The sequence below is a fragment of the Triticum urartu genome, chromosome 7, assembly GCF_003073215.2.
Source record: "Triticum urartu cultivar G1812 chromosome 7, Tu2.1, whole genome shotgun sequence".
NCBI classification, from domain to species: Eukaryota; Viridiplantae; Streptophyta; class Magnoliopsida; order Poales; family Poaceae; genus Triticum; species Triticum urartu.
In genome coordinates this window covers 584,837,856-584,909,944 of record NC_053028.1, presented here as the reverse complement: position 1 = coordinate 584,909,944, position 72,089 = coordinate 584,837,856, and the positions used below count along the sequence as shown (strand labels likewise).

The following is a 72,089-nucleotide window of genomic DNA, read 5'->3' as shown; positions in this document are numbered from 1 at the left end:
CTATTTCAGTGGTGTTCGATAGTTTGTATGTCTGGGCGCAGATTCACGGGATCCCTGATATGTACCGTGATCCAGATATAGTGGATCAACTTGCTCGTCGAATTGGGCGTGTCAAAGAGGTGCATCTGTCCCCTAGGCTGTTTTATGAAGGCGATTATGTCAGAGTTCATGCAAGGGTGCTAGTAGCCAAACCTCTCACGAGGGTTATGCCTCTTACTATCGCCGGTGAAGCGCGGCGTGTGCTCCCGGTCAAGTATGAAAAGACTCCTTACTTCTGCCAAGTTTGCGGAATGATGGGCCATAACCATGAGGAATGTGGTGACGGAGTTTGGGAAGCAAAATACAAGCAGTGGGGGTGTGACGCCCCCGATTCAATCGTACACTAATCATACACGCAAATGTGTACGATCAAGATCAAGGACTCACGGGAAGATATCACAACACAACTCTACAAATAAAATAAGTCATACAAGCATCATATTACAAGCCAGGGGCCTCGAGGGCTCGAATACAAGAGCTCGATCATAGACGAGTCAGCGGAAGCAACAATATCTGAGTACAGACATAAGTTAAACAAGTTTGCCTTAAGAAGGCTAGCACAAAATGGGATACAGATCGAAAGAGGCGCAGGCCTCCTACCTGGGATCCTCCTAAACTACTCCTGGTCGTCGCCAACGGGTTGCAAGTAGTAGTAGGCACCTCCCGAATAGTAGTAGTCGTCGTCAACGGTGGCGTCTTGCTCCTAGACTCCAATGTTTGGTCGCAGCAATCGGGTATAGGTAGGGGGAAAAGGGGGAGCAAAGCAACCGTGAGTACTCATCCAAAGTACTCGCAAGCAAGGAGCTACACTACATATGTATGAATTGGTATCAAATGGAAAAAAGGGGGTATCATATGTGGACTGAACTGCAGAATGCCGGAATAAGAGGGGGATAGTGTTGGAAATATGCCCTAGAGGCAATAATAAATTGGTTATTATTATATTTCCTTGTTCATGATAATCGTTTATTATCCATGCTAGAATTGTATTGATAGGAAACTCAGATACATGTGTGGATACATAGACAACACCATGTCCCTAGTAAGCCTCTAGTTGACTAGCTCGTTGATCAATAGATGGTTACGGTTTCCTGACCATGGACATTGGATGTCATTGATAACGGGATCACATCATTAGGAGAATGATGTGATGGACAAAGACCCAATCCTAAGCCTAGCACAAGATCATGTAGTTCGTATGCTAAAGCTTTTCTAATGGCTCTATACGGTATTCATTTCCTTAGACCATGAGATTGTGCAACTCCCGGATACCGTAGGAATACTTTGGGTGTGCCAAACGTCACAACGTAACTGGGTGACTATAAAGGTGCACTACGGGTATCTCCGAAAGTGTCTGGTTGGGTTGGCACGAATCGAGACTGGATTTTGTCACTCCGTGTGACGGGAGAGGTCTGGGCCCACTCGGTAGGACATCATCATAATGTGCACAATGTGATCAAGGAGTGATCACGGGATGATGTGTTACGGAACGAGTAAAGAGACTTGCCGGTAACGAGATTGAACAAGGTATCGGGATACCGACGATCGAATCTCGGGCAAGTATTGTACCGCTAGACAAAGGGAATTGTATACGGGATTGATTAAGTCCTTGACATCGTGGTTCATCCGATGAGATCATCGTGGAACATGTGGGAGCCAACATGGGTATCCAGATCCCGCTGTTGGTTATTGACCGGAGAGTCATCTCGGTCATGTCTGCATGTCTCCCGAACCCGTAGGGTCTACACACTTAAGGTTCGGTGACGCTAGGGTTATAGAGATATTAGTATGCGGTAACCCGAAAGTTGTTCGGAGTCCCGGATGAGATCCCGGAACGTCACGAGGAGTTCCGGAATGGTCCGGAGGTAAAGAATTATATATAGGAAGTGCTATTTCGGCTATCGGGACAAGTTTCGGGGTCACCGGTATTGTACCGGGACCACCGGAAGGGTCCCGGGGGTCCACCGGGTGGGGCCACCTGCCCCGGGGGGGGCCACATGGGCTGTAGGGGATGCGCCTTGGACTGTATGGGCCAAGGGCACCAGCCCCAAGAGGCCCATGCGCCAAGAGATAAGGGAAAGGAAGAGTCCTAAAAGGGGAAGGCACCTCCTAGGTGCCTTGGGGAGGATGGACTCTTCCCTTGGCCGCACCCTTCCTTGGAGGAAGGGCCAAGGCTGCGCCTCCCCCCTCTCCCTTGGCCCTATATATAGTGGGAGGAAGGGAGGGGAACCATACCTAAGCCCTGGCGCCTCCCTCTCCCTCCCATGACACATCTCCCTCCTCCCGCAGCGCTTGGCGAAGCCCTGTTGGAATCCCGCTACTTCCACCACCACGCCGTCGTGCTGATGGATCTCCATCAACCTCTCCTCCCCCCTTGCTGGATCAAGAAGGAGGAGACGTCGCTGCTCCGTACGTGTGTTGAACGCGGAGGTGCCGTCCGTTCGGCGCTAGGATCATCGGTGATTTGGATCACGACGAGTACGACTCCATCAACCATGTTCTCTTGAACGCTTCCGCGCGCGATCTACAAGGGTATGTAGATCCACTCCTCCCTCGTTGCTAGATGACTCCATAGATAGATCTTGGTGACACGTAGGAAAATTTTGAATTTATGCTACGTTCCCCAACAGTGGTGTCAGAGCTAGGTCTATGCGTAGTTTCTATGCACGAGTAGAACACAAAGTAGTTGTGGGCGTTGATTTTGTTCAATATGCTTACCGTTACTAGTCCAATCTTGATTCGGTGGCATTGTGGGATGAAGCGGCCCGGACCGACCTTACACGTACTCTTACGTGAGACTGGTTCCACCGACTGACATGCACTAGTTGCATAAGGTGGCTAGCGGGTGTCTGTCTCTCCCACTTTAGTCGGATCGGATTCGATGAAAAGGGTCCTTATGAAGGGTAAATAGCAATTGGCATATCACGTTGTGGTTTTTGCGTAGGTAAGAAACGTTCTTGCTAGAAACCCATAGCAGCCACGTAAAACATGCAAACAACAATTAGAGGACGTCTAACTTGTTTTTGCAAGGTATGCTATGTGATGTGATATGGCCAAAAGGATGTGATGAATGATATATGTGATGTATGAGATTGATCATGTTCTTGTAATAGGAATCACGACTTGCATGTCGATGAGTATGACAACCGGCAGGAGCCATAGGAGTTGTCTTTATTTATTATATGACCTGCGTGTCATTGAACAACGCCATGTAATTACTTTACTTTATTGCTAACCGTTAGCTGTAGTAGTAGAAGTAATAGTTGGCGAGACAACTTCATGAAGACACGATGATGGAGATCATGGTGTCATGCCGGTGACGATGATGATCATGGAGCCCCGAAGATGGAGATCAAAAGGAGCAAAGTGATGATGGCCATATCATGTCACTATTTGATTGCATGTGATGTTTATCATGTTTATACATCTTATTTGCTTAGAACGACGGTAGTAAATAAGATGATCCCTCATTAAAATTTCAAGAAAGTGTTCCCCCTAACTGTGCACCGTTGCGAAAGTTCGTCGTTTCGAAGCACCACGTGATGATCGGGCGTGATAGATTCTTACGTTCGAATACAACGGGTGTTGACGAGCCTAGCATGTACAGACATGGCCTCGGAACACATGCAAAACACTTAGGTTAACTTGACGAGCCTAGCATGTACAGACATGGCCTCGGAACACAAGAGACCGAAAGGTCGAGCATGAGTCGTATAGAAGATACGATCAACATGAAGATGTTCACCGATGTTGACTAGTCCGTCTCACGTGATGATCGGACACGGCCTAGTTGACTCGGATCATGTAATCACTTAGATGACTAGAGGGATGTCTATCTGAGTGGGAGTTCATAAGATGAACTTAATTATCCTGAACATAGTCAAAAGGTCTTCGCAAATTATGTCGTAGCTCGCGCTTCAGTTCTACTATTTAGTTATGTTCCTAGAGAAAATTTAGTTGAAAGTTGATAGTAGCAATTATGCGGACTAGGTCCGTAAACTGAGGATTGTCCTCATTGCTTCATAGAAGGCTTATGTCCTTAATGCACCGCTCAGTGTGCTGAACCTCGAACGTCGTCTGTGGATGTTGCGAACATCTGACATACACATTTTGATAACTACGTGATAGTTCAGTTAAACGGTTTAGAATTGAGGCACCGAAGACGGGTTTGAAACGTCGCGAAACATATGAGATGTTTCGAGGGCTGAAATTGGGATTTCAGGCTCGTGCCCACGTCAAGAGGTATAAGACCTCCGACGATTTTCTTAGCCCACAAACTAAGGGAGAAAAGCTCAATTGTTGAGCTTGTGCTCAGATTGTCTGAGTACAACAATCGCTTGAATCGAGTGGGAGTTGATCTTCCAGATGAAATAGTGATGGTTCTCCGAAGTCATTACCACCAAGCTGCTTGAGCTTTGTGATGAACTATAATATATCAGGGACATATATGATGATCCTTGAGATATTCGCGATGTTTGACACCACAAAAGTAGAGATCAAGAAGGAGCATCAATTGTTGATGGTTGGTGAAACCACTAGTTTCAAGAAGGGCAAGGGCAAAAAGGGATGCTTCATGAAACGGCAAATCAGCTGCTGCTCTAGTGAAGAAACCCAAGGTTGAACCCAAACCCGAGACTAAGTGCTTCTGTAATAAGGGGAACAGCCACTGGAGCAGAATTACCCTAGATACTTGGTAGATGAGAAGGCTGGCAAGGTCGATAGAAGTATATTGGATATACATTGTGTTGATGTGTACTTTACTAGTACTCCTAGTAGCACCAGGGTATTAGATACCGGTTCGGTTGCTAAGTGTTAGTAACTCGAAATAAAAGCTACGGAATAAACGGAGACTAGCTAAAGGTGAGCTGACGATATGTGTTGGAAGTGTTGATATGATCAAGCATCGCACGCTCGCTCAACCATCGAGATTGGTGTTTGCGTTGAGAATAGACATGATTGGATTATGTCTATCGCAATACGGTTATTCATTTAAAAAGAATAATGGTTACTCTGTTTATTTGAATAATACCTTCAATGGTCTTACACCTGAAATGAATGGTTTATTGAATCTCCATCGTAGTGATACACATGTTCATGCCAAAAGATAGTAATGATAGTACCACCTACTTGTGGCACTGCCGCATAAGTCATATCGGTATAAAACGCATGAAGAAGCTCCATGTTGATGGATCTTTGGACTCACTCATTTTTGAAAGGATTGAGACATGCGAACCATGTTTGTTGGTAGATATGCATGAAGAAACTCTATACAGATGGATCGTTTGGACTCACTTGATTTTGAATCACTTGAGACATGCAAATCATACCACGTGGGCAAGATGACTGAAAGCCTCGTTTTCAGTAAAATGGAACTAGAAAGCAACTTGTTGGAAGTAATACATTTTGATGTGTGCGGTCCAATGAGTGCTGAGGCGTGTAGTGGATATCGTTATGTTCTTACTTCACAGATGATTTGAGTAGATGTTGAGTATATTTACTTGATGAATCACAAGTCTGAATTATTGAAAGGTTCAAGTAATTTCAGGGTGAAGTTGAAAGATCGTCGTGACAAGAGGATAAAAGATCTATGATAGGATCATAGAGATGAATATCTGAATTACGAGTTTGGCACAGAATTAAAACATTGTGGAAATTGTTTCACAACTAATACAGCCTGGAACACCATAGTGTGATGGTGTGTCCGAACATCATAATTGCACCCTATTAGATATGATGCATACCATGATGTCTCTTATCGAATTACCACAATAGTTTATGGGTTAGGCATTAGAGACAACCACATTCACTTTAAAAGGGGCACCACGTAATTCCGATGAGATGACACCGTATGAACTATGGTTTAGAGAAACCTAAGCTGTCATTTCTTAGAAGTTTGGGGCTGCGACGCTTATGTGGAAAAGTTTCAGGCTGATAAGCTCGAACCCAAAGCGGATAAATGCATCTTCATAGGACACCCAAAACAGTTGGGTATACCTCCTGTCTCAGATCCGAAAGCAATAAGGGATTGTTTCTAGAATCGGGTCCTTTCTCGAGGAAAAGTTTCTCTCGAAAGAATTGAGTGGGAGGATGGTGGAGACTTGATGAGGTTATTGAACCGTCTCTTCAACTAGTGTGTGGCAGGGCACAGGAAGTTGTTCCTGTGGCACCTACACCAATTGAAGTGGAAGCTTATGATAGTGATCATGAAACTTCAGATCAAGTCACTGCCAAACCTCGTGGGATGACAAGGATGCGTACTACTTCAGAGTGGTACATAATCCTGTCTTGGAAGTCATGTTGCTAGACAATAATGAACCTACGAGCTATGGAGAAGCGATGGATTACTGCATTATTTATGAAATCTTGCAGATAGGATGTCAAAACATTGTTTCCTCGACGATTTTCTTGAGGAAAGGTTGTATGTCATACAACCGGAAGGTTTTGTCAATCCTGAAAGATGCTAATAAGTATGCAAAGCTCCAGCAATCCTTCTAAGGACTGGAGTAAGCATCTCGGAGTTGGAATGTATGCTTTGATGAGATGATCAAAGTTTTGGGTGTATACAAAGTTTATGAGAAACTTGTATTTCCAAAGAAGTGAGTGGGAGCACTATAGAATTTCTGATGAGTATATGTTGTTGACATATTATGGATCAGAAATGATGTAGAATTTCTGGAAAGCATATAGGGTTATTTGGAAAGTGTTTTTCAATGGAAAGCCTGGATTAAGCTACTTGAACATTGAGCATCAAGATCTATAAGGATAGATCAAAACGCTTAATGGTACTTTCAAATGAGCACATACCTTGACATGATCTTGAAGGTATTCAAGATGGATCAGTCAAAGAAGGAGTTCTTGCCTGAGTTGTAAGGTATGAAGTTAAGACTTAAAGCTCGACCACGGCAGAAGAAAGAGAAAGGACGAATGTCGTCCCCTATGCTTTTGTCATAGGCTCTATACGGTATGCCATGCTGAGTACCGCACCTGATGTGTGCCTTGCCACATGTCTGGCAAGAGGGTACAAAGGTGATCCAGGAGTGGATCACTAGACAGCAGTCAAAGTTATCCTTAGTAACTAGTGAACTAAGGAATTTTCTCGGTTATGGAGGTGATAAAGAGTTCGACGTAAAGAGTTACGTCGATGCAAGCTTAACACCTATCCGGATAGCTCTGAGTAGAGATACCAGATACGTATAATGGAGCAACAATTTAGAATAGCTCCAAGTAGAACAGTTATTTGGAATAGCTCCAAATGTAGCGTAGTAGTTGCATCTACAAGATGACATAAGAAATTTGCGAAGTACATACGGATCTGAAAGATTCAGACCCGTTGACTATAACATCTCTCACAAGCATAACATGATCAAACCCAGAACTCATCGAGTGTTAATCACATGGTAATGTGAACTAGATTATTGACTCTAGTAAACTCTTTGGGTGTTAGTCACATGGGGATGTGACCTTGAGTGTTAGTCACATAGCGATGTGAACTGGATTATTGACTCTAGTGCAAGTGGGAGACTGTTGGAAATATGCCCTAGAGGCAATAATAAATTGGTTATTATTATATTTCCTTGTTCATGATAATCGTTTATTATCCATGCTAGAATTGTATTGATAGAAAACTCAGATACATGTGTGGATACATAGACAACACCATGTCCCTAGTAAGCCTCTAGTTGACTAGCTCGTTGATCAATAGATGGTTACGGTTTCCTGACCATGGACATTGGATGTCATTGATAACGGGATCACATCATTAGGAGAATGATGTGATGGACAAAGACCCAATCCTAAGCCTAGCACAAGATCATGTAGTTCGTATGCTAAAGCTTTTCTAATGTCAAGTATCATTTCCTTAGACCATGAGATTGTGCAACTCCCGGATACCGTAGGATACTTTGGGTGTGCCAAACGTCACAATGTAACTGGGTGACTATAAAGGTGCACTACGGGTATCTTCGAAAGTGTCTGTTGGGTTGGCACGAATCGAGACTGGGATTTGTCACTCCGTGTGACGGAGAGGTATCTCTGGGCCCACTCTGTAGGACATCATCATAATGTGCACAATGTGATCAAGGAGTTGATCACGGGATGATGTGTTACGGAACGAGTAAAGAGACTTGCCGGTAACGAGATTGAACAAGGTATCGGGATACCGACGATCGAATCTCGGGCAAGTATCGTACCGCTAGACAAAGGGAATTGTATACGGGATTGATTAAGTCCTTGACATCGTGGTTCATACGATGAGATCATCGTGGAACATGTGGGAGCCAACATGGGTATCCAGATCCCGCTGATGGTTATTGACCGGAGAGTCATCTCGGTCATGTCTGCATGTCTCCCGAACCCGTAGGGTCTACACACTTAAGGTTCGGTGACGCTAGGGTTATAGAGATATTAGTATGCGGTAACCCGAAAGTTGTTCGGAGTCCCGGATGAGATCCCGGACATCACGAGGAGTTCCGGAATGGTCCGGAGGTAAAGAATTATATATAGGAAGTGCTATTTCGGCTATCGGGACAAGTTTCGGGGTCACCGTTATTGTACCGGGACCACCGGAAGGGTCCCGGGGGTCCATCGGGTGGGGCCACCTGCCCCGGGGGCCACATGGGCTGTAGGGGGTGCGCCTTGGCCTGTATGGGCCAAGGGCACCAGCCCCAAGAGGCCCATGCGCCAAGAGATAAGGGAAAGGAAGAGTCCTAAAGGGGGAAGGCACCTCCTAGGTGCCTTGGGGAGGTGGGACTCCTCCCTGGCCGCACCCTTCCTTGGAGGAAGGGCCAAGGCTGCGCCCCCCCCTCTCCCTTGGCCCTATATATAGTGGGGGGAAGGGAGGGCAGCCACACCTAAGTCCTGGCGCCTCCCTCTCCCTCCCATGACACATCTCCCTCCTCCCGCAGCGCTTGGCGAAGCCCTGTTGGAATCCCGCTACTTCCACCACCACGCCGTCGTGCTGCTGGATCTTCATCAACCTCTCCTCCCCCCTTGCTGGATCAAGAAGGAGGAGACGTCGCTGCTCCGTACGTGTGTTGAACGCGGAGGTGCCGTCCGTTCGGCGCTAGGATCATCGATGATTTGGATCACGACGAGTACGACTCCATCAACCCCGTTCTCTTGAACGCTTCCGCGCGCGATCTACAAGGGTATGTAGATCCACTCCTCCCTCGTTGCTAGATGACTCCATAGATAGATCTTGGTGACACGTAGGAAAATTTTGAATTTATGCTACGTTCCCTAACAGATAGCTAGTCCTTTCGAAGACTACGCTTCCGGCCACCTCTATCTTGCAGCATGTAGAAGAGAGTAGATGGTAAGTTCACCAAGTAACATCGCATAGCATAATCCTAACCGATGATCCTCCCCTCGTCGCCCTGTTAGAGAGCGATCACCGGGTTATATCTGGCACTTGAAAGGGTGTGTTTTATTAAGTAACCGGTTCTAGTTGTCATAAGGTCAAGGTACAACTCCAAGTCGTCCTGTTACCGAAGATCACGGCTATTCGAATAGATTAACTTCCCTGCAGGGGTGCACCACATTTCCCAACACGCTCGATCTCCTTTGTCCGGACACACTTGCCTGGGTCATGCTCGTCCTCGGAAGATCAACACGTCGCAGCCCTACCTAGGCACAACAGAGAGGTCAGCACGCCGGTCTAAATCCTATGCGTGCAGGGGTCTAGGCCCATCGCCCATTGCACACATGCACGTTGCGTACGCAGCCGGTGAGCAGACCTAGCCTCCCTTATACAAGAGTAGGTGTTCCAGTCCAACCCGGCGCGCGCCGCTCAGTCGCTGATGTCACAAAGGCTTCGGCTGATACCACGACGTCGAGTGCCCATAATTGTTTCTGCGTAGTTGGTTAGTGCGTATAGGCCAGTAGCCAGACTCAGATCAAATACCAAGATCTCGTTAAGCGTGTTATCTTGAAGTAACCGCGAACGCCGACCAGGGCCAGGCCCACCTCTCTCCTAGGTGGTCTCAACCTGCCCTGTCGCTTCGCCACAAAGTAACAGTCGGGGGCCGTCGGGAACTCAGGCCCACCACTACCTGGATGGAGCCACCTGCCCCTTCAACCCCCACATCAGAATCACATGCGGGTACTCAACGAGCCGACCCGACTTTAGTCACCACTTGTATAGTATGTATATAAGTATAAGTATATACCCGTGATCACCTCCCGAGTGATCACGGCCCAATAGTATAGCATGGCAGGCGGACAAGAATGTAGGGCCACTGATGATAAACTAGTATCCTATACTAAGCATTAGGATTGCAGGTAAAGGTAACAACAGTAATAGCAAGGACAGGCTATGCATCAGGATAGGATTAACGGAAGCAGTAACATGCTACACTACTCTAATGCAAGAAGTAGAGAGAAGAGTAAGCGATATGTGGTGATCAAAGGGGGGGCTTGCCTGGTTGCTTTGTAGACAGAAACGGACCCTCGAAGGTGAAGTAGGCGATCGCTGGTTCAATCGCGGTCTCGGGGCCTACCGTAAAGAAATAATGGAGGGGGAACATAATAAATAACAGGCAATCAAAGCATCACAAAGCATAACATGGCAATACGAGATGCTAGGGATGACCTAACGCAGTTCTAGGTGCTACCAGCGAAGGGGGGAAACATCCGAGGAAAGTATCCCCAGTGTTTCGCGTTTTCGGATAGATGAACCAGAGGGTGAAAGTTGCGTGTTCGCTATGTTAGGGATGTGTGGCGGACGAACGGTCTACGTATTCGAAGTCGTCTCATCGTTCTGAGCAACTTTCATGTATAAAGTTTTTCCATCCAAACTACGGTTTATTTTATATTAATTTTCAAAGTTTTAAACAATTTTTGAATTTAGTTTAATTAATAAATTCGAATGAAAATGGTGTAATAACTTTTATACACAGCAGCAGCTAGCCACTGTGTATGACAGCGGGGTCAGGGATGGTCCAGTCAGTAGGGTCAATAGCAGTTGATTAGTGCATGTTGACTGGTCAACTAGGTCAAGGGACACATATGTAAGTGTCCCAAGAGCTAATAAAAGTAGCTAGACTAAAATAATCTAGAAGGGGCCACATGTCATCTACACATTTGACTAATTAAACAAATAAACTAACCTAATTAAATGGGACCCACATCTCATAGGGTAGCAACTAATTTTAACTAGTACTAATTAGCCCCTAATCTAGCCTACTCCTAATTAACTAGGCCGGCCATTGGTACAGCCGTGCCTCACGTTCAGTGGCTGTGCCACGGTTGTGTGACCATGGTCAACACACATGGGCGTAGAGGCAGCAGCTATGGCCATTCTCAACAGCAGCAAAGTAGCGGGAGGTAGTAGTGCAAGCAAGCAAAGGCAGCGGCAGCAGGAACTAAGAGCAGCAGCAGTGACAGAAGCCAAAGCAGCGGCAGCAGCTAGAACACGCAGCAGCAGCGGCAGCAGGAACGGCAAGAAGCATTAGAGGAAGAGCGGCATGCGGGATGAGCAGCGGGGCGCTGGGCGGCAAGCGACGGGGTGGCGCGTATGCGCTGAGGGCAGGGCCGCAGCGTCGGGCACGGCCAGCAGTCGGCGGCGCCGACGGCCGCGGTGTCAGGTGCAGGGGCGCGACGAGGATAAGCGCGGGACGGTTGCGGGCTTGGCCAGGCACAGGGGCGAACGAGGCCCGGACGTGGCCTAGCGCGGCAGGGAGGCAAGGCGAGGCGCGGGCACGAGGTGGTCACGACGTGGGGTGGGGCGGACGCGAGTCGCGCGGGCGCTGGCCTCGACGGACGACGGCTACGGCTATGGGCAGGGGACGCACTCCGACGATGGATCGAGACCGGGGCGAGGGGGAAACATGGGAGGAGCTCACATTGGTGCGGCAATGAGGGTCAGCAGGCTCGGGGTTGCACCGGATCAAACGAATTGTCGACGGCGGCCGTCGAGATGCAGAAGCGGAGATGAGTTCGATGGCGACGCGCGAGGGCCTCCCAGCTTGGTCCGGTGGTTGAAGTCGACGGAGAAGAGGACGACGATTCCTCTAGACATCTTGTCGTCGCTGGGGGATGACCATGGCCACGAAGACCACGACGACACGGCGACGGCTTCGCTCGGGTTCGTGCTGTGAGGGAGAAGCGGCACGAGAGGAAGAGGGGGAGAGCATCTAGGGTTCGCGGGGGTTCGGGGATGCTCTTAACCCGCGAGGAGGGTCGCCGGATGACGGACGCGTGCGCTAGCCGCGCCATGGACGGCGCACACGCATCCAACGTGATCCTGTGAGCAGTAGGAAGGAGATACAGAGGCGGGTTGTTGGGTTGGGCCAAGGTCTGTGCATTGCTAGGCCTAAGTGCATAGTGCCATTTTCCTATTTTACATTTCTGTAACAAAAACTACTACTGTTTCCTATTTAGTTTGGATAGCAATTAATTTTTTTTAATATGAAACTTGTCACACAAATACAGGGAAACACCCTGGGGCTGCACCAAAGGTTTCAAACCGTTTCAGATCGTTTAACTATTTAGAAATTGAAAAGGTTAACTAATTGATTGTTGGTCCACTGTTATTATTCCTAGGGGCATTTTAAACATCTCCAAAATTGTTTGTTAATGCAAGAAAATTATGTGGTGAATATTTTCAACCTAATGAACATTTTTTATTTACCATTTGAATAAATAATAATTTGACTTGTATTTTAAATTTGAATTTGACTTTGATTTTAATAAAATGACAATTGGCTCAGTAATTTGGTGGTGACATGGCATAATTAGGGTGAGGTTACTGTAGCTTGATTCTCGGGGGGTTACGAGGGGGGGCTGGATGCTAGCTCAGAGAAAGGAAACAGCGTAGGAACCGCAAGTTTGAAGCCAAGGTACCCGTGGTGGTAGGTCAGGAGGGCGTGGGAGGGCTGGCAGGACTGGCCGAGGTGATCCACCGCCTCGCCAGAGGTCACCCTCGCGCAAAAGGTCATCCGAGGAAGCCAGGCTGGATACTGGAGAAAAGCTAGACGATGATGTTACCAGTCCACTAAAACATACTAGACCCTCCAGAACGGCAAGGGGTGCTGAAGAGCCAGCTGCGCGTCGTAACCTTAACGCGGCTATGCTAGCTAGCGCTACGGTGCCAGGAGTGGCGGATCACATAGGGAAGGGGTTGCAGGCTAGCAGTGATCTGACTTTGGTCAACACAGTTTCAAGGGAAGATGTAGACAAGTTGGCGCCTTCCATCAGCCAGGCCAGTGGCACGCCGTCGCTGCTGCCGGTGTACGTTTCACCAAAAGAGCAAAAGAAGGCAAAGAAAGGGGTCTCATCGAACAAGAACAACCAGATGGCATTATTGGCGGGCTCCGAGCCGGAGCGCCGCCAGGCCCAATGAATTCCCTATGCTGGAACTGTCATGGGATTAGCGATCCCGCGACGGTCAGAGAGCTCCGCGGTCTCGTGGAGAGGGAGTTCACCGATTTTCTGTTTACTTGAAACGCAACTGCCAAAGAATCGAGTTGAAGGTCTTCGTTTTTCATTAGGTTTTGATTTCAGTTTCGGAGTAGGAAGTAGTGACCACAGTGGCGGAATTTGTATTTTTTGGAAGAATTCCCTAGATGTTTCAATAAAGAATTTTTCACAGTATCGTGTGGATGCCTGGGTTAAGGAACCAGGTAAAGATCAATGGTGCCTTTCTTGCTTCTATGGAGAGGCAAATAGAAGTCTCCGTTACAAGACTTGGGACATTATGAGGCGATTGAGAGGAGAAAGTACCCTGCCGTGGGTTTGCATTGGTGATTTTAACGGGATCCTTAGGAAAGAGGAGCAGATGGGCCCTAATGAGCGTGATAGTGCGCAGATGGATGTTTTCAGGGACGCGGTTGATGTGTGTGCTCTAGATGACCTGGGGTATAGAGGCTTGGATTGGACATGGGAAAAGAAGGTCGCGGGCGGGCACTACTGTCGTGTCCGGCTGGACAGAGCCCTTGCAACGACATGTTGGTCATCACTTTTTCCCTTTGCTAGCTGGGAACACCTAACAACAGTTAAGTCAGACCATTGCCCTATCTTGCTGGAAACCGGCCGAGTGGATGCAGGTGTTCGGGCAGCCCAACGCCCTTTTCAGATACGAATGCATGTGGGAGAGGGATGGCCGGTTTGCCGCAGTTGTAGAACATGCATGGAGGGCTACTGGAAGGGCGCATTCATTATCCGGGTTTGCAGAAAAACTCACACAGCTAGCTTCCAAATTGCAGCGTTGGGGTCACAACACGTTTGGTTCAGTTCGGTCAGAACTAAGGCACTTGAGACGTAGATTGGAAGAGCTACGAACAATACAATCGAGAGTTGGCCTGGACCAAGATGAAAAAGATGTAGAGGCTCGCATGGTAGAATTATGTTATCGAGAGGAAGTTATGGGGCGTCAACGGGCTCGTATTCAATGGCTGGCAGAGGGCGATAGTAATACAATTTTTTTCACAAAAAAGCAACTGTGCGCAAGGCAAAAAATCGCATCAGTGAGCTCCAAAGGGCTGATGGTACTATGAGTAGATGGAAGACATGGCAACTAGTTTCTATGAGAAATTATACGCTTTCGAAAATACTATAGGCAAGGAAGAAGTGTTGTCACACATACCTACGAAGGTTAGTGATCTCATGAACAGTCAACTTAATGCACCTTTTTTGCAAGGAGGAAGTGAAATCAGCACTCTTCCAAATGTTTCCTACAAAGGCCCCTGGGCTCGACGGATTTCCTGCACACTTCTTTTAGAGGCACTGGGAGTTGTGCGACATGAGGTAACTAATATGGTGTTGCATGTTCTTAGTGGCGATGATTCCCTGGAGGAGATAAACAAGACGTTCATTGTTCTTATTCCCAAGATCTCGAGTCCAAAAAACTTAGGAGACCGATCAGTCTCTGCAATGTGATCTTCAAGATTGCATCAAAGGTACTGGCCAACCGACTCAAACTCATTCTTCCCGACATTATCTCTGAGGAACAGTCTGCATTTGTACCAGGACGACTTATCACTGACAATTTTATCTCTGCTTATGAGTGTTTACACTATATGAAAACAAGGAAAGTAAAGGGAAACAGATTTTGTGCATTGAAACTGGACATGATGAAGGCGTATGATATGCTCGAGTGGGCGTATTTGAAGGTAGTGATGCTGAAGCTGGGAATTAGTCCACGTTTTACGGAGGCTATTATGAGGTGTGTCACATCCGTATCCTTTTCTGTCATGTTTAATGGAGGTAAACTGGAAGAGTTCAAACCCACACGGGGAATACTACAGGGGGATCCCATTTCACCCTACCTATTTTTATTGGCGGTCGAGGGACTTTCATGTTTACTGAAATCTGCTAGTCCGAATGGGAGCATTCATGGTATTCAGGTGCCCTCTAGTGCCCCATGAGTTAATCATTTGTTGTTTGCCGATGATAGCTTGCTCTTTTTTATGCTACACCTGAGATGGCCAAGTGGGTGGATGTTTTGTTGCAGAAATATTGTGATGCCTCGGGACAACGTACAAATAAAGACAAGTCATCTATTTTCTTCAGTAAGGGGTGTTCTGATCTTTTGAGAAAGGAGGTTATGCAGGTCTTGAATGTACAAAATGAAAAACTTTCAGAGAAATACTTAGGACTCCCTTCTGATGTGGGAAGAGCTAAGGAGGGGTCCTTTAAATATCTCAAGGACAGCATCTGGAAATAGGTTCACGGTTGGATGGAGAAGGCACTCTCAGCTGGAGGTAAAGAGGTTCTTATCAAATCGGTAGCCCAAGCAATCCCGACTTACTCTATGGCGTGCTTCAAGCTTCCACGAGGTTTATGTAATCATATTATTGGACTACTTGGGAAATTTTGGTGGGGGTCTAGGAAGGGTGAGAGGAAAACAACGTGGGTTTCGTGGGAGATCATGTCACAACCAAAATATATGGGAGGCATGGGGTTCCGCGACATTGAGCTATTCAACCTGGCATTACTGGCTCGCCAAGCTTGGTGGCTATTGCAGGAGCCTGACTCCCTCAGTGCTTGAATACTCAAGTCGGTTTACTACCCCTCATGCACTGTTCTGGAGGCAGAATTGGGGAAGAATCCTTCTCAGGTTTGGCGGTCCATATATGAAGGGAGAGAAGCTCTCAATCTGGGACTTATTAAGAGGATTGGATCGGCAGCGGCATGAATATTTGGCACGATAACTGGATCCCACGGGATCACAAACTGCGACCTGTATGCTCCAACACTCCCAACCCGCCAGAGAAGGTTTTTGACTTGATTGATCATACCACGTCATCTTGGAATTGTGCTGTCCTAGATGAGCAATTTTTCGCTATGGACAAAGAGGCGATCCTTAATATTCCGCTGAGTACAAGAGTCCAGGAAGATTTTTGGTCCTGGCATTACGAGCGGAAGGGCATATTCATAGTGCGGTCAGCCTATCGGCTGCTAGCTTCTACCAAACAGCAGCGAACGGACTAGTTAGAGCACGTTCCGGGACATTCACATTCAGAAGAAGACCGTCGATCTTGGAAGAAGCTTTGGAGTTTGAACATACCATCCAAGGTGAAGGTCTTTGCGTGGCAACTTGCAAATTGTTCGATCCCTACTGGTGAGGTCCGAAATCACAGGAAGATGGCTGATTCCCCCGCATGCTCCATATGCAACATATCGGTCGACACTTGGTGACATTCTTTATTAGACTGTCATATGGCAAGGTGTGTGTGGGCTCTAGATTATGAGGAATTAACTTCAGTCGTTATCTCTAACCGGTCGGAGGACGCTAGACTTTGGATGTTTTGGCTCATTGACACACTCCCAGAGAGAGAGATTACACGAGTGCTCGTAACAATGTGGGCAATTTGGTGGGCGAGACGACGTGCTATACATGATAATCAGTACCAGAGCCCCATTAGTACTTCTTGTTTCATCACAAAGTTCCTGGAGGACTTAGCCTTGGTCAAGCTTCATACACCAGCCCGGGACTTGCATGTCAAAGGCAGGAACCTGCAGCTTAATCCGAGGATTTTACATGGGACTGCTACAGCCATGAGATCAAAGTGGCTCCCTCCAATGGGTGGGGAAGTGAAATTAAAAGTTGATGGTGGCCTGTGACGCCCTCGATTCAATCGTACACTAATTATACACGCAAATGTGTACGATCAAGATCAAGGACTCACGGGAAGATATCACAACACAACTCTAGACACAAATTAAAATAATACAAGCTTTATATTACAAGCCAGGGGCCTCGAGGGCTCGAATACATAAGCTCGAATACACAAGAGTCAGCAGAAGCAACAATATTTGAGTACAGACATAAGTTAGACAAGTGTGCCTTAAGAAGGCTAGCACAAAAGCAACAACGATCGAAAAGGCAAGGCCTCCTGCCTGGGAGCCTCCTAACTAATCCTAGTCATCTGCGGTCTTCGCGTAGTAGTAGGCATCCTCCGGGGAGTAGTAGTCTTCAATGGCGTCGTCTGGCTCCTGGGATCCGTCATCTGGTCGCAACAACCGGGTATAGGGGAAAAAGAGGTAGTAAGCAACCGTGAGTACTCATCCAAAGTACTCGCAAGACTTACATCAAATCTAAACCAAGTATGCATCTGTATCAAAGGAGTTGGGTTGTATCTGTGGACTAAACTGCAGAATGCCAGAAGGGAAGGGGAAAGCCTAGCCTATCGAAGACTAGCATCTTCTGGAAACCACCATCTTGCAGCAACAGGAGGGAGTAGAGTAGCATAAAGTAAAGTAGCAGTAATGTTATCAACCTCGTCCAGAGATCCTTTCTCGACTCCCTGCGAGAAAGCAATCCCAGAGCCATACTATCCAGTTATCATCACAATCCAATTCTCATCACCATGTCTCACCTCAAGTATCCAGTTCTAGTTGTATCGATCGGGATACAACTCCAAGTGTCTGTTACTGTAGGACATGCTATCGATAGATGTTTTCTTCCCTGCAGGGGTGCACCAACTTACCCACCACGCTTGATTAACTCCGGCCGGACACACTTTCCTGGGTCATGCCCGGCCTCGGCCAAACAATACGCCGCAACCCGACCTAGGCTTAAAAGAGAGGCCAGCACGACGGACTAAACCTATGCCCAGGGGTCATGGGCCATCTCCCCGGGAACTCCTGCACGTTGCGAACGCGGCCGGTGAGCAGACCTAGCTACCTCCTTCAACAAGGTAGGTGCTTTCCAGTCCAACCCGGCGCGCGCCGCTCAGTCGCTAACGTCTATTAAGCTTTGGCTGATGTATACGACGCAGAACGCCCATACTATGCCCACGTGATGGTTAGTGCTATCAGGCCAGAGGCCCCTCGGATCAAATATCCAAATCGTAGTGGATTAGGAACGCGCGGTAACGAGCAGAGACTCACGATCGATGTGACCCCGTCGCCCCGTCTCGAGTACTTGTGACAAGGGCTAAGAATGCCCGGCCACGCCTCGTAAGTATCTCGCGGGCACCTTCCAGGTCCGCTCGACTCCACATCACTCGCTATTAAGCTCGTGCGGGTACCCCTCGGGGACGACCCGTCTTTAGTAACATGGCTCAGGGTAAAGTCATAGTAACCATAGTAACCGTGTGTCTAACACCAAGGGGAAAACCCGAGGAATCACCCCTGAAGAATTCCACTCGATGTTATCATCAAGGTGAACGTAAGAGGACCCACCCTCGAGGTTCAGACTTGAGGGGTTGCACGACAGAGTCGTATCGGAAGTGGTTAAGGAGGAAATCACGCTCGATAACCTCGACCAGTTAGTTACACTATAGAGATCTCATCAGGAGTGATGTAAGAGGTTCCATCCTCGGCACTCGATGGTAACTCTGTAGTCGTACAACTAGGGGGGTTGATGTGCGGTGTCGAGGCCTGGTCTTTGATCCCGTTGATCGGGTCTTCAATGATGAAGCAGGGGCAACAAGGACAAGGTGGGGGTCACTGATGGATCACTAACCAACCTATACTAAGCAGTTTAGGATAAGCAGCTAAGGTATGAAAACAGGTAACAACAACAGGCTATGCATCAGAGTAGGATCATACAGAAAGCAGTAGCAGTTCTAATGCAAGCATGAGAGGGAAGGAAATGGGCGATATTGGAATGCTCAAGGGGGGTTTGCTTGCCTGGTTGCTCAGACAAGGAGGGGGTCGTCGGTGACGTAGTCGATCACAGCGGCATCATCGGTCTCGGGGTCTACCAGAGAGAAGAGGGGGAAGAAACAGTAAATATAAAGCAAACATAGCACCACAAAGCATAACATGGCAATATGATGTGCTGGGTGTGACCTAACGCGGTAGGAGGTGATACCGGCGAAGGAGGGAAACATCCGGGAAAGAATCCCGGTGTTTCGCGTTTTCGGACAGATGAAACGGAGGGAGAAAGTTGCGTGTTCGCTATGCTAGGGATGCGTGGCGGACGAACGGGCTGCGTATCCGGATTCGTCTCGTCGTTCTGAGCAACTTTCATGTACAAAGTTTTTCGATTCGAGCTACGGTTTATTATATATGAATTTTCAAAGTTTTACCCATTTTCTGAAATTATTATTAATTCAAAATTAATAGGAAAAATGCTATGGGTACCCAGCCTTGTGTACACAGAATGTACACAGAGGCTGACATGTGGGCCAGGGGACCCAGTTGACCAGTCAAAGTTTGACTGGTCAACAGAGGGCGGGGGCCCCCTGTCATTGACTGACTAGTAAACTAACAAATTTAGTTAGACTAATTATGTAGTTAACAGGTTAATTAACATGATTAATTATATTAATTAATTAATTAACTTTATTTTTATTATTTTATATATTTTTTAAAAACTGTTTTTAACCGTTCCAGGGCAGGGCCCCACATGTCTTAGGCCCAAAGGGGTCTATCGGGCGCCGGGCGGCGGATGCAGGCGATGCCCAAACGGGCGCTGGCGTTCGGGGCCGCACCCGAACGGGCGTGCGCCCAGGCCAGCTGGGGAGGCGCCGGCCACGGCAGCAAGCGCCAGCGCCGACGAGCGGCGGCCAGCAGGAGGCGACGGTAGGCGGCACGAGGAGGCGCGGCCGGCGCGGCGAAGCAACAACGACAGCGGCGGGGCTGCAAGGCAGGGGCGGCGCGGCGCTAGGTGGAGACGGGCAGGCAGTTGTGGTGGAGCGGGAGGGCGACGCAGGGCGGCGGTACAGGGCGACGCCGGCGAGCGCTGGGGCTGCGGGGACGCGGTGAGCGCGCCGGGGAGGGCAGCGCGTGGCCGGCGCGGCACAGGCGCGTAGGGACTGCGATGCGGGGCGCGCGAGCTCGCGCGTAGCACGCGACCACGGGCACGGACGCGACGAGCGCAAGGCCCGGGCGCGGCCTCGGTGACGGAGGACGGCAGGGGAAAAGGGGAAACGGCGAGGGGCTCACAGCGGAGCATAGGGAGGCGGCAGTGGGCCCAGGAAGGGTTCGTGGTCGCGTCCGGCGAGGAAGAGACGAGGACGACGTGCGGCGGCGGTGGGCGTCGAGGCGCCGGCGAGGGACGACGGGGTCGAGGTCGATGACGAGGCGAGGCCGTGGCTTCAGGAAGTGGAGGGGCGAGGAGGACGACGGTGAGGCAACGCCGGGCGATGGCTGCGAGGATGGGCTCCATGGAGGAGGGAGACGGGCGACGGCATCGCGCGATGGGGGCGCTGGCTCGGGCGGGGCTGGGGAAAGTGGGGGGGCGTGGTGGTGGATCGGGCTAGGGTTCGAGGAGGCGTAGGGGGGGTTAAGCGGGGAGAGGTGGGCCGGTTGTGGCCTGGTGGCCAGCTGGGCCACAGCCCAGCAGTGGGGGGGGGCTTTGTTTCTTTTTTTTTGCAGCAGGCTTTTGCAATTAAACTAGCCACCAAATGACTTAGCAAAATTGTGTGCCTGGCCAAAACAATTACTAGGGAATAATGTGCTCTGCCATAACAAGTATGGACAAGTTTTGATTCCAAATGGGGTTTTCAATAATGGAAAAGGCATTAATAATGCTATTTTGGCACTGTTTAAAATGCTTAGGACCATTTTGTAGTATATGGTGATGTTGTTTTCCTTAACAATCATTTGTTATAGAATTTTTGACAAATGATGAACATTTTTGCAGCAATATTTGAGCAACTTCTAATTCCACTTGCATTTGAATTTGAACTCAGATAAGGATTTTGAAATAAGATGTTTCACCACTGTGGTCAAGCATTGCAATGACGATGACTTATCATGATTGAGAGGAGATCACATTAGGGTGATGCTGGGGATGTTACATGGCCTATCTAGGAGTGGTACGCGAGGAGCTGCAGCAATGGTATGTCGATACAAGCATGGCACGTACCTCGGCCATGGTGTTCGATGGTATAACAGACGCGGCTGCGCTTGAAGCTCATGCATGTAATGAGGCCTTGTCCCTGGCGGCTGATCTGAACCTTACTTCAGTTTGCGTTGCTTTGGACTACTTGGAAGTGATTGCTAATATTGGGTCGACAGCACCATACCACTACGCTACTATTTAAGGGAGATCAATCATTGTGCTGGATCATTTCAATCAGTTCAGTTTGTTCATGAGAAACGTGAGCACAATGGAGAAGCTCATGCCCTTGCGAAAGCAGCTTCCTCCCTTTCTTTTGGGCGCCATTTGTGGCTCACTATTTTGCCCGCCATCATCTGTATCCCTATGAACCTCACTATTTAATAAAGGTTACAGTTGCTCAAAAAAAACGTGACGACACATGTGGGCCAGCTGGAAACATTAAAGCACGTCGTCTGACCGACGAGCCTATCCTATCCCAAATCTTGAGACATGCGACGGTGTGTAATACCGTGACTAGGCGAGGACGAGCACTCCTATGCATTTTTCGATTGGTTAGCCCATTAGTAAACATTTTTCATGGATAAATGCCCAGTTATTATAGCAGCAAGAGAACCTCAAAGGAAAATATAACAGCAAAAATATTATGGCCGCTAGATGTAAAACCGAAGGCTTGATATTGCAATGATGTCATTTTGCCGACTTTTGTTCTCAGATAAGAGGATGGCACACCATTCGCTCGATGTTGAGGAGCTCGTGCTCAAACAAGGGTATGACGTTATCGACAGGCTGAGGAAATGGTTGGAGCAGAAGGTCAATTTGGTGTTGGTCATAGCTTCTTTTGTGGCGGCGGCGTCCTACCAAGTTGGCATGAGCCCCCCAAGATGCTATTGGCAAGATGACACGGACGGGGTTTTCAGCAAGTGGCAAAATGGCTTAGTAAAACATGATGACATGGCATATTAGAGTGAGGTTATTGTAGCTTGATTATCGAGGTGTTACATAGATCACGGCTAGGGGACATATGCCCCCCACCCTACAAAAACTATAAAATAGGAAAACTTTATGGAGTAGACCTAGAAAGATATAGCTGTTGGTGAACAATTTGTATTTGTACGCGCGACATGCACAACCTAGCCCAAGTAAGGGAGCGGAGAAAATATCACACGAAGAAAGGCAGTGATTGATTCTGAGGCCTTCCTTCCCACCCCGCACACGAAACAATTTTTTTCTACGCTTTTGCTAACTACGTACTCTCCCGTTCCGAAATATTACAGCGTCATATTCTTTGTTTAGTTGTATACTATATAGAAATCCAATAGAGCAAGGGGCTTGGTTTCCAGGTATTTAACCGTTTTCTAAAACACTTCATTTGTTGGTCTGATATTTTTTGATAAAGGGTGAATTTTATTACTCAAAATGAAGCATCAAGTGAATACAATAAAAATGAGCACACACCCAGACTCTGCATAACTAGGATGCACACAGCCAACACCAACACACACACACAAAAAGCTGCCGGCAAATAACAAAGTCATATAAGACCAAAGCCATACCTAAGCAAGCAGTAAAAAAACCCAGAAGCGATCAATTCCGCGACCGACAATCTGCAACAATGACCATATCCGCACCAACTATCTCATGATACCACAAAAACAACGAGATTCTTCAACAGAAACGCCTTCAAAAAGGGAGCGACGTTCAAGCGCCGCCGTCACCGGATCCGACCATCAAAAGCCAGAGTCTAGGTTTTCACATTGAAGAATCAGTCCAAGCATGAATTGAAATTCCGAGGCAGCGAAGAGTAATAACACAAGTTGATGGGGCCCTTTATTGATTCATCCATACTACTAGTATACATGAAAAAGCATACAAGAACTTAAACGCTGCAAACTAACGGGGCCACAAGGTGCAAACAGAAAAAAAGAAAAAACATGAAAGTCTGGGCTCCATCTTCAGATCTATCACATAGATAGAGATAACTTAAGGGTATGCACCAGCATTACCGCTGCCACCTCCCGTGCCGCCACCGCTGCCGCCGTTCTGACCATCTCCCGTGCCTCCACCATTACCATTAGCATTTGCATTCGCATATTGGTACCAACCACCACTTGCCGCGCTAGAGCCAGAACCAGCACCACCACCGGCTCCGGAACCGCTGGAACCAGGGCCCGCTGCCTGTCCTCCACCGCTACCGCCACCATTGCCGCCTGCGTAAGAATCTCCACCATAACTATATCTTCCGTCGCTTGTATAGCTAGAGCTTGAGCCGTCGCCGGACCCAGCGCCATGTCCAGTGCCGCCATCCTGCGACGCACCACCCCCGCTACCGCCCCCTCCCGCATTTGCATGGGCTCCACTACTACCACTGTAGGCATTCCCATTGCCACTCCCAGTCCCTCCACCGCTGCCGTTCACAGTGCCACCACCATTCCCCACTCCCGAGCCTGTCCCCGTGGAGCTGGCGTATCTAACTACCCTAGTGGCGCTGGCTAACCCAATGCTCAGTAGCACAACCAAGCCAAGGGACACAAGCTTAATGGCAGCCATTGTGAGAGTGTAGCCAACTGCTAGATGAGATTGGTTGATGGTAGACCATGGAAATGCATGGGTATTTATAGCGTTGAGGTGATCTTGCAAATGTACGTTGGAGCCGTGCTTGTGCCTCTAACCTAGTGGGTTCTTTTCTATGTCAAGTGTTTATCAGCTCCCGATCACGCTAATCTTGTTTGACCGAGTAGGCGACGACTTGACAGCCGACAGTAAACTGGTTAATCTCCATTGTAAGCCAACAGCTTCCTGCACCTTTGCTTCCTTCAAGGGTTACTCCATATCCATAGTGGGAGTAAACTTACATGCATGGTTATCTCTAGAACATCGTGCCATGCATATATTGACTTAGAAAACATGTCAGATTTGACTTGAGTTAATGGATAGTGCATGTTGTGCAAAGTTAATTGGAGGAGAGCTTCCTCGAAGGAGTAGCCGATCTGCAGCATCAGGCTAATCAATGGAACGATCTTCTGCATGTTCCATCTGCAGCTAGGGGGACACGTACGAGCTTGAAATTAATTAATTACGGATCAATCGGTTTATCTGTCCAGGTAACTACTCCAACAGTACAATAAGAGTACGGAAATCCGTATCATTGTAGATATATTCCACCACGGCGACACTGCCCTCTTTATATATATGCCGCTACGTGATATGACAAGGCAAAACTACCCTAGTGGGTGCAAGAAATTGTTGGATACATTAGCAATTTTCTGATTGATTTAATCCATAATAGATCATGATGAAAATAATATTAAAATCACATTGATAGCTTTACAGGTGAGTACGTACTACACAAACATCCATGCCAACAAATAGTACGGCTCATGGCGTCTCCAAACGTCGGTCCTCAATACGGACATAGTATTATCCGTCGACATGCGTCCCCCGATAGTGATACCAAAGTCGGTCATCCAACGCTCGTCGTAAACGCCCGCGATACAAACAAATTTGAACATAATCCATGCAAAAACAATGGAGTTCATTCAAATGGAAATGAGTTCAATATATTGTACATAAACCGGACGATATTCCATCCATTCAACTAATAAAACCTAAAAAAACCTAAATTGGCTTGTGGCGCATGGTGCCCTCAGAGGTGTGGCCGGGCTGGACGGCGGCACCTCCGTCACCGTACGTGCCTTCATCGTCGTCGTCATCGGAGTGGTCCTTCTAGTGCTGGAAGGGCGCAAAAGCACCGCCAGCCACCGCCTGGGCTGATGCTCTTCTTTCTACTGCGATGTGCGGGGGTCACCTTGGAAAACTCTGACCCTTGCCAGGGAGCCCGACTCTTTCCCCTACCGGCAGCGGCGGCGGTCTTGCTGAGTGACCACTCTAGGAAATCTTGCCGAGGTCCCCGCCGAGGCGCCGATGTCGCCGCGAATGTCTCCGCGGTGGTTAGCGATCGATCGTAGGCCCAGGCCTCCACGGGGTTGGAAGCCGGCCCCTCGTAGGACTTCACGAAGGCCGAGGGATTTGCTGCGTTGCAGCACTCCTATTATTTTTTTGCGGGGAGCATTGCAGCACTCCTATGGCTCTACTTCCATGACCACCCTCTCCTCAGTCGCCACGATGCTCCGCGATGAAGAGGAGCCACCGACGTTGCAGCCACCAAGGCAGTGGAGGAGGTGCCCACGTGCCTTAGCGGTCACGTGGGGAACCTCCTCTTTCACCGCTTTGCCGTGTCTTTTTTTTTGCGAGGGACCGCTTTGCCGTGTCAGATGGACAGAAAAAAATTCTATGGGCTGGAACGCATGCAAAACGCAGGCAGACGCGTAAATACGCACGCAGTCAGCGCAGTGATCGATCCCTTCCTTTGTCCACGTAAAAAAAGGGTCTGATTGATCCCTTCCTATTCGGCTATTCCATCATGTATTCACGCAAAAATTCCCACCGGCCGCCGACGCTTCGTCTATTCGCGGCTGCCCGCTCGGTGCTCCTTTTCTGTTTTCTCCAAAATTCTAATTTCCTTCGTAATATTCAGTTCGCCGCCCCCCGCTTTGCTATCCGTCTTCAGATTCTAGCGTTGTGTAGCAGTGCAAGCACACACACATCATCGATCGGAGGTATATCATTATTCATATTGTCGTTCACTGGATGCGTAGCCGGCACCGGCGTGGCGCTGTTCCACAACTGATGCAGTTTCAACCGACAACCGTCAGATCACCGCTGCTGCCACAGTATTCAACAAGGCACTCGAGACACCATCCGGTGGAATCAGGAAGCAAAGGGTCAGTACACAGCACGACCGGCCTATGCAATGCAGTTTCAGGGCAGGCTTCGATCTGAATCATGCGACCTCGTATGGAGAACATGGGCATCGGGAAACATCAAGTTCTTCACTTCGCTGCTGCTCAAGGATTGTCTCTGTACAAATAATCGCCTCCAACGATGCGGTTGGCCCAACAGTTACTTCTGCCAACTCTGTGTCCGGAGCTTGGAATCGGTGCACCACCTGTTCTGGTGCTTCCCCACCGCACTGGCCGTATGGAGCTCGGTGGGAAGTAGAGAAAACTGCTCAAATCTCCTCCTCAGCGACTCTTGGAAGACCTTGAGTTCGGTTCAGATTATGGAGAGGATGGTTGAAGCAACGCCGGCAGCTTTCAGAAAGGGAGCAAAAACCATCATCCTCCTAACTTGCTGGGCAATATGGAGCTTTGGCGACAGCCCGGAGCCACTGGTTTGCAGAGCCCCTTCTGGGATCCACCGTGAGGAGTAGGCCACTTTACTTGTAACCGGTCCTAGGACCCGAACCCCCATTTGTTTCTTTTCCACTGCTTCCTGCTAATGCAATGAAAAGCCAGCAATTGCTGGATCTTTCAAGAAAAAAACAACTGATGCAGTTCTCTTATTTATTTTCAGCATTGCGTGTTATCATGTCTTCCCGAAGTATGCATCTGGCAGTGATTATAGAAATTGATTTTATTTCTGGATGACATGGAAGCAAACTATTGTTAAACAAGATGACGAAGAAAATATTAATATCAACACAGATGATAATCTTGTGAGTAATCATGCACGTCCTTTAATTTATCTTCTATCTATAGAATCTAGTAGTCTGGATGAAGAACACTTCTTATCATACATATTTATGATCCAACAAATTGGAATAATCTTGGTAGAAAATCAAGGGACACTTTATATATAGAAACACGGACAATGGCAACTTTTTTGATGTTTAAGTTATGGGGCCTCGGACCTTAGTACTTGTTTTTTTAACAATAACTGATAAGTACAAATCGTCTCACGTCGTCCTCCCCCTAGGGCGACTCGGGCGGCCAGAAACCTAGCCGCTGCCGCCGCAAACTCCCTCCTCCTCTCCCTCCGCCGCTACCGGAAGACGCCGCCGGGCTAAGCCTGGGGGCCAACGGCGGTGGCGGGGGATCTCCTCTCTCGCGCGTCTCCGAGGTGGGGCGGACCCCAAGGCGTGTGGTGGCGCGACCGATCTGGTATCTGCGGCGCGGCGGATGGCTGCAGGCGGTGGGAGGCCGGCTCGTCCTCGGACGGCGATGGCTTGGCGCGGCGGAGGCCAGGGCTCTGGGCGCTGCGGATGGCCCTTCGGGCGGCGGCGGCCGGCTTGGCTGCGGTGGCGTGCATGCTGCCTTCAGATCGGCGACGGCGGCGTGGAGGGCCTGGTGGTCTCGTCGGCGGCACCTCCTATCAGATCTGTTCTGACCGGTGCAGCCGGCGGTGGTGGTCATCTCTTCCGTCATAGGTGGTCAGCCTGAGGCTGGGTGTTCGGATCTTGGGATCCGTCATTTGGCACCAGCTGTGAGTCGGGGAGGCGTAGTTGCCGGTGAAAACCCAGATGACGACGGGCGATGGCGGCGTTCCACGTTGTTACCTTGATGAAGGCATCGTCATGTGAGTACTGTCAACCCACTCGTATTGCTCCCGGGAAAACCCTAGGATCTGGCATTCCAGACCGGACGATGGCAGCACTGCGGTGTCGTTTCTCTCTTGGGAGCATCGTTTTGTGGAGCAACACTGGAAGTCATCAGAGGCAGGAGGTGGAGCGGCTTCGTCTTGCATGGAGCTTCGGTGGAGATGTCAAGTCATGCCTGACCGACAGGCGCTACGCTTGGTCATGCCTGGTCGGTAGGTGCTACGCACGACAGATCCTCCAAGGGCTTCAAGCTGTGTCCGCTGGTGGTACTTGGCAGCATGGCGTTGAGGTGTATCCGTGACGACCGCGACGTGTTCAGCTGTTTGCGCGCAGGGAGGAGGTGCCGTTGGGCGCCGTGGTGGCGTGACGATAGCTGGACCAAGCAAGGTTGATGCATCAGTATAGTTCTGAAGATGGAGCGGTGGCAGTTGGCAGCGGCGGCCTCTGAGAGCACGCCGGACCAGTGTGTGCCCTAGACCTGGCAAGTGGCTAGGTTGGGGTCTCAGGTCTTAGATGTTAGGCTTGGCTGTGATGTTTGTTTGGTATTAGGCCCAGACTATTTGTGCCCCTTCATCAACTGGATAGATGTAGCGATAATTTGTTGCTTAGACGACGGTTTTAGTCTTATTGTTGTATGACTTTGTAAGGTCTTGTGAGAATAATTAATAAAATGACCGTATGCATCACCTAGATGCAGAGGCCGGGGGGCATCCTCCTTTTCTATTAAAAGTTATAGGGCCTCAGGTTATCCAATAAATGCTTCTCCTATTATTTGATAGGTTTTGTAATGGAAACATGCCCGGATGGAAGGATATGGGGCAACTTCCGATCCATACAACAACATACTGCCTCACTGTGCCGGACGATTCCCCTCTGACCCTCATGTATAGTCGTCCACTGCCCCTCGCTCGGTAATCCTGGTGCTAAGAAGATGTTCTGCCCGCGGCAATGGCTGCAATGCCGAATTTTTCTGGAGTGAACAACGCTGTCGACTACATCTATGAGTACATCATGCTTTCCTCAGACGAAGAGCAACTAGAGTTAGTTCTGACAGCCCTCAACTACATCTATACTTTATTTGCACTTGTTCTCTGTAGTTCACTGTAAACTAAGGTATTGCTGTTTAAGCCGTGATACAGATCACCGGCCAGAGCTCTGCTTATATAGCTTGAGTTACAACATCAATTACAAATGAATAGATAACGGATAATCAAGAGAGGACTCTAGTCCTTCTGAATTCTAGCACTAAGCACTAATTATCCAACGCTACTTCATGCTAATGGTAGAACGTTACTTCATGCTAATGGCAACACTAACTCATAGTTATCTTAACATCCCCCCTCGATCGAAATGCGGGGAGCACATTGAGATCACTTCTGAACCTTTCAAACTGATGACTCATCAATGGTTTGGTTAGTATATCTGCGAGTTGATCATGAGTTGAGATATGCCGAATTTCAAGTGCCTTTTTCGCAACTCTTTCACGCACGAAATGGTAATCAATCTCGATATGCTTCGTGCGAGCATGAAAAACTGGATTCATGGAGAGATACGTCGCACCAATATTATCACACCACAAGGACGGCGGTCTGTTCTCTGGAATACCAAGTTCTCCAAGCAACGCCTGTATCCACATAAGCTCTGCTGTTGCATTTGCTACGGACTTGTACTCGGCTTCCGTACTTGAACGAGAAACAGTAGGCTGCTTTCGAGAATTCCATGCAACTAGATTACCACCAAGGAAAACAACATGGCCACCGGTGGATCGTCAGTCATCTGGGCACCCGGCCCAGTCAGCGTCAGAGAAGGCACTGAGCATCATGGATGGAGAAGCCGGAGTAGGAGTCCATATGACGATGTTCCCTGAAGATATCGCAGGATCCGTTTCACGGCTGTCCAATGAGCTTCGGTCGGCGAGTGTAAGAACTGGCAGACCTTATTTACGCTATACGAGATATCAGGCCTCGTCAGTGTAAGGTATTGAAGTGCTCCAACCACACTGCGATAGCGTGTGGCCTCAATTGAAGACAAGGGTGTCCCAGGCTGTTTGGATAACTTATCTGTTGTTGCCATCGGTGTAATGCATGGCTTGGACTTTGCCATGTTGGCCTTCTTAAGAAGATCAGGTATATACTTGCGCTGGCAAAGAGCAAGACCATCTTCAATAGTCTGAACTTCAATGCCAAGGAAGTACCTCAATACTCCAAGATCCTTGATGGCAAAATCATGACGAAGCTGATTCAGCAAACGACCAATGGCTGCATCACATGAACTGATGATAATAATATCATCAACATATATGAGGAAATACATGTGGAGCCCCCCTTTCCTAAATATGAATAGAGAGACATCAGCAGCCGATGCGCGGAAGCCTAGATCGAGAAGACGAGAGCTTAGGCGGGAAAACCATGCACGTGGCGCCTGTTTCAAGCCATAAAGGGACTTCTGAAGTTTGCATAGATGACGAGGTAACCGCTGATCGATGTAGCCCCGCGGTTGATACACGTCTTCAGTCAACACACCATGCAAGAATGCATTCTGAAAATCAAGTTGTCGCATACTCCATTGATGAGTGACTGTAAGTGATAACAGAACACGAATTGTAGTGGGCTTCACAACCGGACTGAAAGTATCATCATAATCAATTCCTTGGCGTTGTTTGAATTCTTTAGCAACTAGACGAGCTTTGTACCGATCAACAGAGCCATCAGCCTTGTGTTTGAGCTTAAAACCCGATTTACTATCAATTATATTGAGTCCTGGACGAAATGGAACCAAACTCCATGTTTCATTCCGATGCAAAGCAGCCATCTCGTCATCCATTGCAGCCTTCCAAGATGGATGCTGTGCAGCTTCAGTGTAGTTGGTAGGACCGACGTTGTCGTCTGAAGATGTTGTGCACACATACGTAACGGTGCCATCAGTGCGGATGTACGGCTTGACAATGCCGGACTGAGCCCGAGTGTGCGGCCGCATCTGCTTCGGGACAGGAGGCGTCGGAGCCGCGGAGTCAGCGGCCGCGGAAGAACCTGAGCTCGAGGTGGCGGGAGAATCTGAGCCAAGACACGACCCATAAGTGTCAGAGTCGGCCGCTGCAGATCCACGCGATGTTTGTTGAGAAGCCACTGTTGTTTCATGATCCATGCTTTGAGGCACAGATGACGTTGACGCCGAATCAGCAGCAGAATCTGCATGAACATCAAAATAAACATACTGCACATTGGCCATTAGATCATTAGAACTATTAGTACTTCCGCTTGGGGTTGGAACATGGGGTGGTGAATGTGTGATGGGAGGGAAAAGTTGGACGTATGGGAGTGTTGATGAATTGGCAGGTGCAAGCGTAGCTTCAAACTTACGAGCAAATGGAAAAACCCCTTCATCAACAACCACATCACGAGAAATATATATGCGTCCAGTACTAGCATAAGACACTTATATCCCTTGTGGTGTGAACTATAACCAACAAAGATGCATTCTTTGGATCGGAAAGCAAGTTTTCTAGAATTGTAAGGGCGAAGATGTGGCCAACATGCATAACCAAATGATTTCAACATAGTGTAGTCGGGTTTGGTGCCAAAAAGACGCTCGATGGTAGATGCATTATCTATGACACGTGTTGGTAGACGATTAATAATAAAGGTAGCTGTGAGGAATGCTTCATACGAAAAGTGAACGGGCATGGAAGCATGAGCAAGAAGAGCGAGTCCAGTTTCCACAATATGCCGATGTTTGCGTTCAGCTGCGCCGTTCTGCTGATGGGTGTAGGGACATGAAACATGGTGTGCAATGCCTTGAGCTTGAAGCTATTTATGCAAACGTTGATATTCGACACCCCAATCAGATTGAATGCATTGAATTTTCCTGTTAACAAGGCGTTCAACATGGGCATGAAAACGAATAAAAACTGCCTCAACATCAGATTTAGCACGCAGCAAATAGATCCAAGTGAATTTGCTAAATGCATCGATAAAAGAGACATAATATTTATAACCACCAACTGAAATAGTAGCAGGCCCCCATACATCGGAATATATGAGTTCCAAAGGAAATTTTGCACAAAAATCAGATGAGCCATATGGAAGTTGGTGACTCTTTGCTTGTTGGCATGCATCATAGACAGATGCATCATGAGTCTAACTGTACGGATGTTTATTCAAACTAAGAATTGACTGAACGACTTGGGACGACGGGTGACCGAGGTGATGATGCCATTGCTTTTTATTGACCGACGCAAGCATGGCCGCCTTGACATGGTGGAGGGTGGATGGCAGAATAGGGTAGAGGCCGGCTCTACATCTGCCTTGGAGCAGGCTTGTCTTCGATGCTTGATCCTTAATGACAAAAAATGAGGGTGAAATTGAACGAACACACCATTGTCTTTGGTAAGTTTATGGATGGAGATGAGATTCTTTTTTATATGAGGAACATGAAGTATGTTTCGAAGAACAAGAGGTTTAGCAGCGGAAGTATTAATAGAACTTTGACCAATATGTTCGATGTGCAAACCTGCTCTGTTGCCAACTTGGACGGTGTCGTTGCCATTGTAGCGCTCACGGAAGGAGAGGCGATCCAAGTTGCTGGTGATATGGTCCGTTGCGCCCGGGTCCGAGGTCCGAGTACCAGTTAGGATCAACCTGATACCCGGCACTAGTTCCCACGATATTCGCTGAGTGCTGCTCCTCGTCACCATGGAAGGAGGAGTCAAAGCGCTTGCGGCACTTCAGGGCAACATGCCCTTTTATGCCACACAGCTGGCAAGTAGGGCGCTGACCCCCACCATTTCCGTTGTTGCCACCATAGCCACGACCTCCGCTTCGACCATTTCCGCCAATGCTGTGGCCGCGGCCTCGACCGCCACCATAATTTCCGCGGCCTTGTACACCTTGATTGCTACGTCCTGGGTTTTTGCGTACGAAGTTGGCGGAGTGGTTGGAGCCGACACCGGCGTAGCTAGCCGAGGAGCTCGAGCCAAGCTGGAGATCTGAGCTGTACTGCTCATGACGATGCTCATGGCCAAGAAGAGAAGCATAGACATCATCAAGAGTCAAATTGGGCTTCACATTCAGTGAGTCGACAAGGGACTCGTACTCCGCTCCAAGGCCTGATAACATGTAAGAAACTATCTCATCAGCATGAAGGGCCTGTCCAATGGATGCATGTGTGTCAGCCAATGTCTTATTCATCTTGAAGTAGTCTGTGCCCGTCATGTCGCGTCTCTTCGGAGCAGCTAGTTGTGCACGTATCTGAACGAGGCAAGCACGGGAGCGCGATGCAAACATCCGCTCAAGCTGCCCCCACGCCTCGGCCGCTGAGGTCGCAGCCATGACGTACGGCAAGATGTCCTCACTGACGGTGGCGAGGATGCCGCCGAGGATCGTATGGTCCTTGCGGTACCAGATTGTGTACTCAGGATTCTCCACCTGAGTGGTGGAGCGGCCATCACCTGTGCCTGTGGTCGGTTCCATGGTCGGAGCAGGGGCCATCTCTTCGCCGGACGCGATGCCGAGGAGATTGTAGGTGCGTAGAAAGGTGAGGAATTGCGCCTTCCACATGAGATGGTTGTCGCGGGAGAGACGCGCGGTGACGACGATGGTGGCTGCTGGCACGGAAGCCATGAGAGAGGAGGAAGGAGTGGACATTGGTCAGATGGCGTCTGATACCATGTAAACTAAGGTATTGCTGTTTAAGCCGTGATACACATCACCAGCCAGAGCTCTGCTTATATAGCTTGAGTTACAACACAAGTTACAAATGAATAGATAATGGATAATCAAGAGAGGACTCTAGTCCTTCTGAATTCTAGCACTAAGCACTAATTATCCAACGTCATTCATGCTAATGGCAGAACGTTACTTCATGCTAATGGCACCACTAACTCATAGGTATTTTAACATTCACTACCATTATAGGTTGCATTATCGACTTCTTATTTTAAACCCAAGTAAAACTCTTTTCTTTCACGTAATCCATGCCGATGAGTTGGTCACGTTCATTAGCTGTTGTGTGCATGCACTGGTTAGGACCATGTTGAGGAGCTCATGCTCGAACAAGGGTATGACGTTGTCGACGGGCCGAGGAAATTGTTGGAGTAGAAGGTCAATTTGGTGTTGGTCATTGCGTCTTTTGTGGCGACGTCGTCCTACCAAGCCGGCATGAGCCCCCGAGGAGGCTATTGGCAAGATGACACGGACGGTCCCAAAGGACACGATACGGGCGCATCTGTATTGCAAAACAAATTCAACAACAAATACTATTATTTCAAGATGATGAACACGATGGCGTTCTACACTGCGGCGGCTATAATGGTGTTGGTAATGAATGAAAAATTCTACAAGACGAATGATGGCATGATAGGGATTATTTTTATCAGCATATTCTACATCATTTGCATCATTTGTTCCTTCATTTTTGGGGTCTACATGAGTGACCCGAAAGAAGGCTTCCTAGTGCTCCTCGTCGCCTTATTCATTTGGGTCTTCCTCCTCCGCATCACCCACATCGGGAGGTACTTAATCATATCCATATATGAGTTACCTGAACATGTTAGATTGTTTCTGATAGAGAATACATTTTTCTGCAGAAATATTTGCAAGCTGCATTCTTGTACCAATACGCCAAGAGGTGCCGCCCGACCCGTGGATGCCTTCCTCTTCGAAATCGAGAATGAGACCCCTTTGTGGAACTTGGCATGGGTCAACATCCCATTTGATCCATGTAAAATAAGTCACGGCTAGGAGACATAATGACATGGCATATTAGGGTGAGGTTACTGTAGCTTGATTATCAGGGTGTTACATACATCACGGATAGGGGACATATGCCCCCACCCTACAAAACTATAAAATAGGAAAACTTTATGGAGTAAACCTACAAAGATATAGCTGGTAGTGAATAATTTGTATTTGTATGTGTGACGTGTACAACCTAGCCCAAGCAAGGGAGCAAAGAAAACATCACACGAAGAAATGCAATGATTGATTCAGAGGCCTTTCCTTCTCAACCCGCACACGAAACAAATTTTTTTCTACGCTTTTGCTAACTACTTACTCCCTCTGCCCCGAAATATTACGGCCTCATATTCTTCGTTTAGCTGTATACTATACGGAAATCCAATTCAGCTCTTGGAAGCATATGCTCCTGCCCATCAATTTTTTTTCCAAATGTATTTTTTTTTGAAAAGAATAGATGTGACCATTGTCACACCAAAACGCTACCTACAAATTTTTAGGAGGATAGCCCAAGTATTTTGATCTGTGCAAAAAACACAAGTCGAACGACAAATGTTACCTCCAAATGTTACATTTATTTTGCTTTTTTTTACCGACGAAGCACCGTCATTCTATTTCACACGAAAATTGACAAGCACACTTGTTACACTAACAAGAACATCTACGAATAAATTCAGAATTTTTTAATTTTATTTACTATTTATTTTAAATTCACTGTTCATTAGGGAGCATATGCACCCAAGAGCCAAAACGGCCTTCTACCCAACTAGAGCAAGGGGCTTGGTTTCCAGCATTCCAGGTATTTAACCGTTTTCTGAAACACTTCATTTGTCGGTCTGATATATAGAGACAAGAAACATGAATTGAAATTCCGAGGTAGCGAAGAGTAATAACACAAGTTGATGGGGCCCATTATTGATTCATCCATACTACTAGTATACATGAAAAAGCATACAAGAACTTAAACGCCGCAAACTAACGGGGCCACAAGGTGCAAACAGAAAGAAAAAAAAACATGAAAGTCTGGGCTCCATCTTCAGATCTATCACATAGACAAAGATAACTTAAGGGTATGCACCAGCATTACCGCTGCCACCTCCTGTGCCGCCACCGCCGCCGCCGTTCTGACCAGTTCCTGTGCCTCCACCGTTACCATTAGCATTGGCATTCGCATATGGGTACCAGCCACCACTTGCCGCGCTAGAGCCAGAACCAGCACCACCACCGGCTCCGTAACCGCTGGAACCAGGGCCCGCTGCCTGTCCGCCGCCGCTGCCGGCACCATTACCGCCTGCATAAGAATCACCACCATAGGTATATCTTCCGTCGCTCGTATAGCTAGAGCTTGAGCCGTCGCCGGACCCAGCGCCATGTCCGGTGCCGCCATCCTGCGACGCACCACCCCCGCTACCGCCCCCTCCCGCATTTGCATGGGCTCCACTACTACCACTGTAGGCATTCCCATTGCCACTCCCAGTCCCTCCACCGCTACCGTTCACAGTGCCACCACCATTCCCCACTCCCGAGCCTGTCCCCGTGGAGCTGGCGTATCTAACTACCCTAGTGGCGCTGGCTAACCCAATGCTCAGCAGCACAACCAAGCTAAGTGACACAAGCTTAATGGCAGCCATTGTGAGAGTGTAGCCAAGTGCTAGATGAGATCGGCTGATGGTAGACCATGGAAATGAATGGGTATATATAGCATTGAGGTGATCTTGCAAATGTATGTTCGAGCATCTACTTGACCTAGTGGGTTCTTTCTTATGTCAAGCGGATCGGCTCCGATCACGCTAATCTTGTTTGACCGAGTAGGCGACGACTTGGCAGCTGAAAGTAAACTGGTTAATGTCCATTGTATGCCAGCAACTTCCTGCACCTTTGCTTCCTTCTAGGGTTATCCCATATCCATAGTGGCATAGTGGGAGTAAACTTACATGCATGGTTATCACTGAAACATCGTGCCATGCATATATTGACTTAAAAAACCATGTCAGATTTGACTTGAGTTAATGGATAGTTCATGTTGTGCAAAGTTAATTGGAGGGGAGCTTCCTAGAACGAGTAGCCGATCTGCAGTATCAGGCTAATCAATGAAACGATCTCCTGCAAGTTTCATCTGCAGCTAGAGAGCATGTGAATGAAGTTAATTAATCACGGATTAATCCGTTTATCTATCCAAGTAACTATGCCTATACAGTACGATAAGAGTACAGAAATCCGTACCATTGTAGGAGTAGATATATGCCGTTACGTGATATGACAAAGAGACTGGACTTTCAGCTCCCGGGTGCAGGGGCACCCTCATGAACAGTAAATGCAAAACAATATGAAAAACAAATCAAAAAAATCTGAAACTTTGGGGGATCAAATATGATCAAACATTCAACGTTCATGCAAAGTTTTAGCATCAAAAAACATTTGTGGATCCCTCACAAAAAAAAACACAAAATCAGTGTTCAAAGTTATGTGTAGTTTTGAGCAGTAGTTTTGTTTTTTTGATGAGGGCTCCTCGAGTGTTATTTCTGGCTGAAAATTTGCAAAAACATCAAAAGTTTTATCATATTTGATCCCCCAAAATTTCAGATTTTTTTGATTTTCTTTTCATATTGTTTGAAGTTACTGTTCATGAGGGTGCCCCTGCACCCGGGAGCTGTCACACCTTTCCCTATGACAAAACTTGGGATAAGGAAAATGTTGGACAAATTAGCGATTTTCCAATTAATTTAATCCATAATAAATAATAATGATTGCAATATTATATTAAACTAGAAAAAGGGCCCGTGCATTGCAACGGAAGAAAAAAAATCATAATCTCCAATGGCCATGATCACATTTTGCTACATCATCGAGATACACTAACACTCTCAATTTCGTGAAATCATGAACTTTTTTTAAATTAATGAACATATTTGAAATCGTGAACATTTTTAAAATTCATGAACACATTTAAAATTTTTCAAACATTTTCTAAAATCAAGAACATTTTTTGAATTCATGAACATCTAATACTATTTGCAAACATTTTCTAAAATTTGTGGACATTTTTTTAACAATTTTCTTAAATCAGCGAACATTTCTAAAATGGACAAACATATTTTTGGAAATTTGTGGAACAATTTTTGATTTAATAAACATTTTTTAAAATGCATGATCAGTTTTTGAATCGGCGAACATTTTATGAATGAATAAAATATTTTGTAAGTCACGATTTTTTTTAATTTATAGCATATTTTTCAATTCATGAACATTTTTTGAATTGGCGAAATCTTGTTCAATTTCATGAACATTTTTTAATACGCAGACTTTTAAAAAAATCATGAACATTTTTCGATCTCTCAAACATTTGTTTTCAAAATTTTGAATTTTTTTCGAATAAGAAAACAGTCTTTATCACAAACATTTTTTGAATCCACTAAAATTTTATGATTTATTAAATATTTTATTTAAAAATTCTCTTTTTTCAGTTTTCGGAACTTTTTTGAACTCCCAAATTGTTTAAAGTATAAAAAATAAAAAAGGAAAATAAAAATAAAAAATAAAAATGAAATTTAAAAAACAGGCCGCCCGGACTTGGGCCGACCCAAATGGGGGATGCGTCTTCTTGCAGCGCGCAAAGCGCAGTATATGAGGTCCCTACTTTTATTTTAAGAAAGGAGGTCCCTACTGCATGGGCCGGCCCAGGCTGGGAATTTCCCCGTATGAAACATTTTTTATCACTTATAGGTGGCATTGATGGGTAGTATTTTACAAGTTTAGGGGCAATTACCGTGACGTATCGCAAGAAACAATAGCCACTTTATTATTAGGTATGGATTCATACGGATAGCTTACCAGGTGAGAACGTACTACTCATAGAGCAGGTTCATCCATGTAAACAACTAGTACGACTAACACAAGAATAAACATCAGAGGGCTTAAGAGATCATACCTAACAGTTGGCCACACTACTAGGAGAAAGCTTATAGATAAAATCTTAGCATTAACGCGGGCTAATTTAGGAACGCCACTCCTACTTAGTAGTAGCGCAGGGCAACAACCGGCAATAATAGTGCTACTAGTACTAGTACTTAGCAGTAGCGCTACTTCTACTCATAGAGCGGATTCATCCAGGTTAAAACCACCACTACAGCGACAACATCCTCGATAGCCTTCTTCTTGGCGGCCTCGAAGTTTTCACCCATGTCGAAGCCGGGAATGTCAAGGATGTAGTCGAAGTAGAGAACATATACGAACATTAGCGACCAGTCGCGCCTGAGACGCTCCCCAAAGATCTAATCACCCTTTCCCCGCTGCAGGGTCGCAAAAGGCAGAGTCTCGAAGGTGTGCTCCCTCGTACAACTGTGTAGGCAGAAGCATCAACAATGAGCGTCGGACATCAATGGGTTGTGCACAAGGAGGTATAACAGATGTGATATGATCTGCGTGACGACTAGGGTTGCCGACCCACTAATATATAAGAGGTCGGGGTAGGGAGACGTGGGGTTAGGCTCACACCCGAATCGGTAACAACCCCGTGATCCGATGTCTCGGATTCGTAGCGTATCTGACAATGACTTGCAATTAATTGCCAAATTAATTATACGTTCCAGAATGGCAAAAATAAGCGCACACATGACATAGTATGAGGTATGAGCTGAGCCCATTCACGAAACACGACGTCTGTGGGGTGAGGCAGGCGGAGGAGGATCACACAGGAGCCACTCCTCTTCTCAAGCTCTAATAACATGTGGAATAGAATCCCATATAAAGGGGCTCAACTCTCATCCACTCATGAGCTGGTACTAAACTTCCAACCACCATGTCATGACACTCCACATGGACCTTTGAAATTCTATGGAATTATTATTTATATTTTTGATAAAGGGTGGATTTTATTGACTCAAAAATGAAGCATCAAGAGGATACAAACACAATCAGCACACACCTGTCCTTTGCATAGTTAGGACACACACAACAACACCAACACACGCACATAAAAACACGCTGGCAAATAGCAAATTCACATAAGATCAAAGTTATGTGTAAGCGAGGAAATAAGAGAAAAACAAAGCGATCAGATCTGATATTAGCAAACTATAACTGCACCGACCTTCTGATGACACCACACGGACGACGAGGCTCTTCAACAACAACGCCTTCAGGAAGGGGGCGCCACCATCACCAGATCCAACAACCCAAGGCGATAATCTAGGTTTTCACGCTGAAAAGTTAGACCAAGCATTGAGAGCAATTCTTTGAACAAGGTAACGACATAAAACATGGTCATTGACTAGTATACCCAACTTGAGCCAGACCTAGGCTTTCACCCCGGAGCTCGAGATCGGGTTCTCAAGTAGCATCACCACCTTAGTCACTCATTGTGTTATTGTCACCACTTTTCATTGATCCCAACAACTACATGTGACACATCATTGCCACTTTACAACCACCCCTCCGCGTCAAGACTTCGTCCATAGCTTGCATCTCACCACCAAAGTCATCCACCAGATCTACAGGGATGAAACTCTCACAAAGACCTTTCAATGGTGATTGCAATCTTTGAAGGAAATATGCCATAGAGGCAATAATAAAGTTGTTGTATTATATTTCCTTATTCATGATAAAGGTTTATTATTCATGCTAGAATTGTATTGATTGGAAACCTAAATACATGTGCGAATACATAAACAAATACCATGTCCCTAGTAAGCCTCTACTAGACTAGCTCGTTGATCAAAGATGGCTAAGGTTTCCTGACCATAGACATGTGTTGTCATTTGATAACGGGATCACATCATTAGGAGAATGATGTGATGGACAAGATCCATCCGTTAGCTTGGCGTAATGATCATTCAGTTTTATTGCTATTGCTTTCTTCATGTCAAATACATATTTCTTCGACTATGAGATTATGCAACTCTCCCAGATACCGAAGGAATGCCTTGTGTGCTATCAAACGTCACAACATAACTGGGTGATTATAAAGATGCTCTATAGGTATCTCCGAATGTGTTTGTTGAGTTGGCATAGATCGAGATTAGGATTTGTCACTCCGAGTATCAGAGATGTATCTCTGGACCCTCTCAGTAATATACATCATAAGCTTGCAAGCAAACAACTAAGGAGTTAGTCACGAGGTGATGTATTACGGAACGAGTAAAGAGACTTGCCGGTAACAAGATTGAACTAGGTATAGAGATACCGATGATCGAATCTCGGGCAAGTAACATTCCGATGGACAAAGGGAATTGCGTATGTTGTCATAACGGTTCGACCGATAAAGATCTTCGTAGAATATGTAGGAGCCAATATGGGCATCCAGGTTCCGCTATTGCTTATTGACCGGAGAAGTATCTCGGTCATGTCTACATAGTTCTCGAACCCGTATGGTCCGCACGCTTAACGTTCGATGACGATATAGTATTATATGAGTTATGTGATTTGGTGACCGAATGTTGTTCGGAATCCTAATGAGATCATATACATGATGACGAGTCTCGAAATGGTCGAGAGGTAAATATTGATATATAGGACGATGGTATTCGGACACCGGAAGTGTTTCTAGGGGTACCAGATACTTATCAGGTCACCAGAGGGGGTTCCGGGCACCCCCGGCAAAAGATATGGGCCTTATGGGCCAAGAGGGGAAACTCACCAACCACAAGGAGCTGGTGCTCCCCCCATATGGGCCGGCCTAAGGAGGAGAAGGAAAGGGGAGAAGGGAAAGGAAAGTGTGGATTAGGATTCCCACTTCCTTCCTCTCCCCCCTCTTTCCTTCCCCCTCGGTTATATATGGCAGGGGGGCGCGGCTTGGGAGAGACTCCAAGTAGGATTCCTCCTACTTGGGTGCGTCCTATGGCTGCTCTTCCCTCCCTCCCACCTATATATATATGTGGGAAGCGGGCGCCTAGCACACACCAGAAAATTGCCTAGTCGTGTGTGGCGCCCCCTTCACCGTTTACACTGCCGGTCATATTTTCGTAGTGCTTAGGTGAAGCCCTGCGGAGATCACTTCACCATCACCGTCATCATGCCGTCGTGCTGACGGAACTCATCTACTACCTCGACGTCTTGCTGGATCAAGAAGGCGAAGGACGTCACCGAGCTGAACGAGTGCAGAATGCGGAGGTGTCGTGCGTTCGATACTTGATCGGTTGAAGTGTGAAGAAGTTCGACTACATCAACCGTGTTAACGCTTCCGCTTACGGTCTATGAAGGTACATAGACACACTCTCCCCCTTATTGCTATGCATCTCTATGAATAGATCATTGCGTGTGCGTATAATTTTCTTTTTGTTTTTCCATGCAACGATTCCCAACAATCTGTAGCGAGACCAATGCCACAAGCCGAGGTGATCATGAAATGTCACACATAGATGCTATCACGGCCGACCTCGCCACTGCTGTCCCGAGAATTGGTCTGATTGCCGTCAAGGAGCCCAGACGCCACTTAACGTAGACTAGAGGTCACCAAGAACGGGCGCAAGGGGAAGAAACGAGTAGAGGACAACACCGTCGGAACTGATGTGTCACCGCCCCAGAACCGATCCCCCATGGCACAATCAGAAACCAGAAGGCAGATCCACCACGATGGAGCCCTTAGCCACCAAACGCCACCGTGCTCAACCAGGAACACCACCTAGCCATGCAACCAGGCCATGGCCGCTGCCCACCAAGACTCGTTGTGCCCCACAAAGTCACCTCGAGCATGTTGCACTCTGAGCAGATGGTCCTCGCCATCGTTCGCCGCTTTTGGCTTTGCCTGGCAGCCTCCTCTTCTGGCGGCGAGGGGCCTGGATGGTGAGAGGAGACCGGCGGCTGTAGATCAGGAACCGCCCATGTCGCCATAGAGCGAACGACACGGGCATTTGGATACACCTCACAACTATGGATGGAAAATATTATTTATATGTGCCTAAAGCCCACCTATATTTTTAAAAAAAATTACACAAAGGTGCAATTCAAAGTTTATAAGATGGCTGAGAGCAGTCAGAGTAAAAATCCGACGACTGAGACCAAATCAGCCCCAAATTCGACAACGGCACAAAGAATCTTTGATCAGATGGTCGAGTGTCACTGAGCTCTACCATGCCTCTATATCTTTTTAGAACATAGTACAGACACAAGCACTTATATATATACACATACACTCAGGCTGATAAGCGTGAACACACACGCACACCCTATCCCTATAAGCACCTCCGAAAAACTGAGTCGATATATCATCTTGAGATTGACAAAGACACCACAAGCGCCTCGTAGTCAATGAGAACATTTCCTCCCACTTAATGTGCATCGCCATAAATCCTGAAATAAATCCAAGAATATGTGAGCATAAGGATTTGAATCCTGGTGGACTGGGGATACCACAGTCATCCTAAACATCCAAGCACAGATTGGTTCGCGGTTTCGGATACTATACCACCGAAAACTCCAAGGGGCTTACTTTTAGTATATTTCATGAACTGATGTCGCATCGTCTTCGTCGACTCCGGCGAGCCCTCATGGACGCTATCTCCACGGGTGGACCTTGACAAGCCATACAAGCTTGCCGTCCGGTGCTGGTTGAAGGGCGCTAACGTGCTCGTACTGCACCGTGTGGTCTCCGTTGACCTCGCCACCGAGCTGCTTCGCGCTGGCGGCGCTGAGGTGGCATTGCTGCATGGCAGTTGGAGGGGAGTTGGTCGATGGTCGGGCGGGAGGGGCACCACGGGAGCTTGGGACAACAGCGACGGAAACAACAAGGGCCGGCTCCAGCCGTCCGCCGTTGACGTCCAGCACCCTTTGGCAGAGAGAGAGAGGGAGCGAGAGGTCTTTAATAAAAAAAATCTGGAGTGCCCAATCAACAGTCCAATAAGCATTGACTGCGGTCAAAACCACTTGACCAACTCAAAACCAAGATGAGAGTTGAGTTTTGGACCTTGGGGTTAGTTTGGGATGTATTTCGGTCGATTTCGTAGTTCAGGATTGTAAATTAAACCGAGTGGTTAGTTCAAGGTTGAAATGTGGACCTTTCTCTTTTTCTGCAGGGCTGAAAACTGCATCGCAGGTGCAAGCCAGATGTGAGCCAATCATCCAAACATGCCCTAAGGTAAACTCGAACATGTGACTGCAAACGGATGTCCGGTTTGTCCGCAAAACAGACGCTCGCATCTGGTATCGGTTGTCCAGCCATCGCTGCGCCCAACCGGCCACCGAACCTAAAACATTTGTCCGCTTTTGGACTTAAATATTTTAAAAACAATGAAAATAAACATAAATAGTAAAATGATATATATATATATATATATATATATATACTATTAAACGTCCACACGCCGAGCATGAAATAAACATAATAAAAAGAAAAAAAGAAACCCTAAATCTGCCAGTCGGTGGTCGCCGTGTTGCCCGTCGCGCGTTGTCTTAACTCGTCGCCGTCCTCATCGACGAAGGTGAGGTCGATGTAGGGCGGTGACTGCCAAAAATGATAGGCGGCCCTTGTGGTGGTTGCCAAAGTGGGGTGGGTGGTGCATGCTCTGGCTGTGGCGGGGCCGGTGGTGACTAGGGCTCGGCGTCCATCCACAACGACGGCGGTGCACTGTATGGCACTGTAGATGTCCGACCAACGCTGGGTTCCAGGTCACGTTGGGAGGCTCCTCCACCGCCCAAGAATATCACATAACTAGGCCGATGCTGGTTTTTTTGCTGAAGCGACTAGTATTGACTGTATTGACTTCCTCGTCAATGCCTTCATCCCACTGTCATCACCCCTTCCTCGCTGGAGTCGTGCACAACTTGTTGTAGTTGACAGTCGGAAAGTTGTCGTGCTAAGGCCCCGTAGGACCAGCGCACCAGAACAGCAACCGCTGCTGATGAAGAATAACATAGATCAAAAGGATCGAACCTGAAGACACACGAACATAGACGAACCACAACCAGATTCGAGCAAATCCATCGATGATAGATCCATCGAAGACACACCTCCACACACCCACCAACGATACTAGACGCACCACCGGAACGGGGACTAGGCGGGGAGACCTTTATTCCATCTTCAGGGAGCCGCCGCCGTCTCGTCTTCCTGAGTAGGACACAAACCCTAACAAATCTCAAAGAAACGACTAACAATGCAGAATGGCCGGTGTAGGATCCACCCGTACATCACGGAAACGCTCAAAATGACTTTCCCACCCATCCCCTCCTTATCCACTTCGGCTGTTGTATTGGTGCTGGGCTGGCCAAAGGCCTCAATGGCCAAGCCCAAGCCGCCTCAACCACATGTTGATAATCCACAAGTATAGGGGATCGTAATAGTTTTTGAGGGTAGAGTATTCAACCCAAATTTATTGATTCGACACAAGGGGAGTCAAAATATTCTCAAGTATTAGCATCTGAGTTGCCAATGCAACCACACCTGAAAGACTTAATATCTGCAGCAAAGTATTTAGTAGCAAAGTAGTATGGAATAACGTTAACGATGGCAAAAGTAAAAGTAGCAGTTTTGTAGCAATTGTAACAGTGGTAAAGGAAAAGTAACTTAGCAAAGGTCAATATGTGAAAAGCTCGTAGGAAATGGATCAATGATGGATAATTATGTCGGATGGTATTCATCATGCAACAGTTATAACATAGGGTAACACAGAACTAGCTCCAATTCATCAATGTAATGTAAGCATGTATTCCAAATATAGTCATACGCGCTTATGAAAAAGAACTTGCATGACATCTTTGTCCTACCCTCCCGTGGAAGCGAGGTCCTAATGGAAAACTAAGGGATATTAAGGCCTCCTTTTAATAGAGAACCGGACCAAAGCATTAGCATTTAGTGAATACATGAACTCCTCAAACTACGGTCATCACCGAGAAGTGTCCCAACTATTGTCACTCTGGGGTTGCCAGATCATAACACGCAGTAGGTGACTATAACTTGCAAGATAGGATCAAGAACACAAATATATTCATGTAAACATAATAGGTTCAGATCTGAAATCATGGCACTCGGGCCCTAGTGACAAGCATTAAGCATAACAAAGTCATAGCAACATCAATCTTAGAACATAGTGGATACTAGGGACCAAACCCTAACAAAACTAACACGATTACATGATAAATCTCATCCAACCCATCACCGTCAAGCAAGCCTAGGATGGAATTACTCATGCACGGCGGTGAGCATCATGAAATTGGTGATGGAGGATGGTCGATGATGACGATGGCGGCGATTTCCCCTCTCCGGAGCCCAAAACGAACTCCAGATCTGCCCTCCCGAGGAAGAATGGGAGGTGGTGGCGGCTCCATATCTTAAAACGCGATGAATCCTTCTCTTTGATTTATTTCTTCCGGAACGTGAATATATGGAGTTCGAGTTGAGGTCGGTGGAGCTCCGTGGGACCCACAAGCCAGGGGGCGCGCCTAGGGGGGTAGGGCATGCCCCCACCCTTGTGGACAGGTGGTGGGTCCGCCTTGGTTGATTCTTTCGCCAATATTTTTTAGATATTCCAAAAATATTCTCCGTGAAGTTTCAGGTCATTTCGAGAATTTTTATTTCTGCACAAAAATAACACTATGGCAATTCTGCTGAAAACAACGTCAGTCGGGGTTAGTTCCATTCAAATCATGCAAATTAGAGTCCAAAACAATGGCAAAAGAGTTTGGAAAAGTAGATACGATGGAGACGTATCAACTCCAGCAAGCTTAACCCATTGCTTGTCCTCAAGTAATTCAGTTGACATACTGAAAGTGATAAAGAAAAACTTTTACAAACTCTGTTTGATCTTGTTGCTACAAATATGGAAAGCCAACATTCAAGTTTTCATCTAAGATTATGAACTAACCATATTCACAATAACATTTAGTTCTCACATTTACTCATATCAATGGCATAATCAACTAGCGAGTAATAATAATAAATCTCGGATGACAACACTTTTCCAAAACAATCATGATATGATATAACATAATGGTATCTCGCTAGCCCTTTCTGAGACCGCAAAACATAAATGAAGAGCACCCGTGAAGATCAAGGACTGACTAGACATTGTAATTCATGGTAAAAGAGATCCAGTCACAGTCATACTTAATATCAATTAATAGCAATGCATACAAATGATAGTAGTGCTCTCTCACAGGTGCTTTTTATAAGAGGATGATGACTCAACAATAAAAGTCAATATATAGGCCCTTCACAGAGGGAAGCAGAGATTTGCAGAGGTGCCAGAGCTCGAGTTTTTGAAATAGAGATAAATAATATTTTGAGCGGTATGCTTTCATTGTCAACATAACAACCGAGAGAACTCGGTATCTTCCATACTAGATACATTATAGGCGGTTCCCAAACAGAATGGTAAAGTTTATACTCCCCCACCACCAACAAGCACATTCCATGGCTGGTCCGAAACAATGGGTACCGTCCAACTAACAACAATCCCGGGGAGTTTTGTTTGCAATTATATTTTGATTTGATTTGAGCATGGAACTGGGCATCCCGGTTACCAGCCATTCTCTCGTGAATGATGAGCGGAGTCCACTAATCATGAGAATAACCCACCTAGCATGGAAGATACTGACAGCCCCTAGTCGCCACATGAGCGATTCAGGCATATAAAACAGATTATCATTTGAAGGTTTAGAGTTTGGCATATGCAAATTTACTTGGAACGGCATGTAAATACCGCATATAGGTAGGTATGGTGGACTCATATAGAACAACTTTGGGTTTATGGAAGTGGATGCACAAACAGTAATCCCGCTTAGTACAAGTGAATGCTAGCAAGAGATTGAGGAGCGACCAACTTGAGAGCGACAACAGTCATAAACATGCATTGAGATTAACCAACATTGAGTGCAAGCATGAGTAGGATATAAATCACCATGAATATAAATATCGTGGAGGCTATGTTGATTTTGTTTCAACTACATGTGCGAACATGTGCCAAGTCAAGCCACTCAAATCATTCAAAGGAGGATACCATCCTATCATATTACATCACAACCATTTTAAAAGTACGTTGGCACGCAAGGTGAACCATTAGAGTCTCCTAGATAATTAAGCATGGCATGAGTAACTATAATCTCTAATTGTCATTGCAAACATGTTTCATTCATAAAGGGCTGAATCAAGAACAATGAACTAATCATATTTACAAAAACAAGATAGGTCGAGTTCATACCAACTTTTCTCATCTCAATCATTTCATCATATATCATCATTATTGCCTTTCACTTGCACGATCGAACGGCGTGAATAATAATAATAATAATATAGTGCACATGCATTGGACTAAGCTAGAATCTGCAAACATTTATTTCAAAGGAGAAGACAAGGTAATACGGGCTCTCTTGTGTGATCAACAATAATGCATATGAGAGACACTCAACATTTTCATCGTGGTCTTCTCCTCTCGACCCCAAAGAAAAGAATTTTTTTTCAAAGAAACACACTAAAATGTTTTTGGAGTTTTTGTTTTTCTAAAGAAAGTAAAACAAAAACGAGAAAAACTATTTACATGGGAAAGCTCCCAACAAGCAAAAGAAGAACGAGAAATCTTTTTGGGTTTTATTTTAATACTACTACTAAGTGAACATGGAAAGTGAACTAAATAGAACCTACAACTAATTTTTTTGGTTTTTTCTCAAAGTTTTTCAAACACACAAGAAGAAAGCGAGAAAAAAACCTAACATGGATAGTACAATGAAAAAGTATGAACACCCCCCAAGCTTAAGATTTTGGCCTAAGTTGGTCTAGGGCCATGATTGGCCCAATTTGTATCCGAAATCATAGTTGGGGTTGTACTGTGTTGCGGCAGCTACCACTTGGCGAGCTGCTTCTTGGAGGCGAGCGGCCTCTGCTTCTCTCTCATACTCGTTCGCCTCCTCTCTAGTTATAATATATCTCCCATTTACCTGAAAGTTAAAGAAGGCAGGAGCAAGAAGGTGATGTGGCTTGAAGCTATGTTGGTATTTCCCCAAAGAGGAAGGGATGATGCAGCACAACGACGGCATGTATTTCCCTTAGTGATGAGACCAAGGTTATCGAACCAGTAGGAGAACCAAGCAACAACACATAAGTGCCGCCTACACACAAATAACAACTACTCGCAACCCGGCGCATTAAAGGGGCTGTCAATCCCTTTAGGGTAACGGTGCCAGAAATTGGCAAAACGGACATGAATAAATTGTAGTAGATTGATAGATCGAACACCAAATAAAATTAATAAGAATAAAACGCAACAAGGTATTTTTGTATTTTTGGTTCAATAGATTTGAAAATAAAAGCAAAGGAAAAGTAGATCGCAAAGGCAAATAATATGAGAAAGAGATCTGGGGGCCGTAGGTTTCACTAGTGGCTTGTCTCGAGAAAAATAGCAAACGGTGGGTAAAAAAATTACTGTTGGAAAATTGATAGAACTTCAAATAATCATAATGTTATCCATGAAATGATCATTACATAGGCATCACGTCCAAGATTAGTAGACCGACTCCGGCCTACATCTACTACTATTGCTCCACACATCAACCGCTATCCAACATGCATCTAGTGTATTAAGTTCATGGAGAAACAGGGTAATGCAATAAGAATGATGACATGATGTAGAAAATATCTATCTATGTAGAGATAGACCCCATCGTTTTATCCTTAGTAGCAACGATACATACATGTCGGTTCCCCTTCCGTCACTGGGATCAAGCACCGTAAGATCGAACCCACTACAAAGCACCTCTTCCCATTGCAAGATAAATAGATCAAGTTGGCCAAACAAAACCCAAATAACGGAGAAGAAATACGAGGCTATAAGCAATCATGCATATAATAGATCAAAGAAACTCAAATAACTTTCATGGATATAAAAATATAGATCTGATCATAAATTCAAAGTTCATCCGATCCCAACAAACACATTGCAAAAAGAGTTACATCATATGGATCTTCAAGAGACCATTGTATTGAGAATCAAATGAGAGAGAGGAAGCCATCTAGCCACTAAGTACGGACCCGAAGGTCTACAAAGAACTATTCACGCATCATCGGAGAGGCACCAATGGAAGTGGTGAACCCCTCCGTGACGGTGTCTAGATTGGATCTGGTGGTTCTGGACTCTGCGGCGGCTGGAATTGATTTTCGTTGACTCCCCTAGGGTTTCTGGAATATTGGGGTATTTATAGAGCAAAAAGGTGGTCCGGGGGGCACCCGATGTGGGCACAACCCAATAGGGCACGCCTGGGCCTCCTAGCGAACCCTGGTGGGTTGTGCTCCCTGTCGGTGTCAAAACCGGCGGATCTCGGGTAGGGGGTCCCGAACTGTGCGTCTAGGATCGATGGTAACAGGAGACAGGGGACACAATGTTTACCCAGGTTCGGGCCCTCTCTATGGCGGTAATACCCTACGTCCTGCTTCATTGATATTGATGAATATGGGTGTTACAAGAGTTGATCTACCACGAGATCGTGATGGCTAAACCCTAGAAGTCTAGCCTATATGAATATGGTAATGAATGTATGTTTTCCGGACTAACCCCTCAGGTTTATATAGACACCGGGGGAATCTAGGGTTTACATAGAGTCGGTTACATAAGAAGGAATCTTCATAGTCGGTTGCCAAGCTTGCCTTCCATGCTAAGGGGAGTCCAATCCGGACTTAGGTATAGTCTTCAGCCTTCATGTCTTCATAGCCCATCAGTCCGGCACATGGATAACAGGCCGGACGCCCGAGGACCCCTTAGTCCAGGACTCCCTCAGTAGCCCCTGAACCTGGCTTCAATGACGAGGAGTCCGGTGCGTAGATTGTTTTCGGCATTGCAAGGCGGGTTCCCTTCTATCTGAACTTCAAGATAGTCTTCGGATGCGATGATAGCATCCGGACCTGTCATACACACCATACATAACCGTAGAGAGAATATATATTTTTACACGAGTCTAATCCGCTGACGGTTTTTATAATATGACATCACGTCTGCCCGGTCATAATTTCGAACCGTTTTTCGTCTGCCGTCCACGTTTCGAGACGCGGTTGTCATTGGCATGTCTTGTCAAAGCAGAGATTGTGCCCCCCTTATTACGGGATTCTCATCAATACAGGCGTGGGTGACCCAACCATGCCGTTTTGCACGACACTTGGGAATAGGCGAGTTCAAGGTGAGTGGGGAGGCGTTTGATATTCACGGCCTTCATAAGGGGATAAGGATTCCCTACCTTCACCCACACCTCAGCCCCTCCTCGGTCCTTCCGTCCCTGAGCTCCAGCGCCCAAGCTTCTAGCTTTTCCCTCAACCGAGAAAGCACTCCAAAAATGTCCGGATCCGGAGCTGGGGGTAAGTGGATGGCCTCCTCCTTCAGGAAGAAGGATATCAAGGTGCTCCGGGAGGCCGGATATCTGGCCAAGGAGATCGCTCACCGACTCCTGGACAAGGGACAGATCGTCCCTACTCCAGAGCCCCACGAGAGGGTTGTTTTTCTCACGCATTTCGTCTGCGGGCTGGGTTTTCCTCTCCACCCCTTCGTCCGTGGACTGATGTTTTACTACGGGCTAGACTTCCATGACCTAGCTCCCAACTTCATCCTCAACATCACTGCATTCATTGTCGTGCGCGAGGCCTTCCTCCGCATCCCGCCTCATTTCGGCCTATAGTTGAAGACCTTCAACGTGATGCCGAAGGTGGTGAGCGGCCAACAAGAAGAGTGCAGAGGCACCATGGTGAGCAAGATGCCCAACGTTACCTGACCCGAAGGCTCGTTCACGGAGAAGGTGAAAGGGTGGCAATCGGGGTGGTTCTATATCACTGAGCCGCGCGACGCCAACTGGGTGGCGGCCTCCGAATTCAGATCTGGATTCCCGATGCGGCTCACCTCTTGGCAAGAGAGGGGCCTAACCTGGGGTCCCTCGGACGAACTGACTGGGCTCCAGACGTGTCTCCAGAATATGATGGATAGGAAGATCAAGCTCGTCAATGCGGTCCAGGTCATGCTCATTCGTCGGGTTCTTCCGTGCCAGCGCCGGACTTGCTATCTGTGGGAGTACGATCCGGCCAGGCACCAAACGCTACAAAAGCTCTTTGGCACAACGCACGAAGAAATCTGGAAAGTGCTCTTCAAGGCCGGCGAGACGCCACTGCCTACGACCGAAGATCGCGGGCTTATCTTAAAATGCCAGGCTAACCCGGTAAGCTCTTCTAATATTTTCAAGGCGTACCCTTTACTAGCATATTTTGAGAGAAAGCCTAAGCCTTCCTACCCGTGTTTTCTGGCCTGGATCAAGATAGCGGAGGGGATTAACAGTCCGGCTCCGCTGCCCGAAGACCAAGAATTCCCATTATTGACGAAAATGCTTTTTCCAGCACCTTATGAGGTGCCAGAGAAGACGGCCAAGAAGGTGGCCAAAGGGGCCAAGAAGGGCCTTCGCCGAAAAGGCGCTCCAGACATAATGTCCGAAGATGAGACTTCCTCTTCATTCGGTGACGACGATGACGAAGAGGAAGAATAAAGCGACCCCCCACCTGAAGTGGGGAGGAAGAAAAGAGCGGCCTCCACAAATATGGAGGCGAAAGCGCCTAAAAGGGTTAGAGCTTCCCACGCGGATAACTCCGTGTGGGATGTTGACAGCAGTCCGGAGCGACCTCGCTGGAGCAAGCCTCAGGCTGCCTCGTAAGTACCAGGATCCGAAAACATCTAGCTTTCCCGGTTTGTAATATTGATATACCTTAAACCTTGTTATTGCAGTCCGGCACGCGATGGCTCCCCGCAATCTTCGTTAGAGGGATCGCTAGACTCAAAGGAGATGTCTAGCATGTCTCCGCCACCTGCTCATTCTGTCTCTCCCAAGGGTGACGACGAGGTGGTGTCGCAAAAGACCTTCCCCGACCGGGGGGGGGGGGCTTCCGGAGATCGTCGGGGCGGTGCCCCAGGACGATTCCTCAATTGTCGGATGCATGGGGGAAAAGCCCCTGCGAGGACCGGCGACGGGGGCCGGGTTCCCTTTGGACCTGAGTCGGATACCATTCGGGAAACCTATGTGGCTCCGGAGTCCAGCGAACGGCATGCTCCGAAAGGAGGGAGTGTGCATGTTCTGTCAGTGACCTCTATCCAACTAGAGGCACCGGATAACCTGCTGGAGGCGCTATGAGGCGCCTCGATTGTGGATGCACATCGCGCCCTTATGGGCATGGTAATAGAGAAGGTCCAGTTCGTGAAAAGCGGACTGAATGAAGCCTGCACTTGCCTTCTATCAAGCTTTGAGGTAAGTAATGCGTTTGTAGGAAGAATATCACAGTATAGACAGTAGCCCCTGATGCTCTGTTTGGTGTTCGGAAAGAAGAAGCCAAACAGAGGATCGAAAAGAAATATCACAGGAGTCTAACATAAGTTGTCTTTGTGAATAAGCAGGTGTCGCTGTAGGCTGCCACCGCTCATGCTGCAGAGGTCTCCGGACTGAAGCGGAAACTGGAGCGGGCCGAGGAAGACCTCGTCCTCGTAAAGAAGCAGCTAGAGGATAGCCAAGGTATGTGCTAATCTGCTGGTACCTTTTAAGAAAAAATGAAAAGTCCATCCAGACTGAGTTGTCGTGAACTTTATTAGGGGCCACAAACGAGGTGGCAGCCCTCAAGAAGGCGTTGGCCGAGGCCGAGGACAAGGCGGCCAAGGAACGTAGCGCGCGCGAGAAGCACGAGGCCCAGGTCGGCGAGGCGCAGCAACAGCTCCAGGACGCGATCACGAGATTTGAGTCCTTGGAGCCGATTGTAAGGCACAAGAGTCCGAACTGGCGAAGGCCCGCCAGAGCGCACATGATGCACAAGCCGAAGCCCAGAACGCCCTCCAGGAAATTCAGGCGGCCAAGGAGGTTGCGGCGGGTAATTCTTTCACCGTGCAAAGCAAGTATGTAGAAGAAACGTTCCATGTACTTATCCGAATTCAGGTTTTCTAGGGGCGTTTGCGGATCTTCCGCGTAGTATATCGGATGCTGCCGAGCATTACAGAGCCGAAGAAGGGATGTCTACGGAGAAGCTATTCTGGTCCCAGTATCTTGGACCCGAACATCCTTTGCCCTTCATCGACCAGCTGAAGCAGTTGGTCGAGCTGCACAAGTCGGTAGAGCTAGCTAGGAAGGACCTGATAGTCCGACTGTGGCCTGCAGAGCCTGTTCCTAGCAGCTATTTCGGACTTGTTAAGCAGCTTGTAAATGCCTGTCCGCGGCTCGAAACCGTGAAGAGGTCGGTATGCATTGAAGGTGCGCGTATGGCCTTTGCCCAGGTCAAGACGCATTGGGCAAATCTGGATGCCAAGAAGCTGATGACTGAGGGGCCGCCGGAGGGCAAGGAGCATCGTCGAACCGAGCTTCTATTTTGATGGCGTCCTATAGGGGTCCCGCCTTGTGGCAGAACAATGTTTGAAGCATATCATTTTCCCATGAGAACATTTGTATTATCCTGTCCTGTAATATGGAGCAGTGATGTTATGTATTATAATGCTTATGATTTACATTTTACCTCCTGTGCGACCGTATATGAAATCTGAGGGTTGACCAGTCGTCGGCTTCTGTCCCCACGTAGATAGTACGGTGGTGTTTGGGATAAATCTAAATACTCTTTACTCCATATTCTGGTCCTTAAAGGAGGTGTTTAGCGCAACGAACAAGCAATCAGACTATGCGGCCTTTACTACCCTCACTTTGCCATAGGAGTTTGATAATTGAAAAAGTTGGCAAAGCCCCTGGTATTCGGAAGGCCAAACTAGGGGCGTTGTACACGCCTAATCGGAAGGACCGATTCTTCGCACGAAGCGGAAAAAATCTCTAACAATTTGGAACCTCTCGAACAGCTGACCGGCTCTCGCCGCATCATGACAGTCAGTTTTCGGCTTTCTCTACTGAGGTGCTCGTCCGGAAGAACCAGGACACAATCGCAGTAGTTCTCCCTTTACTACCCTAGCCGATATAGCGGAACGTAAGGTAGTAAGCACAGGAGCCGGGCAACCCAACTATTGACCAAAGACATGATTCGGAGCCGATGCATATAATGCTATAAGTTCGGGGTGCCGAACTATACTAAGAAAGTGTTCGGACTTGTATTTCTGTAGAACGGGGCGTAATGAAGCCCCTGGCATAGTAATACGTACCATAGTGTACGCGTGTAATAAGTAATACACACAAAGGTGAGGAAACAGGAAAAATTAAGTAATAAGCTGACACCACCATTTATTCACCATTGTGATGTAATTAGTACGTCAAGGCGTACTTTGTGTGAGTAATGTGATAAGAAAGTAAAGCTATTTAACATATCACAACCAAGGGCGAGCTACGTGCGGGTATGTAAAACAAGTATGGCAATCGTTTAATATAGATCACCTGGGGATTCCCTTGTATGCCAGAGCTTCTTGCCTCCTTGGTGTGTTCTGCAAGCGGGTCATCCATATGGACCTCGAAAAGAGAAAAGACACGTGATAAAAAAGGAAAAAATAAAGGCGTGCGAATCCCGGGGTCGGTCAGGCCGTACTGTGGATCGCGAGCGAGTTATGCCTCCGTTAGTACCCATGAGGTTTTTGAGTGCGTAATTATGTACACGCGACACAGATGCCCTTTCCTCCTCGGGGCTGTGGCGGAGGCCGAATTTACTAATTCAACTCTTGACAAACTGAGCTGCCCTTTTGTAGTGTAGTCCGGACCTTCTTGACGATGTCCAGGGGATCGGCGGCCGGATTATGGTGCTGCTTGAGAAGGCTGCCCTGTACTTCTGCTACTAGGGCTGCGGTATGCTCCTTTGTGCAGAGGGAACGTTTCATATTTCCATTTACTGTAATGACGCCGCGTGGACCGGGCATCTTGAGCTTGAGATAAGAATAATGCAGCACCGCGTTGAATTTAGCAAACGCGGTTCGTCCGAGCAGTGCGTGGTAGCCGCTGTGGAAGGGGACGATATCAAAGATTAGCTCTTCGCTTCGGAAGTTATCCGGGGAACCGAAGACCACCTCCAGCGTGATCGAGCCCGTACAACGGGCTTCTACGCCTGGTATGACTCCATTAAAGGTAGTTATCGTGGGCTTGATTCGTGAGGGATTAATGCCCATTTTGCGTACTATATCCTGATAGAGCACGTTGAGGCTGCTACCACCGTCCATTAGGACTCGTGTCGTGTGAAATCCGTTGATGATTGGGTCAAGTACCAATGCGGCCGAACTGCCATGACAGATGCTAGTTGGATGATCACTACAATCGAAGGTGATGGGGAATGATGACCATGGGTTGAACTTTGGGGCGACTGGCTCTACCGCGTAAACGTCCCTAAGTGCGCCCTTGCGCTCCCTTTTGGGGATGTCTGTAGTGTATATCATGTTCACCGTTTTGACTTGAGGTGGGAATTTCTTCTGCCCCCAGTATTCGGCTGCCGGGGCTCCTCTTCTTCGTCTTTGCTCTGTGACTCCCCTTTCTTGTTTCCGCTATTTATCTTGCTGGCTTGCTTAAAGACCTGGCAATCTCTGTCAGTATGGTTGGCCGGTTTGTGTGGGGTGCCATGTATCTGGCGAGGACGATCGAGTATGCGGTCCAAGCTGGATGGTCCTCCGCCGTTCCTTTTATAGGGCTTCTTTCGTGATACGTCTCCGTCGTATCTACTTTTCCAAACACTTTTGCCCTTGTTTTGGACTCTAACTTGCATGATTTGAATGGAACTAACCCAGACTGACGTTGTTTTCAGCAGAATTACCATGGTGTTATTTATGTGCAGAAACAAACGTTCTCAGAATGACCTGAAACTTCACGGAGCAAAATTTTGGAAAATATGAAAAATACCTGCAAAAGATGAAGGCCAAGGGGCCCACCACCTATCCACGAGGGTGGGGGCACGCCCCCTACCTCATGGGCCCCCTGTTGCCTCTCCGACTCCAACTCCAACTCCATATATTGTGTTTCGGGGAGGAAAAAATCAGAGAGAAGAATTCATCGTGTTTTACGATACAGAGCCGCCGCCAAGCCCTAAAACCTCTTGGGAGGGTTGATCTGGAGTCCGTTCGGGGCTCCGGAGAGGGGAATCCACCGCCATCGTCATCATCAACCATCCCCCATCACCAATTTCATGATGTTGACCGCCGTGCGTGAGTAATTCCATCGTAGGCTTGTTGGACGGTGATGGGTTGGATGGGATCTATCATGTAATCGAGTTAGTCTTGTTAGGGTTTGATCCCTAGTATCCACTATGTTCTGAGATTGATGTTGCTATGACTTTGCTATGCTTAATGCTTGTCACTAGGGCCCGAGCGCCATGATTTCAGATCTGAAACTATTATGTTTTCATCAATATATGAGTGTTCTTGATCCTATCTTGCAAGTCTATAGTCACCTATTATGTGTTATGATCTGTTAACCCCGAAGTGACAATAATCGGGATACTCACCGATGATGACCGTAGTTTTAGGAGTTCATGTGTTCACTATGTGTTAATGCTTTGTTCCGGTTCTCTATTAAAAGGAGGCCTTAATATCCCTTAGTTTCCGTAAGGGCCCTGCTGCCACGGGAGGGTAGGACAAAAGATGTCATGCAAGTTCTTTTCCATAAGCACGTATGACTATGTTCGGAATACATGCCTACATTACATTGATGAACTGGAGCTAGTTCTGTGTCACCCTAGGTTATGACTCTTACATGATGAACCGCATCCGGCATAATTCTCCATCATTGATCCATTGCCTACGAGCTTTACATATATTGTTCTTTGCTTATTTACTTTTCCGTTGCTATTGCTATCATCACTACAAAATACCAAAGACATTACTTTTACTACTGTTACCTTTTGCTAACGTTACCACTACTATCATATTACTTTGCTACTAAATACTTTGCTGCAGATACTAAGTTTCTAGGTGTGGTTGAATTGACAACTCAGCTGCTAATACTTGAGAATATTCTTTGGCTCTCCTTGTGTCGAATCAATAAATTTGGGTTGAATACTCTACCCTCGAAAACTGTTGCGATCCCCTATACTTGTGGGTTATCAAGACCATTTTCTGGAGCCGTTGCCGGGGAGCATAGCTCTATTCTTTGAGTCACTTGGGATTTATATCTGCTTATCATTATGAAGAACTTGAAAGATCCGAGAACCAAGATTTATCCCTCGACTACGAGGGGAGGTAAGGAAGTGCCATCTAGCTCTGCACTTGATTCACCTTCTGTTTTGAGTAAGCTTGCGACACCTATACCTGCTTCTGCTATTCGTTCTGATATGTCACATGTTATTGACGATGCTACTTCTGCTATGCATGATACTTATGATGAAACTACTTCTATGCTTGATACTACTTTGCCACTTGGTGATTTTCTCGATGAACAACTTGCTAGGGCTAGAGAGATTGAAAATATTGAATCTGATAATACTGATGAAAGTGATGATGAAGAATCACTTGTTATTCCTGAGGGTTATGTTTTTGATCAAGAAGCTTCTTTAGCTATTTTAGCTTGCAAAGATAGAAACGAACTTAAGAGGTTATTAGCTAAATGGAACAAGCAATCTCTAAATGCTAGAATGAAACCTGACCCTGCTTTTGCTACTTCACCTATCTGTGTTACCGATAAGGATTATGAAATCTCTGTTGATCCTGATATAATTACTTTGGTTGAATCTGATCCTTTTCATGGCTATGAATCTGAAACTGTTGTGGCACATCTTACTAAATTCGATGATATAGCCACCCTGTTCACTAAATATGAGAGAACTCGTTACTTTTATATCCTTAAAATATTTCCGTTCTCATTAAAGGGTGATGCTAAGATATGGTTTAATTCTCTTGATCCTGGTTGTGTGCGTAGTCCCCAGGATATGATTTATTACTTCTCTGCTAAATATTCCCCTGCTCATAAGAAACAAGCTGCTTTAAGGGATATATATATATAATTTTGTGCAAATTGAAGAAGAGAGTCTCCCACAAGCTTGGGGGAGGCTTCTCCAATTACTTAGTGCTTTGCCTGATCATCCTCTTAAGAAAAATGAAATACTTGATATCTTTTATAATGGACTAACCGATGCTTCCAGAGATTACCTGGATAGTTGTGCTGGTTCTGTTTTCAGGGAAAGAATACCGGATGAAGCTGAAATTCTATTGAATAATATGTTGACAAATGAAAGTAATTGGACACCTCCGGAGCCAATTCCTGAGCCTATTCCTAAACCAACTCCGAAGAAGTGGGGTATTCTATTTCTGAGTCCTGAAGATATGCAAGAGGTAAAGAAATCTATGAAAGAAAAAAGTATTAAAGCTGAAGATGTTAAGAATTTACCTCGTATTGAAGAAATATATGATCTTAATCCTTTACCTATTGAAGAAACTCATGGTCTTGATAACCCGACACAGGTGGTAAAGGTAAATTCTCTCTATAGATATGATAAAGCTGTAATCCCATTTACTAAGTTTGCTAGCCCATGCTTAGATGAGTTTGATAAATTTATGGCTAAGCAAGAAGATTTTAATGCTTATTTTGGTAGACAATTGAAATACAATACAAATATGCTAGAACACATGGGTGATTATATGGCTAATGTCAAAGGTGAACTTAAACTTATTAGTAAACATGCTTCTATGGTTACCACTCAAGTAGAACAAGTACTTAAAGCTCAAAATGATTTGCTCAATGAATTGAATAGTAAGGATAATGATAATGTTGTTAGAGTTATGACTAGAGGTGGTAAAATGACTCAGGAACCTTTGTATCCTGAAGGCCACCCTAAGAGAATTGAGCAAGATTCTCAGAGAAATAATATAGATGCACCTAGTCCTTCTAAAAGGAAGAAAAAGAAAAATGATAGGACTTTGCATGCTTCTAGTGAACCTATTACTAAAACTCCTGAGAATCCAAATGATATTTCTATTTCTGATGCTGAAACACAATCTGGTAATGAACCTGAAACTAGTAATAATGTTAATGATAATGTTCATGATGATGCTCAACCTAGTAATGATAATGATATAGAAATTGAACTTGCTGTTGATCTTGATAACCCACAATGAAAGAATCAACGTTATGATAAGAAAGACTTCGTTGCTAGGAAACACAGTAAAGAAAGAGAACCTTGGGTTCAGAAACCCATGACTTTTCCTCCCAAACCATCCAAAAAAGGATGATGAGGATTTTGAGCGCTTTGCTGAAATGATTAGACCTATCTTTTTGCGTATGCGATTAACTGATATGCTCAAAATGAATCCTTATGCTAAGTATATGAAAGAAATTGTTACAAATAAAAGAAAGATACCGGAAGCTGAAATTTCCACCATGCTTGCTAATTATACTTTTAAGGGTGGAATACCAAAGAAACTTGGAGATCTAGGAGTACCCACTATACCATGCTCTATTAAAAGAAACTATGTTAAAACTTCTTTATGTGATCTTGGAGCCGGTGTTAGTGTTATGCCTCTCTCTTTATATCGTAGACTTGATTTGAATAAGTTGACACCTACTGAAATATCTTTGCAAATGGCTGATAAATCAACTGCTATACCTGTCGGTATTTGTGAGGATGTGCCTGTTGTAGTTGCAAACATTACTATTTTAAAGGACTTTGTTATTCTTGATATTCCCGAGGACGATAGTATGTCTATTATTCTTGGAAGACCCTTTTTGAATACTGCAGGGGCTGTTATTGATTGCACTAAAGGCAATGTCACTTTTCATGTTAATGGTAATGAGCATACGGTACACTTTTCGAGGAAACAACCTCAAGTTCACAGTATCAATTCTATTGAAAAAATTCCATCGATTATATTTGGAGGTTTTGAATTTCCTCTTCCTACTGTCAAGAAGAAATATGATATTCTTATTATTGGGGATGTGCATATCCCCGTTGAGGTAACATAGTGTTATTCAAAATTTCTCTGGTTCCATGTTATTCGGAATGAGTTCGTTAACAAGACTTGATCAACCTTGTTAGTGGATTCCTTTTGATGATCATGAGATGGATGAAACTAGAAGGCACAACCTGCTGTACCTCACTTTTACTTTCTGTTATTTATATTAAATAAAATAAAAATAAATATTTTTCTGTCTGTTATCTGATTACCTGTGCAATATAAAAATACCCCGAAAATAAAAGTTCTCCAAATGCCTTGAAATTTAAATATGATTTTTTCCAGAATATTTGAGAATATTTGGCACTGAGAACACAGCAGGGGGGGGGGTCAACCACCTGCTCACGAGGGTGGAGGGCGCGCCCTACCCCCCTGGGCGCGCCCCCTGCCTCGTGGGCCCACGGTGGCCCTCCTCCACTTATTCCTGCACCCACACACTTCTTCTTCCTCCTCCAAACACGAATATCCAGCTCAAACCCGAGTCCAAGCTCATTTTGCTGCCATTTTCGATCTCCTTGCTCAAAGCACCTCTCACAAAACTGCTTGGGGAGATTGTTCCTTGGTATGTGACTCCTCCATTGGTCCAATTAGTTTTTGTTCTAGTGCTTTATTCATTGCAAATTTTTGCTGCTTAGGTGACCCTGTTCTTGAGCTTGCATGTTAAATTTATATGGTCAAAAGTAGTTTTGATGCATGATATAGGCCCTAGGCACTTCTAGGAGTAGTTGCTATCAATATTATTGAGTTTGGTTTACTTTTATTTTGAAGTTACTAAAAATTTCAGAATTTTTCAGAAAATGATAAAAATACTTTTGAGGGGCTCATCGATCCGAAGCTCGAAGGAAAAGGCACCGAAGCCTAAGTATAATCTGCCTCGCACCGCAGAGGTTCGGTCGTATGAATGGCCTTCCGATGATTTCTTGAGAACAACTGGGTTTATGAAGATTTTCATGAATTGGATAAGAATGCAAGCCTCACCGCTTTTCCTCCACGACCAACGCGATCAATATCTCTTACTCACAAATATCTTTGTGCAAAACTTTCATTTCCATTCTAGGAGCTCACCACCTACGGTGGCGTTTCATTTATATGATGAGCATAAGGAGATGTCACTTTATGATTTTTGTCAGGTTTGTTTAGTCCCTTTTGAGGGCAAGACAGAGGAACCACATCACGAGGATGTGGATGGGTTTATTGATACTATCACTGTAGGGGAAACAAGGAAGGTTTCCGATGCATGAATCACTAGCATAAATTTTCCTATTTTACGCTATTTTGCATTATTTGCTAGTCGTTGTTTAATTGGTCGCGGAAACTGTGGAAACCTTAGTGTCCCTGATATTATTATTTTGCTCCATGGTTTATACGGTGATAACTCTATTAGTATGGGCGGCATTATTACTAAACGGTTAAGTCTGAACCGTACCAAGGGCCCCATCTTTGGAGGCATCTATGCCTCACGCCTAGCTGCACATTTTAACATACCTATTAGGCATTATGAGAAGGAAGAAAAAGTGCTGCCTCGTGTTTATTTAGATTATAGAAGTATGTCGGCACATGATTTTATTGTTAAGAATAGGGAAGGAGAGCTTAAATACAAATTGTTCTTTGATAAACATCATCCTCAGACTATTACCCTGCCTGCTCCTTCTTTGTTTGATTTATCTGCAGGCCAGTACCTTATTCCGTTAGAGGCTATTCACGCCTACCGGAACCCTGCACCAGCCATGGAGCCAGAGCCAGAACACAAGTTGATCCTTCACGACAGTCTAATTACCAGTGGGATCCGGAGATGATTGCCAGCCAGTGGCAATCGGAGTCTTCTTCTTCATCGCAGTACAACCCCAGCTACTATTATGGATATCCGCCAGGCCAGCCGTGGCCATAGACCAACTTAGGCCAAAAACCTAAGCTTGGGGGAGTACATATTTCCCACAGACATTACATTTATGTTCACACACTCATTGCTAGATGTCGGTGCTCATACTTTTTCATTGTATCATCCATGTTAGTTATTTTCCTTTTATGCTTTCTTCTTGTGTGTTAAATAAACCTTAAGAAAAACCAAAAAAATTAGTTGTAACTTTTAATTAGTTTAATTTCCATGCTTGTAGTAGTAATTAAAAATAAAACCCAAAAAGATTTCTTGTTCTTCTTTTGCCTGTTGGGAGCTTTCCCGTGTAAATAGTTTTATTTCTTTTCTTTACTTTGGGGGTCGATAGGACAAGACCTTAATTAAATTGTTGAAGTGGCTCTTATATGCATTATTGTTGATCTGACAAAAGAGCCCATATTGCCTTGTCTTCTCCTGTTTATTCAATGCTTGCAGATTCCAGCTTAGTCCAATGCACGTGCATTATTATTATTATTCACATCGTTCGGTCGTGCAAGTGAAAGGCAATTATGACGATATATGATGGACTGACTGAGATGAGAAAAGCTGGTATGAACTCGACCTCTTTTGTTTTTGTAAATATGATTAGTTCATCGTTCCTGATTCAGCCTATCATGAATAAACCTGTTTGCAATGACAACTAGAGATCATAGTTTCTTGTGCCATGCTTGATTAGCTAGGAGCTTATAATGGTTTACCTTGCGTGCCAACATGCTATTAAAATGGTTGTAATGTGGTATGATAGGGTGGTATCCTCCTCTGAATGATTTAAGTGACTTGACTTGGCGCATGTTCACGCATGTAGTTGAAACAAAATCAACATAGCCTTCACGATATTTATGTTCATGGTGGATTATATCCTACTCATGCTTGCACTCGGTGTTGATTAATGTTAATGCATGTTCATGACTGTTGTCACTCTCTAGCTGGTCGCTTCCCAGTCTTTTGCTAGCCTTCACCCGTACTAAGCGGGAATACTGCTTGTGCATCCAATCCCTTAAACCCCAAAGTTATTCCACATGAGTCCACTATACCTACCTATATACGGTATCTACGTGCCATTCCAAGTAAATTTGTATGTGCCAAACTCTAAACCTTCAAATAAATATCCTATTTTGTATGCTCGAATAGCTCATGTATCAACTAGGGCTGTCTGTATCTTCCATGTTAGGCGGGTTATTCTCAAGAGGAGTGGACTCCGCTCCTCACTCACGAGATAAATGGCTGGTCACCGGGATGCCCAGTCCCATGCTTTATGAAAACTAAATCAAAATAATTGCAAACAAAACTCCCCCTGGGACTCTTGTTAGTTGGAGGCACTCATTGTTTCGAGCAAGCCATGGATTGATGCTTGTTGGTGGAAGGGGGAGTATAAACTTTACCATTCTGTTTGGGAACCGCCTATAATGTGTGTAGCATGGAAGATATCGCCATCTCTTGGTTGTTATGTTGACAATGGAAGTATACCGCTCAAATTATTATTCATCTCTGTTTCAAAACCGAGCTCTGGCACCTCTACAAATCCCTACTTCCCTCTGCGAAGGGCCTATCTATTTACTTTTATGCTGAGTCATCATCCTCTTATTAAAAAGCACCAGTTGGAGAGAACCGCTGTCATTTGCATTCATTATTGTTAGTTTACATTGAGTATGACTTGACTGGATCTCTTTTACCATGAATTACAATGTATAGTCAGTCCTTGGTCTTTAAAGGTGCTCTGCATTTATGTTTTGTGGTCTCAGAAAGGGCTAGCGAAATACCACCTTGTTATATCATATTATGATTGTTTTGAGAAAGTGTTGTCATCCGAGATTTATTATTATTGCTCGCTAGTTGATTATGCCATTGATATGAGTAAACTTGAGACCTATGCGTTATTGTGAACTAGATGATGCCCCGCACGTTGTTGCAGGAATGTTTGCAATATTTGAATGAGATTTTGATTATATGGAACATGAATTCTTGAAACAATAGTTTTTGAAAGTATATAAGAATTAAACGTAAATAGCATAATAAAATGAAATTTTACATGCATGCATGTTGTATTGGATTTTTAATATGAATAGTTGCATGTTGAGGTGGGCCTTTCCTGATGCATCTTGAATGATGAGGTGGCATGCTTGCATGTTGAGAGAAATATGTTAGTGGGGGCTAGCTATTTAGATATAGAAGATGTGGTTAGTTATAATCTTTGCTGAAAACTTGAATGCTGGCTTTACATATTTACAACAACAAGAGCAAACAAAGTTTGTAAAAGTTTTTCTTTATCACTTTCAGTTTGTCAACTGAATTGCTTGAGGACAAGCAAAGGTTTAAGCTTGGGGGAGTTGATACGTCTCCATCGTATCTACTTTTCCAAACACTTTTGCCCTTGTTTTGGACTCTAACTTGCATGATTTGAATGGAACTACCCCGGACTGACGCTGTTTTCAGCAGAATTACCATGGAGTTATTTATGTGCAGAAACAAACGCTCTCAAACCTGAAACTTCACGGAGCAACTTTTTGGAAAATATGAAAAATAACTGCAAACGATGAAGGCCAGGGGCCCACCACCTATCCACGAGGGTGGGGGCGCGCCTGCCCCCCTAGGGCGCGCCCCCTACCTCGTGGGCCCCCTGTTGCCTCTCCGACTCCAACTCCAACTCCATATATTGTGTTTCGGGGAGGAAAAAATAAGGGAGAAGAATTCATCGCGTTTTACGATACAGAGCCGCTGCCAAGCCCTAAAACCTCTCGGGAGGGCTAATCTAGAGTCCGTTCAGGGCTTCAGAGAGGGGAATCTGTCGCCATCGTCATCATCAACCATCCTCCATCACCAATTTCATGATGCTCACCGCCGTGCGTGAGTAATTCCATCGTAGGCTTGCTGGACGGTGATGGGTTGGATGGGATCTATCATGTAATCGAGTTAGTTTTGTTAGGGTTTGATCCCTAGTATCCACTATGTTCTGAGATTGATGTTGCTATGACTTTGCTATGCTTAATGCTTGTCACTAGGGCCCGAGTGCCATGATTTCAGATCTGAACCTATTATGTTTTCATCAATATATGAGTGTTCTTGCTCCTATCTTGCAAGTCTATAGTCACCTATTATGTGTTATGATCCGTTAACCCCGAAGTGACAATAATCGGGATACTTACCGGTGATGACCGTAGTTTGAGGAGTTCATGTATTCACTATGTGTTAATGCTTTGTTCCGGTTCTCTATTAAAAGGAGGCCTTAATATCCGTTAGTTTCCGTAAGGACCCTGCTGCCACGGGAGGGTAGGACAAAAGATGTCATGCAAGTTCTTTTCCATAAGCACATATGACTATGTTCGGAATACATGCCTACATTACATTGATGAACTGGAGCTAGTTCTGTGTCACCCTAGGTTATGACTGTTACATGATGAACCACATCTGGCATAGTTCTCCATCACTGATCCATTGCCTATGAGCTTTTCATATATTGTTCTTCGCTTATTTACTTTTCCGTTGCTATTGCTATCATCACTACAAAATACCAAAAACATTACTTTTACTACTGTTACCTTTTGCTACCGTTACCACTACTATCATATTACTTTGCTACTAAATACTTTGGTGCAGATACTAAGTTTCCAGGTGTGGTTGAATTGAAACTCAACTGCTAATACTTGAGAATATTCTTTGGCTCCCCTTGTGCCGAATCAATAAATTTGGGTTGAATACTCTACCCTCGAAAACTGTTGCGATCCCCTATACTTGTGGGTTATCATTTCGCTGGCCGGATTTGGAGCCGCTGAATCCGGCGTGAACTGTGGTGTCATCGGTGTTATCGCCATTGCTTCGGCGTTTGCGTCTGTTGCGCCGGAGCTTGCTGGTGCTATTTTTGGCCTCGGAGGGGCCTGCTTCGTTGGTTGTGTTTGTACCACGAGGCAGCCAACTATCTTCTCCCGCGCAAAAGCGGGACATAAGTGCCATGAGGGCTGCCATGGATCTTGTCTTTTCTTGGCCGAGGTGGCGGGCTAGCCATTCGTCCCGGATGCTATGTTTAAAGGCCGCTAGGGCTTCGGCATCCGGACAGCCAACGATCTGGTTCTTTTTGGTTAGGAACCTAGTCCAGAATTTTCTGGATGATTCTCCGGATTGTTGAAATATGTGGCTTAGGTCATCGGCATCGGGTGGCCGGACATATGTACCTTGGAAGTTGTTGAGGAAGGCTTCTTCCAAGTCCTCCCAGCTGCCGATGGAATTTTCAGGAAGGCTGTTCAGCCAGTGGCGAGCCGGTCCTTTGAGATTTAATGGGAGGTATTTGATAGTGTGGAGGTCATCTCCTCGGGCCATGTGGATGTGGAGAATAAAATCTTCGACCCATACTGCGGGGTCGGTTGTTCCATCGTATGATTCGATATTGACGGGCTTGAACCCCTCAGGGAATTCGTGATCCAGCACCTCATCTGTGAAGCACAGAGGTTGTGCGGCACCTCTATATCGGGCCTCATCACGACGCACCTCTGATGGAGTGCGTCTATGATTATCGGCCCGGGTGTGACTAGGTTTGTCATGCCCGAATAGGTAGCCGTCATCCCGAGTCTTGAAGCGTCCTCGCGATCCATAGATTGATCTTCTGTGTCCTGCTCTGCTGTCCAGCTCCTGCCGAAGGTCGTATGTATGGTCCCGAGCTGCTCTGTCCCTGTGTTTGTGAGGTGGTGGGCGGGCTGTTGTTCAGCCTGAGTTGCTGCTTTATCTCGACCGCGGGGTGGTCAGTCCGCCGCACTATCCCGACCGCGTGGTGGTCGGTCTGCATTGCGTGAGGGAGGTATGGGATTTGGTGCCTCCTCATCGAACTGAGATAGCAGTCTATGCTTTGGGTAACTCTTGACTTGGCGCTCAAGGCCGTATTCTTTGGCTACCACGACATCAGTCCACATGTCAATGAGCAAGTTTTGATCGGCCTGGAGTTGCTGTTGTTTCTTTTTCAGGCTTCTGGCGGTAGCTATTAGCTGGCGCTTGAAGCGTTCCTTCTCTAGGGGTGACTTAGGCACGATGAAATCCTCGCTACCGAGGCTCTCCTCATCTTCGGAGACTGGACGATAACTACCATCATCCGAGTCATTGGGCGTGGCATGTTTATCAGGGTCATCTTTCCCTTTGTCTTGTTCTCCTGTTTGGATGCAGCTGCAACAGGGTCTTCATTGTTTTTGGCGTCGCCTGGAGTACCATTTTCTCCGGTGCCAGTTTTGTCATTTTTTGAGCGACGAGGGTTAAAGCGGTGTTTGGGGCGCCGACACTTGGACTGTGTCTCAGAAGGTTTATCTGCGACTGGATCCCCTTTACCATCGTCGCTAGCTTTTTTAGGTGTGTCGACCATGTACACATCGTACGAAGAGGTGGCCGTCCAACGTCTAGTGAACGGCGGGTCTTGGCCTTGCTCCATACCGGCATCGTCGTCCATACCATCGATGTCTTCGGAGCCATACTCTAGCACGTCGGTTAAATCATCGATAGTGGCTATGAAGTGGGTGGCGGGTGGGAAACAAAATTTCCCATCATGATCCTCTGGCTCGAACCGAACATAGTTCGGCTGTGAGTCCTTCTCCAAGGACAAGTTCTTTAAAGAGTTTAGCACATCACCCAAGGGTGAGTGCTGGAAGATGTCTGCGGCGCTCAATTCGAAAATCGATAACCGATCCACCTCGGTGTCCGTAGGCGTACCCGATTCAGAAGTCATAGCCGGGGACGAGTCGGGAGTTCCATTGACGTAGATATCGTGGGGTGCCGAGTCCGTGTGCGGCTCCAACGCCAGGGACTCTGTGGCTTCGGATGGCACGATTTGCTCCGGTTCTAAGGCTGTTGCACCAGCAGGAACCATCCGCTGGATGTGATCCGGTGACAGATTTTGGTCATGTTCATCGGAGCGAGGGGAGCGATCGCTGCGGTCTCACATCCATTGAAGATCAAGTCTCCATGGATATCTGCGACATAGTTCAAGCTTTCCAAACCTGACCTGGTGGCCAGGGGCATAGCTATCGATCTGCTCCAGATGGCCAAGCGAGTTGGCTCGCAGTACGAAGCCACCAAATACAAAAATCTATCCGGGGAAGAAGGTTTCTCCTTGGACAGCGTCGCTGTAGATGATTGAAGGAGCCATCGAACCTTTCGTGGACGGCACAGTGGAACTCTCAATGAAAGCACCAATGTCGGTGTCAAAATCGGCGGATCCCGGGTAGGGGGTCCCGAACTGTGCGTCTAGGATCGATGGTAACAGGAGATAGGGGACACAATGTGTACCCAGGTTCGGGCCCTCTCTATGGAGGTAATACCCTACGTCCTGCTTGATTGATATTCATGAATATGGGTGTTACAAGAGTTGATCTACCACGAGATCGTGATGGCTAAACCCTAGAAGCCTAGCCTGTATGAATATGGTAATGAATGTATGTTTTCCGGACTAACCCCTCCGGTTTATATAGACACCGGGGGAATCTAGGGTTTACATAGTCGGTTACATAGGAAGGAATCTTCGTAGTCGGTTGCCAAGCTTGCCTTCCACGCCAAGGAGAGTCCAATCTGGATTCAGGTATAGTCTTCGGCCTTCATGTCTTCACAGCCCATCAGTCTGGCCCATGGATAACAGGCCGGACGCCCGAGGACCCCTTAGTCCAGGACTCCCTCACTCCCCTCGGAGCACCCCCCAGGCGCTGGACTGGCCCATTGGGTGTCTTCTCGTCCATAAAAAAATCTCCGTAAAGTTTTGTTGCATTTCGACACCGTTTGGTATTGATTTCCTGCGATGTAAAAAACATGCAGAAAAGAAAAACTGGCACTTGGCACTATGTCAATAGGTTAGTACAAAAAAAAGATATAAACTGATTATAAAACATCCAAGATTGATAATCTAACAACATGGAACAATCAAAAATTATAGATATGCTGGAGACGTATCAGCATCCCCAAGATTAACTCCTACTCTTCCTCGAGTAGGTAAGTGATAAAAACAGAATTTTTTATGTGGAATGCTGCCTAACATGTCATCTCATATTTCTTTTCTTTATAGCATGGACATTTGGACTTTTATATCACTACTAGGAAAATGCTTACCAGTAGCGCCGGTTTTTGTGCTACCAGTAGCGCTGGCACCAGCGCTACTGCTACGCCGCTACAGCTATTTTGTAGCAGTAGCGTGTTTTTAGGCCAGCGCTACTGGTAAGTTCAACTACTAGTAGCGCGGTTTTAGGCCAGCGCTACTGCTAACTTTTATTTTTTTTTAGCATTTTGGCGTTGTACATGTTTAAACAGATATATCTTTTATACAATAACAACTCATCATGAACTAGTATGTTTAAATAGCATATTCATTACCACTTGACATCACCATCAAACAATGTTCGTCAATGAGACATCATATAACAAGTTGGTCACTAGTCATAATCACAACTCCTCCTCCTCCTCATCATCATCAACTCTAACACATTGTAGCACATAATAACACATTCTAGCTATGACCTACTCCTCTCATAGGACCTACTCTACCCTCTCTTAGGTAAAATATCATAAAACAAGATAGGCATTGACGCTGCATTAAGGAAAATTGACTCTCCATAATAAAGAATGGAGATCATCTTGTCTCCAAGTCTTGGCCTACGCACAATGTTGCTTCCCAATAGCTCTCTACGATGGTTCAAACATTTTTTGAAATCATCAATTATCATGGCTTCCTCGCTTTTAGAAATCCGGTTTGGACCGGAGTGATGTGGATACTGCGGCTGACCTGGCCGTGGTGGCTGTAAGCTCATAACATTAACGCGACCTCTCATCAACATCAGATGAGGCACACAATCCATCAGGATTTTCTGGTCAAAAGCATAGTAATAACTTTGTAGTTAGCAATATAGTTTAGTTTTAGAAGAATTTATGCAAAAGATGCACGGATGTCGTAATAGTAGAAAATCTTGCCATGATATCTCCATTGATGTTACCGTAGTTCAACACGTGCACTAGTGGCACATATTGACCATAATGTGGAGGAGTTTGATAATAGCTATTGTAATTCTCAATATCAGTAAAAAATGCGATAAGACCATCTTGCTCCTTATAAGTTAATTGTTCTTCATCATTGTAGTAGTAGGTTCTATCTAGCATTTTCCGTACATTCTTTGAAGAATGAAAATAAGCTGTTAATGGAAATAAACTGTCAAATATTTTGAAATAAACAATATAAATTACCTAGTAAATATGTTTAAGAAACTCACACAGCGGTAGAACTGGAAGCGTGTCAACAAGGACCCAAATGGTCATATCATTTTCGTTGATGTCAGGATCACCAAGATCGAAGGTGAGAAGCATACCCTCATGAAAATCATATGCCTTGCAAAGGGCTTCCCAATTCAGTCAACCAAAATTGGATGAGTTCACAGAATTGTATAGATTTACAGAAAAATCATAACCATGATGGGTCCTTAGTTGAATTATCTTTGTCTCCATTCTTTCATGATCTTCAAAACCCATCTTCTCCAAGACATAGCGTCTTGCATGGCATGGGATAAGCTAGTCAAATTGTAAAAGACGGAAATTACATGTTGAAGAAGTAGAGAAGTCGTGCAAAAAATAACAAAAAACACTTGTCGTCATTGCGTACCGTTTCAACATCGAAGGTCTCTTGGAGCTTGATGCTGAAGCGCCGACCTTCTACCAAGTGAGGCCTGTCGCACAGACCGCGCTTATCTTCGCAGTACTCACACATAGCGAATTCCCTTTCGTCGTCAGACATTTCCTAATAGGTAATTAATAATCCATCATCGAATACATATATAGTAGTTTGTAGCAAAGATCATCATATAACAACTAAAACACCTAAAATTTGTAGTTTGTAGTAGTTTGTAGCAAAGATCATCATATAATCCATCATGAATACATATATAGTAGTTTGTAGCACAAACGGCGCTCATCTTTTGCATTCAATAAGCAAATAACTAATAGGTAATTAATAATCCATCATCGAATAAATATATAGTAGTTTGTAGCAAAGATCATCATATAACAACTAAAACACCTAAAATTTGTAGTTTGTAGTAGTTTGTAGCAAAGATCATCATATAATCCATCATGAATACATATATAGTAGTTTGTAGCACAAACGACGCTCATCTTTTGCATTCAATAAGCAAATAACTAATAGGTAATTAATAATCCATCATCGAATACATATATAGCAGTTTGTAGCAAAGATCATCATATAATATCACTAATACATCTCGAATAATAGCTCCTCTAGGTTCAGTGGGCTGCGGTGTACACCCAAAGAGAAGGAACCATCACCGGATCATAGCTCCGGTGAGATCCCCAAATAATCTGTCAGGTATTCGAGAACCGGCCGTTCGCCAACGCAACCAAGTAGCGCTGGACGTGCGCATTCTCCTCCGTGACACGATGTTGTACCACCTACGCGGGGGACTCAAGCCTCTCCACCGATGCAGGCCCACGTGACTGCCACCAAAGAAGCTCCGGGTCGACGACGGGTTGGCTCTTCACTAAGCTGCGCTCACCAGAAGGTAGCACAACCCAGTACCAGCCTGGCGGAGCCCAGTCCCGGACATGGCCCCTCGGCTCAACCAGGAGTCCTCCGCCGAGTTGACGACGAGGATGCGGGATAGGCATCGTCGACGTCGAGAACTAAATGCTTAACTATGAAAACAAAATTAATAAACACTTAGCAAAATTTGGCATGACCTTTGCTAAAAATAGGACATATCGAGCGCCTGAAATTTGCCAGAACATAAACGAATCAACATTTCTGGCAAAACATAGGCCACTCGGAAAAATATGACATGTCCAAAATGTGACATGTTCCAAATATGTCATGTCCACTGCAAATTTGCATATAACAGGAAAAATTGCTTTAACTAAAAAAATAACAACAATTGCTTTAACTAAAAAAATACCTACAATTCTGTTAACTACACCTAAAACAACTAAAACACCTAAAATTCTGTTAACTACACCTAAAACAACTAAA

At 46.1% G+C, this 72,089-nt stretch overlaps 2 protein-coding genes across 2 annotated transcripts; both read right to left on the bottom strand.

The window, feature by feature from the left end:
* Positions 1–23,079: 23,079 nt before the first annotated feature.
* LOC125525443 (glycine-rich cell wall structural protein 2-like) lies at positions 23,080–23,855 on the bottom strand. The gene has a single exon (XM_048690453.1). The coding sequence runs from the start codon at positions 23,819–23,821 to the stop codon at positions 23,255–23,257; it is 567 nt and encodes a 188-aa protein (XP_048546410.1). The 5' UTR covers positions 23,822–23,855; the 3' UTR covers positions 23,080–23,254.
* An 11,476-nt stretch (positions 23,856–35,331) lies between these two features.
* LOC125525442 (glycine-rich cell wall structural protein 1.0-like) lies at positions 35,332–36,124 on the bottom strand. The gene has a single exon (XM_048690452.1). It carries the CDS (start codon positions 36,070–36,072, stop codon positions 35,506–35,508), a length of 567 nt encoding a protein of 188 aa, XP_048546409.1. The 5' UTR covers positions 36,073–36,124; the 3' UTR covers positions 35,332–35,505.
* Between the last annotated feature and the right edge of the window lie 35,965 nt (positions 36,125–72,089).

Excerpts from the sequence above, each read along its gene's own strand:
- LOC125525443 (XM_048690453.1), bottom strand. The coding sequence starts at position 23,821 with ATGGCTGCCATTAAGCTTGTGTCCCTTGGCTTGGTTGTGCTACTGAGC.
- LOC125525442 (XM_048690452.1), bottom strand. The coding sequence starts at position 36,072 with ATGGCTGCCATTAAGCTTGTGTCACTTAGCTTGGTTGTGCTGCTGAGC.